General features: G+C 42.2%; 2 protein-coding genes across 3 annotated transcripts; one reads left to right on the plus strand and one right to left on the minus strand.

The window, feature by feature from the left end:
- Positions 1–9,849: 9,849 nt before the first annotated feature.
- Positions 9,850–27,140, plus strand: podxl (podocalyxin-like). Its single transcript, XM_031758425.2, has 8 exons — positions 9,850–10,310; positions 21,401–22,018; positions 22,708–22,931; positions 23,042–23,065; positions 23,773–23,914; positions 24,004–24,047; positions 24,129–24,257; positions 25,542–27,140. The coding sequence occupies exons 1-8, from the start codon at positions 10,268–10,270 to the stop codon at positions 25,734–25,736; spliced, it is 1,419 nt and encodes a 472-aa protein (XP_031614285.1). The 5' UTR covers positions 9,850–10,267; the 3' UTR covers positions 25,737–27,140.
- Positions 27,141–31,630: 4,490 nt separating this feature from the next.
- mkln1 (muskelin 1, intracellular mediator containing kelch motifs) lies at positions 31,631–60,702 on the minus strand. Of its 2 annotated transcripts, none has more exons than XM_031758434.2 (18): positions 60,558–60,702; positions 59,457–59,526; positions 54,571–54,713; positions 53,921–54,009; positions 53,726–53,835; positions 47,545–47,737; positions 47,346–47,423; positions 47,009–47,074; positions 44,162–44,274; positions 43,824–44,036; positions 41,033–41,254; positions 40,817–40,946; positions 38,043–38,190; positions 37,231–37,345; positions 36,362–36,501; positions 35,628–35,730; positions 33,867–33,921; positions 31,631–32,342 (listed from the first exon to the last, which is right to left on the minus strand). In XM_031758434.2, the coding sequence occupies exons 1-18, from the start codon at positions 60,635–60,637 to the stop codon at positions 32,221–32,223; spliced, it is 2,190 nt and encodes a 729-aa protein (XP_031614294.1). In that variant the 5' UTR covers positions 60,638–60,702; the 3' UTR covers positions 31,631–32,220. The 2 variants fall into 2 exon arrangements, with proteins under 2 accessions (XP_031614294.1, XP_031614293.1); XM_031758433.2 differs by having other exon boundaries at positions 47,307–47,423.
- Between the last annotated feature and the right edge of the window lie 11,387 nt (positions 60,703–72,089).

Consider the following 72,089-nt stretch of genomic DNA (forward strand, 5'->3'; position numbering starts at 1 on the left):
TTTGGACTGTGGCTTGAAGCACTCACTTATAAAGTCCAAAGATGTCTTCTACATCATCCCAGCTGGATCTCATTATGACATACAGTATGGCCTCTTTATAATATCAACTACAACATTATAAACTTATCATAAAAATGAACAGCTGTTTACTTTGAATCCTGCTCTATTCATGTAAGAGGCCCTGCAGTCCAAGGACACACAGGTACAGACAGTGTTGGTCAAGTTACTTGAAAAAAGTAATTATGGTAAATGGACTGGTTCTTATACAGCGCTTTCCTACTCTGTCTGAGCACTCAAAGCGCTTTATACAACTAATTCATTCACCCAATCACACAAGCACTTTTTCTAAGCTCTTAAGTGCTCTAACTAACATTCATACACATTCACACTCCAATGGATGCATTGGAGAGCAACATGGGGTTAGTGTCCTGCGCTCCATGTTATCCATTATTGATCTGCACACATCTGTTGCTGCCACGGGCGCTGCAGGCTTGTGTCATGAACAATGTTCCCTCTAATTTTTTACATGTCTGAGCGAACACACAAACTCCCCGAGCGTCCCTTGGACCACTGTGAGCGACATCAGACGTGTGCACTGTGGTCACGCCAGCATCTAATCCATCCAAGTTACATGGTTTATTAAAATAATCAAATTACAGCATTTACATTTATGTTAGACTACTTTTAATTAACTGCTTTAGCCCACTTACAATGAAAATGTAAAAAAAATCTAGTCATTGACCTGTGTAGTATGTTAACACTATTGGAAGTAAAAATAACTTGAAGTCCAATTTTGAAAACAGAACTTTTTTTTCATAAAGCTCTGACTTGTATTATGAGTCTGTGGTCTGGGAGAGAGTCTGTAACTCTGTCTGCAAAATACAGCATATAATGACCAATGTTGGCCAATTAATTATATAGTTACTACTTCAAAAAAGTAACTCAGTTTGGCAAACAACAAAGTTTTTTGCAGCTATTTTTTTTTTAATGCAGCCAAGGCGTTTTTAAATAAACATTTCAAACTATTTACAGAACAATCAGCTGTTCTGCATCAAATCTGATGCCACACAAATTATTTGTGCCACTCCAAAAAATCATTTCTGTCCACTATGAGATAAAGGAGAACAACAGCCTGATACCTGCAGGCCTGACAACAGGAGATGTATCACTGCTGTAACACCTGTAACATTCAGCAGCCGCCTCATTGTTCTGACACACCAACAAAACTACTGACTACACTACACACTAACTACACACTAACTACACACTAACTACACAAGATTTGCGCTAAACGTCTCAAATCTCTCACATCTCAGAACACCGCCGTCACTCCTAAAACTTCCCCCCGTTTCTTAACAACTAGATGCCACGTTGCCATATCATTTTTTGATTAGTCGACATGGTACTTTTGTCGACCAATAGGAAAGGGTTGGGGGTGGGGTTTGTTTTGTTTTTGCTCACAGGCTTTCGAGCGTTTTCCTTATAAAACGCCGTTTTTACCGTTTCTTCCCGCAGTAAATATAAACAACGATAGTATTCAGGAAGAAAACCAAACATTGCAGATATTTTTATCATAACTCTGGTTTTACGTGGCCGATCAACACAATTTAAAAACTGGTATAAAGTCCACACTTTTCCAGTCAATTGTTCCGTCTGTCCTGCTCACATCTCCAATGGTTGGACACGTTGTCATTAATGTGGCTTCATTGCACATCAGCCACGCCGCTTTGCTAAAACACCGGTGTCAGCACATAAGGACGCTGTCATAGCCTGTCAGCGACGTTGATTGGCTGCGTATATACAAATGTGAATCGCATTATTGGCTGGACTATAGGATAAGGTGGCATCGTTCTAATCCCATACAGGAGCAGCCAGTCACTTACTGACTAACACTGCAAAACAGAATTGTTAAAGTTTTAATTTTAATTTCAATTCAGGTTAGATTTTTTTGTGCGCAACGCAGATTTTCTGTGCGCAGAGACCGTGCCAGCAGTGCGCAATTGCGCACGTGCGCAGCTTAGAGGGAACATTGGTCATGAGACACTCTCCTGCTTACGGGAAAGCAGCAGTAATCTAATGACTTTTTTGCAATAGTAATCCCTTACATTACTCGTTAATTGAAAAAAGTAATCAGATTACAGTAATGTGTTACTTGTAACGTGTTACTGCCCATCTCTGGGTACAGACATATTGTTTAAAAAAAGTTTTTTATTTCACTCCAAATTATTAAATAAACATTTCAAAAGTAAAAGAGAAATGTGACCTAAACAGAATGTGAAACAAAACAAGAACAAGTCAGCAGCATGTGTTAGAGGAGCCAGTCACTGGGACCATAACCAAACCTGCTCTGGCCCATTTACCCTCTCTATTTCAGCCAGCCTCAACCCCAGTGTCCACTCTTACTGACACAGGAAGGAAACCGTGGACTAAATGTGTCCTCCATGACTTGATGATCATTGCCAAATCTCACTGGCATGGCTGTGAATATGACAATCCACCAAAGTGAAGGGGGCAGGGTGATTTGTTATCCTCTGTGGTTTGGAAAGAAACGTTTCATCATCACCAGAGCATCTGGATCGTTTCACTCTAGGAGTCCAGGAGTGGTTTTTGCTTTGATTTTGTCACTGACTTGATTTATTTTAGGTGAAACTATGGATGGAAAATGTTACATAAAACAATTATCAGGAAAAATAAACTGGCTGTGAGGGGGTCACCGCAGTTTTCCAAGCCTGTGAAAGTGTTTCGTGTTGCCTACTTGCGTAATCGGATGCTTGTGTGATTAATTTCCTTTTCCTTATATTTTTTACTGATTCAAATTTAGCTCGCACACCTTATCTGCTCAAGAAAAAGCAATGAGAAACATGTCCAGGAGCATTGGTAAATGCCACAACTAGAAACACTCAATCTGCTCAAAGGTGATGCAAAGAATGCATTAAATTACAGGGAGGATTAGCATCTTATCTCCCTGTGAATGGTACCGTGTCTCAAGAGAATGTCAGAAAGCTACATGCTAGCCCTGGAGAGAAGCAGGGAGCAGCACCAAAGTGGGAGGTTTGAGCCTGGTGAGAAGGGGGACCACAGGGGGGCAAGAGGAGATGTGTGAGAGGGATGCTATGCAAGATGCAGGGGAGTGTGTATGTGTGCGAGGGGAGTGGGGGGGGCATGAATCAGACTGTGAGTGTTTAAAGGAGACCCAGAAGGTGCTGAGGTTACTGGTGGGGAGTTGTGGGGAGGACAGCAGGGGGAGTGCAAGGAAAAATGTACTCTCACATTCCTGGAATGGCCACCTCATTGTAGCAGGCTAATGAGGCGAGGGAGGGAGCGAATGGTGCTGCACCAAGCCGGGAGACAGGACAAAACGTGGAGAGTGGCGGACGGCACAGGGCGTCTGAGCTCATGGCGAAGGAATTCCAAACACCGGACATGAGAGCGCGGGCTCAATGCCAGCATCTCTCACCCTGGGAGCAAAGCTGGGCTGCTCTGCAAAATCACACATCATCACAAGCAAACAAACACATTTGATTCACAAGTGTTTCTTTTTTCTCTTAACAGAGCTGTAGAACATCCAGAGGCTGTCTGCACACTGAAGGAGGCAGGGATGGTGAAGACAGAGGGCTTTCACTGACTCACACAAATGCACCTGAGTGGAAATGCCACTGGAGAAAGTTAACACAGTGCACCAAAATGGGAATAACAACCGAGGAAAGTCTCATGTTTAATGAATAGTATAGTATAGTAATAGGTAGCTCCTGTTCAACTCATACTGGGAGAGTTGATGCATCTTTGCGGGTGTTTCATCTTTTTAACCACATTTTTACAGCAGCAGCAGCAAAGAGCTGACTCTGAATGAGACTCCACCGTGGACAGGACACCCCTCCATCACAACCCTCCAAGACCAAGAACAGCTGAAACAGAATAACTGAGCTGTGGCATATCAGTCACAAACAAGTCAGGAACACATCAGCAACAGTGTGGGCCCCTCACATTTTAAATGGGTTATGATCAGCAGTCTGCAGGGAACTAAAGTTAACATCAAAGTGGATAAAGAACATCCTTTCAACTTTTAGATCACAGCAGGGAGAGTAGTGACAGGACAAAATAACTTCATCACAGTCAGGAAGCTGTGTGACACATCCTTCCCTTTCCCCCAACCACAATCAATCATTTGATGTGAACTCAGTTCACTGAAGCATGAATGAGTGAATCACTGAGGCCACACAGAGGTAATGCACAGTGATGTGGACCTATGTGGAAATCCAGATGCTGTGCAGAGGCTAAAGCTAACATCAAATTCCTCTGACCAGCTGTATGCTGGCAGTCATGCCTGGCAGTGCTCATCTGATGGCAGACAGTGGAAATACAACTGTTTTCTATTCTATTCTATTTAAGTCCGACTGCAGCATGAAGGGACGCAGGGAAGTGAGGGAAAGTGTAAGTTTTACTCTGGCTAAATTAAACGGACACATATGAACTAACCTCTTTAATCTGTTTGTTTTCAGTGTAACAACAGTTATTTTTGTTCCAGTTCTTGGAAAAATTCAACGATTTTCCTTCAGGTTGATGATTTACACTGAATATTTTCAAATCATAGTCATCATGGGAGAGAGGCTGCTGTGCTTCATTCTTTGGTTCACTGCTGATGTGGTATCAACAGGTTGTCCACCAGGACATTATGGAGTCACATTCAGTTCCTCCAGTCTGAGTCTGTGGTGCTCCATGAGCTGCATGAGTCAGTGAACGAGTTACTGTAAAATTACAGTGGACATCTTCTTTTTTTATTAAATTCTACTTGCACAATGCAGCCCATTCTCCATAAGGTTCTCTATACAGGAAAAGCCTCCAGTTAATCCAAAATGCTGCAGCAAGAGTCCTGACAGGGACTAGAAAGAGAGAGCAGATTTCTCCTGTTTTGGCTTCCCTTCATTGGCTTCCTGTTAAATCCAGAATTCAAAATCCTGCTCCTCACATACAAGGTCTTAAATAATCAGGCCCCATCTTATCTTAATGACCTTGTAGTACCATATCACCCTATTAGAGCACTTCGCTCTCACACTGCAGGCCTACTTGTTGTTCCTAGAGTATTTAAAAGTAGAATGGGAGGCAGAGCCTTCAGTTTTCAGGCCCCTCTTCTGTGGAACCAGCTTCCAGTTTGGATTCAGGAGACAGACACTATCTCTACTTTCAAGATTAGGCTTAAAACTTTCCTTTTTGCTAAAGCATATAGTTAGGGCTGGACCAGGTGACCCTGAATCCTCCCTTAGTTATGCTGCAATAGACGTAGGCTGCCGGGGATTCCCATGATGCATTGAGTTTTTCCTTTCCAGTCACCTTTCTCACTCACTATGTGTTAATAGACCTCTCTGCATCGAATCATATCTGTTATTAATCTCTGTCTCTCTTCCACTGCATGTCTTTATCCTGTCTTCCTTCTCTCACCCCAACCAATCACAGCAGATGGCCCCGCCCCTCCCTGAGCCTGGTTCTGCCGGAGGTTTCTTCCTGTTAAAAGGGAGTTTTTCCTTCCCACTGTCGCCAACGTGCTTGCTCATAGGGGGTCATATGATTGTTGTGTAGGCAACAGCGTGAGCAGATGCTATGGACTGGCAATCCGTGAAAGCATCGTCCTGCTGCCAGATTAACCATAACTGTAGTTCCCTCATCTTTCTCTTTCTCAGTGCCTCTCCACTTCCCTTCCATGGTAGAGCAATGATAGACTGACAGATGAGACTAATGTACTTTGAATATGAAATGGTGGAAAAAGGTTCTCCTCTCATTCTGCATGGAAGTGGTAAGTTTTCCTTTCGACTTGCTTGATTTCCTGTCGTTAGTAGATATAAACTGTATGTGTTTGATGACCCTTGTGCCATAGAAGAGGGTGGGGAGTTCATTTTCTAAACCACTTTGTCCTCATTAGGGAGCACAGATGATAGACTCTAATCTAAAAAGAGAAAAATTTCATATGATCTACTCACACTAACTTTGAGATCTACTGGTTGATCACAGTCGACAAGGAACCTCTGCTGAAGTAATTCAGTGCCCCATCATACTGTGTGGATGTGAACACCAAGGAAGAAATGACTCTACCAGCATGGAAACATTTCATTGTAGGTGATCAGTCAGAGCAGCTTTGTATCAACTAACAGGGACGTTTCACTCTGAGGGCACAGCTCAGCCCAGAGTGTAACACCAGCATCACACTGTCTTGTGTCATTGTAGCGTCTTCACCTAACATTATAAGGCGACTGCTGTTGTGATTTGGTGCTATATACATAAAACTGAACTGAATCTTCTACAGGGGTCGGGGGGGTCAGGGGTTGAGATTTCCCTCATTGGCAGCTCTCTGTATCTTTAGGTAAATATTCATGAAGACACAGCAGGATAGACCACAGCTCACAGGAGTGATAGCAACGCACACGTACTCACACAGTTACAGTCCTGACATCATTTAGTGTAATTTTCACTGTCTTGGAGTGCGAGCGTGAGTCCTGATTGGTGACTATGTCTTTGATGCTCAGGATTTTCTTTAATGACTTGTAAATGTTCCATGGTAGGAAACACCCTTGAGAACCTCCACACCCCTGATCTTATCTCTCCTGTCTATTTTTCCTTTTTACAGACGCTTCCCATCAACAGGCGTCAGATCTTTGTGCTTTGTGGCCCCAGAAGCTTTACTTTGACTTCATTTTTATGTGTAAAGCACTTTTCAGTTACAAAATGTTGAACAATAATAAATGCAACAAATATGAGAAGTTACAAATAAATACAAAGTTCAATTCAATTCAATTCAATTTTATTTATAAAGCGTCAAATCACAACAAAAGTCGCCTCAAGGCGCTTCATAGGTAAGGAGACGAAGGACACGAAGAACTATTTAAAATGTGAAGGAGTAAGAAAAGAGAAGAAAAACAGCACGTATATACATTCTTGAGTGATAAAGTTTTCTCTGTATTTATTATTGTGCGATCTACTGTACAATATAAAGCGCCTTGAGGCGACTTTTGTTGTGATTTGACGCTATATAAATAAAATTGAATTGAATTGAATTGAATTGAATTGAATAAAGGCACTAGCAAATATTAAAATGATGGTTAGGAACAGATTTTTAAAAACGGTTACAAAATTTGCATCTGAGATCGTCAGCCAGGCTGAGCTCAGACTAAAAAAGGCAACAAGAACATGCCAATATCCCAGAAGATCTTAGGCAGCATGTCACAGATAGAGGCGGGGCCAGACAGGTGTAATGTGATTACTAGGTAACATTATTATAACTAATGCCTGAGTAAGGTGTAATAGTAACCAGATGAATAATGGGGTGGCTGCTGCTTAGGAGGTAGAGAGGAGGTCTTCTAACAATCAGACAGTTGATAGTTTGATTCTTGGCTAGCCCAGGCTGGGAGCCCCAAATTACTCTCTGTTCATTTCGGTGTTAGATAGAAAGATGAGTGAATGTGCTCCCTGTGTACTATACCGCACTCAAAGAGAGTCAAAAAAGTGCTACATAAGAACCAGAGTCTTTGCCACGAGTGGCCAAAGGTTTGTCTAAAATGTTGGATAAAAATCAGTTTGGAGATGAGCCTAAAATAACTTAAACCTGAGCTGGACTATTGCATGTTTAAAACAGGAGGGAAAAACCAGGTGACAGGGAGTCATTTATGATATTTAGTCAATCAGAACCAACAAACTGAAAGAGAGCTTCAAAAACTTGGTGGAGAAACAGTCGGATGGGCAGATGAAAGTATAAACGCATGCCACAGTGAGCAGTGGAGCTGTGCAAATATCCAAATGTCAGTAATTTGATTATCTTCAGGCTTGTCCACTCAAGATTCAACAGGATGCAGTTGTGGGGTACCAATCACACTTTGTTCAAATTAAAAGTATTTTGAAATTGTGACAAGTTGTGAAAGAAAAGTGTTTCTTTCATCCTCGAGTTTCGGCTCATCAGCAAACATCACAATCTTAAGAGCAGACAGGAAGCACTGACTTTGTTCTTTTTCCGTTTTCTCTCAGTTTGTAAAGGTCTTAATTCCTCATTCAACCAAAGGAGCATTGGACTGTAATATTCTAGAGCTGACTGGGGCTGTAGAGCACAGAATACACCGACATCATGTTCACTGCTCAAACACATCGTGGGAAATCAAAGTGTTCCCTTTAACACGCCGAGGTGCTTCACATGTGGAACCAGAGTGAAGGACTCGATCTGCGATCAGAAAATTCTGACATAAATGAAAGTCATCTTTTGGAAATTGTGGATTAAAGAACATAAAAGTGACAATTTCCAACTGACACATTCAAAATGGAATAAGTCATCATTAACACCCGAGTGCACTGTCACAGCAGTTCTATAATCATTATTAGAGTCTCACTTAAAGAAGTGAAATGTGTTTATACTGCAGCAGTTTCATTTTGCATTCATAGAAGGTTCTGGATAAGGTCCAGTGCCATTCAAGGCAGATTTGGACTCTTATGAATGGAGGCATAGTAAAAGTTTACTCCAAGCAATTCCTGTAACGTTTGTAAGTATCCGACATCGTGGCTACTTGGGACCGAGTTGACTCCGTGGTTCCAGTAGGGCAAGAATCCAACAAGCTGCCTGAGTTTAATCCAAACGTCAAACACAGCACCAGCAGGACCAGTGTGACCCTTTCTACAGTCAATGCTATTAGAGGATAACACCAAGGGACCAAACAAATATTCTTTTTAAACTTCTGCTTCAACAAAAACAACTATAACGTGTTTAAAGATCCACAGTGGGAGAGAATGGTGGTGATAATGAGCGTCTGGTCTCAGTGACAGATGGCTGCTTTTCTGTCTTATTCAGCATTTGATTGAACGCTGAATAAGAATAAAGGCAAGCAGTTGGCTGACCAGTGTTTTTAAAGTCTGTATTAGTATCCAATTTAATATCACAGTTAACTATACATACATACATGGGGGATTCCCATGATGCACTGGGTGTTTCTTCTTCAGTCACATCTTTAGACACACCACTCTCCCTTTAATCATTAGTTACTATTAATCTCTCTTCCAAAATTTGTCTTTGTCCTGTCTTCCTCCCCTCACCTCCAACCGGTCGCAGCAGATGGCCCCGCCCCTCCCTGAGCCTGCTTCTGCCGGAGGTTTCTTCCTGTTAAAAGGGAGTTTTTCCTTCCCACTGTCGCCAAAGTGCTTGCTCATAAGGTTTTGTTTGATTGTTGGGGTTTACTGTTACTGTTATTGTCTTGGAGAATCAGTATCCATCCATCCATGATTTTCTTAGGGATTATTAAAGTATTCTTATTCTGATATTTCTGTATTAGAATCTTTACTTTGTCTCAACTCAACTGTTGTTGTTATTTGGTGTTCAAAACAACCTCCCGTAAAGCAAGTTTATATAAACCTTTAATAAACCAACAAACAGAGTATTTTATACATCAATAGACTTTAAGCAGATAAGATGCTCTTTTTTCTTTTATTAAAGCCAGCCTCAGTAGACACTCCAGGAACTGCAGTTTGTGCCACTTACACAGGTTTCATTTTTCAGTCCCAGAGGTGGTCAAATCTTTTCTGCTGGGCAACACACACACACACACACACACACACACACACACACACACACACACACACACTGTCATGAATCAGGGTACCCTCAGTGAATATAAGCAGGCATTTCCTTTGATCCGGCTGCATGTGTGACTTCACCCCGCGTCCTCCAGTCAATTTTAATCATTTTAAGTGATGAATCAAAGCCAGTGGAACACATTGGCTCACTGCTTCCTGTGTTATCCAAAGTGTCAGGAGAAGCAGTGAGTTGTGGGACTGGACCGGTTGGGATCTGCCCCTGTTTTCTCATGATAAGGGAGGCAGGGCAGTGCTTCTGGTCTGCAAACAGCTGAACACTTTGAGAGTGAGAAGAGTGAGAACTGACTATACAGCAGTCTGAGAGAGAGAGGGAGGGAGAGAGAGCCTGAGGAACAACGGTGCAGCCAAGGAGACCACAGAAACACTCTTCCCCCAAATCCCGACTCTGTGGAGTGAGAGGGGAGAAAGACGTGGCGCACACAGACAAAGGCATTCTTGGCTTTCAGTTTAAAAGAAGAAGAAGAAAATTACAATACGCGGGGCACGATCATTTGTTCTGAGATACAAATTCAAGAAGAAAGGCGTGACAGCTGGCTGCAGGACTCAGTTTTACCATTAGCGCAACATCTCCTGACACGAAGTGAGGGATTGTAGCGCAGCGCTGCATGAAGGATAAATCCATCCGGGAGAAGAGACCATCAGAGACAGGATGAGAGCGACTCTGCAGATCAAGTGGCTGATAGTTTTACTCGGTGAGTAGCCCACACTTTCATATCAGACAGCTAGACTGGTTTGTTTGTTCAGCCTTTCTGTCAGAATTCGGGCTTTTCGATCCTTTATGTGCCGCAGCAACAGGTGCTCACGCAGAGCCCGGTGGTCTGTGTGACACGTTTTTTCAAAGTTTTGCTGCCTTTTTGTTTAAGAGCAGTGATGGACCAGTGAGCTTTTAGAGCGTTTAAAACCCTGCTCCTTTTACTTCTAACAGTCTGGTAAATTTAATACGGCCATGCTTGAGTTATAGGAAACATAAATCGTAGATGATAATCAATAACCAGACACAGAAGTCAAATGTAAAGTCGTCTGCATGTGTCTAACGTGCTGGACATCTATGAGATTAAGATGTGAAATCAGTGGAATAAACTTAACTTAAATTAGCATCAAAGCAGAAACACTAAAAACTAAAGTAACACTGGCTGTTTCATCAGCTTTCCATTCTGTTAGTTAAACCTCACAGTTTCTCATTTTCTGGGGATTTGAGGTCAGATCATGATTACCGACTGCTCGTCTGTAGGTGGAAGTGTGCAGCATCTCCTTACAAAATAGAAAACAACGTTGGCAATCTGACATTTTATTTACTCATGTTGGCACTGCAGAGCTGTTTCTTTCCCCTCGTCGTGTAAATTCCTAAAAAAAACATGTTCATCTTACTTTTTTGTCATAAAACAGAACAACAGCCCAGCCCATGTATATATGCATATATATATGTGTGTGTGTGTGTGTGTGTGTGTGTGTGTGTGTGTGTGTGTGTGTGTGTGTGTGTACTACAGCTACATACAAGCCAGTTCATTTCTAATCTTTCTCCTTGTCCCCTCTGATATATTATTTGGGCATCCAGATCTATATCATATGTAAAACAACAAACTGTAGCTCATCTGTAACATGCAGGTTATGGTTAGGCAATAATACTGTATTACACAAACACTGCAACACTAATGTAGAAACCAGGAAAGTGTAAACTGCACATAAGCTCAGGATCAATGAACTGAAAAGTCCGTGAACAGTGACAGATGATGAAGTGCAGTAAGTTTGGACTCACGAACACTTTAAGCCTGTTTTAAATACTGTTTTCTTTTCACTCTGAAATGGATCGTCTCTCTCTTATTAATAATAAGAGCGCTTTTCTTTTTTTTTGCTCCATTTTTTACACCATTTTTGTCTGAAACTTGCAGTAAAACAGTCACAAACACAGACCAAGTGGGGCACTCGGGCTCAGATCTGCCCTCCACCCCCCACAGTCGAGGACTCACCACTGCTTCACCCTCCCTCCAAAAACACACAAAGTCCACTCAGAGCTTTGCAGAAAGACAGAAGGAGCCTGAATAATGAAGTGCAACCCCTGACCCCCCTGCAGGGCTGAAAGACGACAAAAGTGTTTTTCTTTAATTATGCACCTGCTGCTTTCTCACCACTGCAGCAGGTCATTTCAGACGGGAGGCTTTTATTTATTTATTTATTGTAAGCGTGTGAAAAAGAGTAAGCGACACAGCCCCAAAATTCCACCCCAAGGCTGTCAGCACCTTTTTTTTCTAAAGATAAATGCTGGCATGTTTTTGTGCTTGTGAACAACCACCTGTGTCTATTTGTTTAACACTATGTGCATGTAAGTAAACGTCCCACACATGTGCAAGATCTATTGCTTTTGTTTCTACTCTGTGAGATCACTCAGTGCTTCTGATGCCTTATTGTTTTTATACATATATGAGATTTCAGTGGTGCAACGGTTTACACAAAATCCCTTTGTGTTGGAGCTGTGTCACGAAGGACATCCGCTGCATGCAGTGCTGCTGTGGCCACACGTTGCAGCACGGGAGCATCTACATGGATATGAATCAGACTGTACAGACTGTATTACAGCACACAAACCTTTGCCACTGACAAACACCAAGCATATTATATTTAAAAAGACCAGAATTAACAATGAAATGAATGAAAACTAAACAAACTCACTGAACACTAAGTGAAACTAAACTCCAGAATATGAACCACAGTGAAAACTCTGTCCGGCCCAGTGATGTGAAAAAGAAACCTTTTCTCAGGAGTCTCTAAGTGGAATCTAAAAACTGGGAAAACCCTGAGATTCAGCAGCTTGTAGCACAAACTCTAGCAGTGATAACTTGAAGTAATCGGGTTTTTTATACAATATTGCTTCATTTGATGGAGGTTTGTGGGTAGTGATTAGTGCACAGCTCTCTTGGGGTCCCGCTGCAGCATTTCAATCAGGTGGAGGTCTGGACTTTGACTGGGGCACTGCACCACCTTGATTCTTTTCCTTGTCAGTTGCAGATTTGAATTTATTGCTGGTGACTCATTGTCCTGTTTGTGCCGAGTGTTAGCTGTTGGACAGATGACGCTGTCCTACGGGACTCATAATAGACATAGTGGAGTGTGCAGGGTGCCTGTGGCTGCAAAACAAACATCACAAATCATCACCTCTCCACCACCGAGCTTCACAGCTAGTGTGAGGGGTTTTGTTCAAATGCAGCTTTGCCTGCAAAGTAATGCTGCCATGTTCTTTGTCCCTTTAACACCAACTGTATCATATTTGATGCGTGAGGAGATTTTGAAACCGTTACATCATCGCTGTGATTTCTCCACTGAAAAATAATACATGTTATTACTTGAAGATATCACTGCTTACTCAATAAATAAGATGGAATTTAAGAAGAAGGTATCATTTCATATCAGTTTGCTCCAGGACTTCTTAACTTCTTCTCAGAACATCTGCTTTTCCTTTATAACTTCCTACAACATAACAGACAGTCAGGGTTCCAGGTTCAGTCAAACACCAGCGATGAAGCTGCCTGCATGGCACACTCGTCTGATGTCTGCAGCAGCCAGTCGATGGGAGAAAACCGAGTAACAATAGAAGGGGGAAAAATACTTTATCAACATCCCAGTTCCCAAGGAGGGTGTGGTGACAGGAAATGACCTTGAGCACCCTGTTGCAATCAGGCCTTTTTCTACAGAGCTGTTTTTAAGTCGCTGTGGTTTCAGTTCAAATGAATGTTAACATAAAGATGAAGTGAAAGGTTCTGGGTTTGAATCTGGCCTTTCTGTGGGAAGCATGTTCTCCCTGTATCTGTATCGTGGGTTCGCTCAAGTACTCGGGCTTCCTCCCACAGTCCAAAGACATGCGCTCAGTGGGGTGCTGTCGATGTGGATGGTTACCTGTCTGTCTGTGTTAGCCCGGCGACCTGTCCTGAGTGCACCTCGCCTCCTGCCCTAAGGCTGCTGCCATAGCGTCCGGCCCCTCCACACCCCTCTGTTGGTTTATGGAGGGAAATAGATGGGTGGGGCTCCACACTGTTGTGCACCCAGTTATAGGGATGATAGGGATGATTTGTTTGATTTAAACCGACTAGTTAAGTTATGGTTTCTCGTGTTGCTGCATTCAAACACAATAATAACTCTGGTGCAGAGAATTCCATGCACTAAATGCGCTTTCCCAACATCGTTTCATACACTCTGTGTTGTTATAGACATGTGAGCTCAAAGGTCACTTTTGAGCTCACTCACTGAATTTGTTCATTAGTGATAGACATATTTTATCTTTCATGATTAATATTATTATTTGGTTTTAAATGAATATATATTGTATGTGCCTGTGTTTGTTGTAAATGGTCCCTGCTCACAACCAATGAATGAGACGTCACCCCAGTGTCATCCTGTGTGCTCGGCCCTGTGGTGTAAAAACCACCAAGCCTGAAGGTAAAAGGCTGCTGGTGATAAAATATGTAAAGACAGAAAAAAATGAGGTTTTTTGCAGATATAAATTTGTATCACCATCAACGTAAACTCTCAGTCATAACATTTACACCTCACAAATGAAATAGCTGAGAAACAACTAACCAGCGTCTGAAAGCCCGTCGAATCTCCAGCTGATCCTGTGCTGCTTTTAAAGGCCAGACATTTCTGGCAGCCACACGCAGGTTTCATCAGGGAGGAACTTTTACTCTTTCATCACTGTCCATCGCTGCAGATAGTGGCCTTCAGCTTCACCTCCAGTGTAACCACACACTCCCTCCCTCCATGCTACGCTGGCACCCAGGTGTCCATTAATCATCCCTGTGGCTGGTACCATCAAGGACGTGAGCTTACCTCCTCCTCGTTCTTCGTCTTTCACTCCTTACTGTCTCAGCACTCGTCTCGTCTGCCTCATCAGTTTGCGAGCACTCCCCTCACGTCTCAGCTTTCAGAGAAAACACAAAATTGCTGTTGCTCCATTAGCTGGGACCAAACTGTTTGTGATCTACTGCGATCTAATAAAATATCTGTTCATCCAATAAGAAAACGCTCTCACTTTGGTCAACAAGATCAAACTTTTGGTTTTAGCCTGATTCACTTGCCTGGGTTTCAGTCATTAACAGAAAATGAAAAAGTGACATAATACATCTGATACGCATTATTTCCCAAAGCTACGTTTATTTGATTATGGAAATATTTTTTCAAAATTAGTCCTAAAACAAAAAACAGATATTTAATTTTGGATCAGGTCAGTGTCATTAATGACATTATAACTGTCAGACCTGGACTAAACCTTTGGTTCCAAACTGGTCTGAGGATAAATAAACATGTATGCATCCTTTAACTAGTCTTCAATCATGTATATTCTGACCCCGGAGGAGGTTCGGCTTCAGACACAGTTACAGTGTAGCAGTCGTGTTCCAGCGTTGCTGCAGTGCAGGATAGAATACACTGAGCTGTGTGTACTCACATGTGACAGGAGGAGCGAGCTGACGCATGTCTAACACTCAACTTTTGCAATGAGAGCAGCAACTTGTATAAACACACATACCAGTCTGTTTCCAAGGACAGGGAGTGTGCTGTTTGTGGATAATGTGTTAGTGTGTGTGGTCAGTCACTACCATGTGGCTGTTGGATTTACCGCTCTTCATCTTACTCCTCTTTCTCACCGTTTCCCTCCCTCCTCCCTTTTACTCGTCTCTGTCTTTTATTCTCACCGAGGGCTTTTAGATTCACAGCTTCTCGCCTCCTTTCAGTCACGTAAAGCAAAGGGACTCCCTTTGCTTCCTTACCCACGCACCACCAGCAGCCCACCCCGGTCCCACAGAGAGCTGAAATACCTCTCTCAGCAGGACACAGATGGGGGGCCCTAGCTGCAGCGGTGTGCAGCGAGGGGGTGGCTCATCCGTGCACGACCGAACGAGAGGCCTTTGTGTGGACTGTCAACAAGCTAATGGGGTAGCACTGCCTTACCAGCATTTTGGAGTGACAGCTACATTCATTTATTCACTTGGCTCAGTTTGGCGTGTTCACGCTCAGATGCACATCAGGCTGAGTTTACAGTCAGAGTGCTTGGCATGATGGAGCGATAGCTGGCTTAACTGACGCTCACACAAAGGCCAGCCTGCTGGTTCCTCTACACCCACAGATAAGAGTGTACGTATGAAGTTCTGGCTCTGCCGTCCTCCCCTCACAGCTGGTTGCCCTCCCTGAGCCTGCGTCTGCCAGAGGTTTCTACTTGTTAGGAGACAGTTTTTCCTTCCCACTGTCGCCGAGTGCTGCCTTGAGTGTTTGTCTGTATTATTGTCGAGTCTGTGCCTTACAAGTAAAGCGCCCTGAAGCGACTGTTGTTTTAATCTGGTGCTTTATAAATCAAATACAAATTGAATTGAAATCAGTGTTTTCTGAGGAGAAATGTTTTCAGGAGTACAAACTTGAACAGCTGCTCACAGACATGTTTTTATAGATTATGGGAGCTGTGCCAAAGACTAAAGCACATTGAATGAAAGTGAACACCTGATACAGTCCATAATAACTTGAAAGAAAGCTTTTGGTTACTTTAAGAACAGATCAAATTAATTATCATTAGTACAGTAATAAACACACATTCTGGACTGTCCATCCATTTTCTTCAGCTTATCGAATTCAGGATGACAGGGGAGGGCTGGAGCCAGTCCCAGCTGCCGTAGGGTGAGAGGCGGGGAACGCCCTGGCCACGGTGCCAGGCTAACACAGGCACAGACAACCATTCGCACCCACAGACGATTTTAAACCGCCAGTTTCATCTCCAACAGCTTCTGTCATAAAACTTCTTTTTGCATCATCCTTTATATCACTGCTGCCCCGAGGCTGAGTTTGTCGAGGCCAGAGGCCGGCAGCTTTCTTCTGATTGTTTGCACACGGTGGACAAACATCAGCTCTTTAACAGGAGAATGATGGGAGCCCAGCATGGTGGACGAGCCAGTGGTGGCTCTGCTGTCACTGCTCTGCTCAGCTACCATGTGTGCATCTGTGGAAACATCGAGGAAACTCTGAGATTTATGTTCGTAACCTCGGTTTTCTCTCATTGACCATCGGGACAAGTTAGAGTGCAGAAGTTTTTATTAACTCCTTCCTGTCTTGATGACATCAGCGCTTTGAATGTTTGGGTCAGTAAAACAAGCTAATTGATTGAACTGATTTCTCTGATAAATCACATGGTTGAATAAAGGTACAAAGTTTGATGTCCTGTTTTGTTACGCCACCTCAGTATTTCTCTGTATTTGTAATCCTCTGAATCCACCTTTTAGAAACAACGTGTAGACTGTTTGTCTGAGCTCATTAAGACATGTGGTCCTCACAGGACAGCCAGCAAACATGATCATACACAATATTATACACTACTGGAGATTAAAGAGAATATAAAGCATTTCAAATCAGTTCACGTTTAAAAGTCTACAGCAGTAATACTGATCCATGTAAGACCGCTTTTACCGTTGATAGTTTATCTACAATTTGCCAATACAGCCATTTTCTGTGTGGTGAGATGCTTTCATACTGTTTTATTGCTCCGTTTGCTAAAAGAATGGTTCTACAAACACCCCCCACCACCCTTTAATGTCAGCTAATACTACTTATTTAATAAATGTTTTACAATTCTTCAGCCAGGAATGAGAGCAGAGAGATGAAGCACAGGCTGTGTTTATATCCAAGCTCATGGTTAGTCATGTGCTCGGTTAATTTTCTCAGATTAAAACATCATAACTACCAAACGCTGCAGCGAATGACTGCTGCTGTAACCGGTTAGCCAAGTGATGTCCTTTCCTCACTTTAATGACGTTACATGTTTGAATGACTATGATGACGACTGAGATACACGTGTTTCTCTGCAGCTGTCAATCATGATGTTACACCCAAATTTCAGAGTCACATTAATTAGTAAATAAAATATTATTATGGTAAAAATGACCCTTTGAGCCCAAAGCAGCACAGACGACCTGCTGAAGATAGTAATGATGAGAACGTGGAGGGGACGGAGGTTTATTGGTTTAACCCAGCAAGGTGTTCAGTTCTTTAGTAACAGCCCAAACTATTGTGAGCTGGTTCTCAGGCAACACCTCAGGAAGTAATGAGCTTCAGACTTCAGATTTCCTGGAACAGACAGAGGAAGGAGCTTTTTACCCCACTGCATGAGACCGTTACATGTTTGTGTCCGAGTACAAATGTTCTGGTGTTTCCTAAACTGATGCTAAATTAATATTGGCTTAAAAAAACCAACATACGTCAGCAGACAGAAATGACTTTTTTACAAAACACATTTGCAGCCGCACTGATCGATCGCGCTCTTCCTTTGCAGTAGCACTGGTACTTTGTGTGGCTTCAGGTACCATGGTTTCCTGCCAACCCAAATGTGTTTATATACTGATGATCAAATTCACAAAGTCCCAAATCACTGAGCTGTTTTGCCTCACTGAAGTGAGCCAGAAAAAAGAGCCAGGGAAAGGACAGCAGGTCATTTCCCACACAGACTGCTGTCTGACGCCCAGTGATGTCTGACAGTGTGAGATCACTGAAACATGGAGTCTGCTGGCTGATGGAAGTCATGAGAAAACTAGGATCAGAAAGGTCAGACAGCTTTAGACAATGGAAGATGTTCAGAGGAAGCACCAACAGATAGAGGCGATATTTTAAAATTCAGAGCTCAACAAGTGTCCAAGTATAGAAAAGGCCTTCTGTTACTGAGAGCTGTGCTCAGTTCAAATGAAAGATTGGGACAGTTTGGCAACATTTAATTTATACAAACACACACAAAACAGTGTATTTATAGCTTCACTGTATGTGCTGTGAAGTCCACAGTCCTGAGGATGGACCGTCTATGTTCTCTCAAAAAGAAACGCTGCATTTGAGCGGGGCGAGCGACAGAGCAGTTTCCAGTCCATTTTAAATCACCTTTGTTCCAGAAAAGACGGTTGCATGTCTTATTAATATTCACAAATGGCTTCTTTTGTCAAACTGTGCAACGATTTCCACGACAGTCGTGTTTTTATGTGACCTGAATCCTGGAGATCACTGGTGTCCCACAATCAATTGTGGCCTCATCTCATCAATCTTTAGATGACATTATGTACTGTAGATGATGAGATATTCAAAGCCTTCACAGTTTTACATAGTTCCACAATTTGTAGATGCAGTTTAGTTAAGCTTCAGTGAGCATCTTCACATCTCCCTCTCTACGATGCCAGGAAACCCAATCAGGTCATCCTGCTTCTTTTTTAAGCATCACACACTTTCTCTCATCTTGACGCTGTCTCAACTTTTTGGAGACGTGTTGCTGCCGTAAAAATTCAAACTGAGTTAGTATTTGTCATGAAATTGCAGAAAATGTCTCACTTTAAATATGTGTCTATGTACTACATTTAATAAAATATGGCTGAATAAAACGAGCACATCACTGCGACCTGACATTCACATGGTGAGCTAGCTCTTTGGATTCATGGTTTCAGCTCTTTTTCTGGATGTTTCTGAATAATTTGATTTCTTTTTAAAAAGTTCTGCCTCATGTTGCAAAAACAAAAGAGTTACTGTGAGGGAATAAAAATAGTAAAACAAAGTGCAACACGAGGCTAAAACAGACTGTGTGGCTTTGAAGAGCTCACAGCTGAGTCGCTGTTAGAGTGAAAATCCAGACTCTGTAGAAAGAAATGGAGTAGAGAGGCCGGGTAGAGTTTAAATGTGATTAACAGGTAGTGTGTGTGGTGAGGAATGTGTGGGTAAGGTAAATAGAGGCTTGGTGCTGATAACAGCAGGATTAGCTGGTGCCGTCACATGTTAAGAAGCAGATACATCAGTGACAGGTGGGGTCACCGGGGTCAAGACCAACAAGACAGCACATCTGGGGAGGGGGAGGGTGTGGGGCAGAGATGTGAAGAGAAAAATACACAGATCATGAAGACGCCAACAGTGCAGACAGGCCTCACCTCTGACTGCACTCATGTTACAGTGTTTCAGCTCGCTGGTAGGATAAGAGGAATTTCCATCTCACGACTGACATTTTTTGTATTTGTGGATCAGTTTCTGTCACACAAAGTAAGAAAAACACACGAGCAACTATTAGGAGAGTCTCTAAACTCCAGTGAAGAAAAAGCAGGTTATCTGCTGTCAGGAGACTTAGCTCCAGATAACGCTGACACTCTTAGTCTCTTAGTAACAGTGTTACTGATAGGAGACGTGCCTGTGGTGAACAGAGACAGGACAGGCTCGGCAAGTCTTACCTGTTAATGCTGCATTCACTGACAGTAGGATGCAGCAGACTCGTGGGGTAAACTGACCTCTCACAGGCTGAACACTGCAAAGCTCACATCTGCTTGATATTATAATACAAAATTATATGTTTAGCAATATTTCAGAATGTATCAAATCAAACTGATCATTAACGTGACGATGCGTTGTAGTTTGTCTGGGAAATGGGCCGTGCACTGTATGTAAAAGGCAGTTTACTGGTTTGTCACCGTTTATACACCAGTTTGGATTTAATCATTAGGTATTATTCATCTCTGGCTCTTTTCCAGAGTCTGTCCTTTGTCCTGTCTCCCTCCTCTAACCCACAAGTTGAGCCTGGTTCTGGTTTCTTCCTGTTGAAAGGGAGTTTATCGTTCCCACTGTCGCCAAGTGCCGGCTCACTGGAGTCATCTGATCGATGAGGTCGTTAGGATTGTACTGTCTTCATCTTACAATATAAAGCACCTGGTTGTTGTTACTAAACTGAAATTAAATTGTGGGCCATAAGAAGCTTGAAACACAGATGCAGTTTTGCAATATGAAAGAAATATATCGCCTCCTCTCGGTTTCTATACAGTGACTATGCTAAAGAGCAGTAAACTGAATGAAATGAAAGGTGGATGTGAGAACACAGATGCCACAAACTGTCTGATCAAACATGAAATAATAAACACAAAGTGCAAACTAAACTACAAGTTAGCCCCTCGTTTCATGTCTTATCTACTTAGGACAGTTTGGTCATTATCTGTCATTTAGCATGTCTGTGTGTTTGCACATATCAGCAGAGATCTATGGTGAAAATCCAGCCACTGAGCATGGTTTGAAGGTGCGATGAGGTCATACGAGGGTGTATAAGGCCATTGTTTTGTTGGTGCTGAGGACTGTTCACAGAGGGCACTCCAAACAGGCTGTGGTCAAGGGTGTGGTGCCTCCAAGTTTATTGTGTACAGCATCCTGTCCTTGTCACTATAAATAGACCAAGAGAAAAAGATATCTTACAGTTGTCAGCACAGCAGGAAATCCAGGAGTAGCTGCTTCGAGCTCTGCAGAGCGGCTCTGAAATTAAAGCTGATTTGTACAGTAAGATAGATCCAATCACTGTGAACAACAACAGCAAAGAGAAATAAATGTTTAATTTTAGCCTTTTTATGATGCATACTTTCAGTTTGCTTGTTGCCAGCAGCACCAGAGAACGTTCATTAAATTAAAACTAGACCACGTGGTCAGTAGCAAAGAGCAGGCAGACAACGAGCTCTGAATGTTTAGCAGGAAGTGGTCCAAACATTTATCTTCAGAGAGGCGGAGACTAAAATAGACATACAGGTAAACATTACCTGAGTGAGTGCTTATTTGCTCTGCATTTTCTGGATGCTCCAATATATTAGGTTACAGTTCTCTACTATATGCACTAATATGACTGTACTGCCCCCAAGTGACTACTACAAATACAGTCTTAGTGAGTCAGGTCTATAAGATGCTGTCTTTGCCCTTGATGGGTTGTTACAGTGCTGCTCATGTAGCTGTGCTGTGAAGGTAACAGCTTGTGTCTTTTCCTCCTCAGGCTGTCTGTGTCACAGCGTCTACGTAAATACTGCTGCAGAGCCAAGCCCTCTAACACCTGCTATTGACACAAATACTGGTGGCACAGATGAGGATAAAACTACAACAACAGCAGTCACAATTGTGTCAGCAACAACAGCAGTCACAACTGTGTCAGCAACAACAGCAGGAGAAAGTGTGACCGTCACTACCAGTCAGAATAACATCGACAAACAGAGCACAGCAGTGCAACCAACACAGACTACCCCAGTACCTACTCAGAACACATCAACTGTCAATGCAGTTGCAACAGGAAAAGGAGCAAGCCCCACAGCAAGTCTGACTTCTCGCACCAATACTACTATAGAGACTACGACTGTGATCATCAGTTCAGCTTTGGCTGCTACACCCACTTCAGCCCCAGCAAACACAGTCGCTACCCCCAGCACCAGACCACTGCTGAACACTCAGCCTTCCACAGTAACGCCATCGCCATATTCTCTGTCCAATAAAACACCTGCACCATATAATGTGTCATCACAAAACGAGGAGCAACACAAGAGCACAAACAGCCCAACAGTAGCAGCATCCAAGGCTCCAGCGTTGACCACTGTAACTGCGGGACAGCCGCTTTCCAGAGGTAAGGACTTTGGTCCCCTGGTTGAAAATAACACATTTAAAATGAGAAGACACCACAACAAATACCTAAACCTGACCAAACTGGTATAAATAAGACTGTGATGGCCTCTAGAGTGTGCACTGCACTCCAATGAAATGAATACTTGGATGTGAACAACTTGGGAAAAGGGTTAAAGCCAGATCTCGTTTCCACGTGGAAGCACTGCCTACGTAGTTTTAGGTACTGTGTAAATGATTTTAGGGAGTGCATAACGTCGTGTATTTCACAGGAAAGAAGACACAATTTGCACTGTATGTACTTTTAAGTACTTCATAATTTCTTGGTAATTTGGGGGAAAACAGTATTTCTTTCTTTGATGGGATGCATTTTTTATTATTATTCGAGTGTTCCTACCTTTAAGTATTTGTTACCAAATGTGACAGAGACCACACACAGTCCTGGATCCTGTTAAACTTGGTACTGTATAAGCATTGGCCTATGAGACACTGAATCCGTCTGCTCGGTTCTTCGAGGAGCTGGGAAATAAATGAAAAAGGTAGTTTGACTGTGGTGTATTTTGTTCTGTTAATGCTTTCTCCAAACTTTAAAATGTGACGTAGCTGTCACTGATTGGCTGGCTCAGAGGGATCTGCATCACTACGACGACGCCTCCTTATTCTTGTTGTTCTTGTTGTTATTTCTGCTGCAAGGTGGCATCAAAATCCCTGAATCTACAACAGTACCTGGAAAGGTCGGAGCGACCACTCAGCTTGCAAACCCAGGGGTCTCCAGCACCTCCTCCAGCACCTCCTCCAGCACCTCCTCCAGCACCTCCTCCAGTGTGAAAAAAGGAGTTGATACAGCAACTACAGATTCAGCCATGGAAGCCACCACGGCCACTATCAAGACTCCAACATCCACCCAGAAGTTTGTTGTAAGCACTGAAGTGGCGCACATATATCTTATATGTTGTTATCATTATTACTTCCATCTAATAGAAATGTCAGTGCCTTTGAATGAGATGCTTATTGTTTTTCTCTGCAGTATTCCCACAAAGGCAAAGTGGAGGTAAGATTTTGTTTTGCTGTAAATATCCATTTAAACCCTGCAGACTGAATGGCTTTATCTGTATCTATGCAGTGCAGAGTTGATTAAAGTGTGAGTGAGTGAAACATAATGAATCACTGAGGGATCTGTCAACAGTATGATGTCACATGCAGTGTGCGTGCTGCTTTTCCTTTGCTTACACTCGTACTGGTCTAGGTGTGGGGCTCTGTTGAAGGCATTACTGAAACTTTTAACTTTGAGCCTTGAAACTTTACAAGATTTAACAGCTGACGACCATTTGTGTTCATATTCAAAATGGCAGACAGGCGCTGGCTGGATCCGTTAAGCGTGCGAGCTTTGTCTCAGTGAAGCAGTGAAGCCTGCTATTAAAACAAAACAACCATTTCAGCCACTGGGTGGAAAAAGTGTCTTAGTGGGAACCCTTCCTGCCTTTCTCTAGTTTCCTTTGTTCCCACACCTCTTTCTGAAGCAGCTTTGACCCTCTGAGTCCCTCTGCACAAGCACAGTTGTGCCCTTTAATAGTACACCAGAAATAAGCAACACATCACAACACAGGAAAATATGACCTTGGCTGTGGCCCCTGACCTTCCTGTCCTCCCACTGGCAGCTCAGCACTGTCTCGTTCATGAAACAAAAAAGGACGTTGTGCTGCATGCATCAATACATTTTTGTTTAACAGCATTTACAGACGTGTCATTTTTACGCAGACCAAGGAAAAAGATGGCGAGAAAAATCTGAGGAAAGTGTGCAAGAGGCTGATGGAAAGCATGGAAAATGGAACCTGCACTCTGAACTGGCTCATCCAAAACGGATCAGTGAAAATCGAATCTGTGGAGATAAATGGCAAAGGTAAAAAATATGCTAGTCCATTCAAAAAGTGACATTCACTGCATATTATTTTTCTCTGGAAATCAATCAATGTGATCCTGATCTTTCAGTGAACGAAAGCCTTGCGCAGCAGTATTATGACGAGCTCACTCAGGTGAGTTCAGCTCTTTAGATCAGCCTCAGGACCCTCGGCCTCTACAGCAACTAGTTACTCCTCTGTTTGTTCCTCTCCTAGAAAGAACAGATAAAGACAGATAACAAAACCCTGATCGCTATCCTGGCCTCCTGTGGAGCCCTTCTCATCATGATCGTCATCCTTGGTGTCTGCGCCTCCCACCACCGCAAGCCTTACAATGAGAACCAGGTAAGAAGAAACATCAAATCCCACTATTCCCAGTATGCTTCCATTATAGCCTGAGTTTCAAGAACTAGTGAATGTATTCAAACAGCATGCAGCACTTAGCTGCTCGCATTGTTTCTTCATTTATAATCTGACCTATTTCAAAGTTTCTAAGCTGTCCACATATTTTGGAATAGAAATGATGAAACATAGAAAAGCAAGATATCTTAGACGCTTCATATTTCAAAGCTACATCAGCACATATGTGCTTATTAACTACTATAAAATCTTTGATAAGTGCTGGCCTGGGTTGTTCCAGACATGTGGTCAATTTTTCCCTAAACCTGGCAGGAAAGTAGTGCAGCCTCCACAGACACAGCGAACTGTCTTCTAGACCATGAAGCTAACCTTTGATAGAAAAATGATGATACATCGATTCATGTTTAACTTCTGCAGTGTTGAATCTGTGTGTTCTGTGACCCTCAGACTGCTGGTTTGGTTTATGGTGTAATACCACTAATGGGGATTTGATTCCCATCACGATCATTTGGCTGAGCTTGATCTGATATATCAGTCGTGCAGTCCTCCGTCTCTGTGCGTGCAGGATCTACTCAGCACAGCTGTTCAGTTCCAAAGAGACAAAGAGCGGTATGAGTACAAAGTCAGGCTCCTCCTCAGCAACGCTTCTTACTACAGCTGCAGCACGAGCTCCAGCAGCGGTGACCTACGGGGGGGCCTGACATTTTCAGAACTGTATCAGGATCAAAACAATCACTCAGTGTTTAATTGGTCTTCTGAATATTCTGTGGAGAAAACTTTCAGCAAACTTTCCAGGACATATGACCGCGTGGGGACGACGACTGGGCAGGAACAAAGGTCTCCTTTTTGTCTATGTTTTGATTCTGGCCTCTTCTTCTAGCCAAAATTCCTTCAGTGCCAAAATACTTTTCCAAAAGGAAAGTGTCGTATCATGCATTGCATTTATAGACAAAGCCGTGGTATAAAAAATAACATTTAATAGATTTCTTCACAGAATGGCCGTGTAGACGGCACGAATGCCTCCACATTTATTTCCTTACTTAAAGCTGTCAGAGCCTGAATCCCTGATTCATCCACGGATAGTTGTTGGATTTGTGGACTTTGGAGTATGTTTAGAAGTTAAACAACAGAAGAGTGAGAGCAGTTAGATTCCACTCAGATTAATCATGCTGGCAGTTTATGAATTTTAAGACTGGGTCTGTGTAACAGGAAGTAACAGTGATGATTACAAGTGGGCATGTTTTTAGTTTGTCCTCTCAATCTCCACAGCAACACCTAACAGAAGAGCTGCACACTGTGGAAAACGGTTACCATGACAACCCCACGCTGGAAGTGATGGAAGTGCAGCCCGAGATGCTGGAGAAGAAGATGGTGCTGAACGGGGAGTTCAATGACAGCTGGATGGTACCTTTGGACCACCTGTCGAAAGAGGACCACCCCGAAGAGGAGGACACCCACCTGTAAGGACAGGTGGGAGGGGGGCGCAACGCCACAATAAATCGAACTATACCCACGCATCTTAAACTCTTGTCTCTCGTGCCCTTGTAGCCAGGCAACACTTCCTCCAGAGCGGGTAACAGCGTGGCGTGTAGAAGCTGCTCGATGCAGCAACAACTGTAAACTTCATGAAACATGTTTGAAAAATGCACCAAATCAATCACTGTTGTGTTTATACTGCACTTTTCTATACGTGTGAACTTTTTCATATACGTTTTTACACATATTTCTGTGCCTGTTCCTTATCGTACTAACAAAGAGGTTGCACACTGGCACCTGTGAAGTGTTTTTGAGTGTTTTCTTGCATCTGACGAAGGAGCGGGCAATATTACAAACCAATCACTTTGCATTCGCTCCTGAGGAACAGAGGTCATCTGCGCTGACCATTCTAGAGTTACTAATGTAGAAATGTGATCAGGGGACACTTTAAAGCCCCCGGTGATTTAAAGATAGAGGCTGTGCACTAACCTTACAGAAGAAAGGACATGGCCACAGAGATGCTGCTTATACTGGGCGGACAAAGGACCGGTTTGAACCCAAAGTGCCTCATACTGACTCTGTTGTGTATGGAAAGCCAGAGGAGACCAATTCTTGTCCTTTAAAGTCATTCGGATGCAAACAGGCATCATTTCTGTTCATCTGAAATCCTGTAATTGGGTTTGCTTAGGAGAGCCAACAAGACAAACCCCACGTCTTTTTATGTTAGCGTGTTTTAAGTTGTTACCCTGAAATGTAATTTCATTCTTCATGGTGACCTGCTCACGCTGTTCCCCTGTTGGACTGTACCATGTCATTATTGCTGATTGTGGTTGTTGTACAATAAACATAAGCTATAATCATGCCAAACTACTTTTTAACGACACGTAAAGAACATTTTACATGCTGTTAGTTGCAGTATTAGTTAGCAGATGTGCACCCATTCTCAGTCAGCTGAGCCATGCTGTAAATAGCTGCATGCTCTTTGTTTGTGAGGCTGCAGGGAGTCGGGCTAAACCCTCACAGCAGAACCGCATTTTAACACTTTCATTTTGAAATTCTCATCGATTCTCACCGATAACTTCAGTTAATATATATTTGCTTTCACTTCAACCTATATTATGTACAAGTGACTCAATCACACTGGGCTCTGCAGTCCAGCCTGTATGTTTGTTTGACTGCTGTGATTGTTTGCGTCTGCCACTCTTATCATAGTTGTGTATAGTTTTTCACCAAAGTACTTTACTGCACCAGGATTTTATGTATTTATGGTTTGTTTGCTGCAGAAGGCAAACAGCAGGGGTCTGACACACTGGAAGCTGTAAATCGTGGATGGTCTTGACTGTTATTCTGTTGTACCTGTTCAGGTTTGAAAATAAAGAGTTTTTCCCACTTTGGAGACTTTCCTTTGAAATGAACCACACAAAGACGGCAGTTAGGAAAACTTGAACAAAATACAATCTTTATTCATTATATACAGTACATACAATGCAATACTACAAGGCTTTCTACACATTCACTGTAATCCAGAGTAGTGCTCACTGATCGTAGAGTACCAGCTTTAAAACTCCTGAGTCCCACCCAAAGAAAGACACAAAGAAAAGTCGTATTTGGCATTGTGTGTTCTTACAAAGGTGCTTTGAATTAGTCTCGAACACAAAGCTAATGCTACAGCCAGTGTGGTGAGCCCTACGTGTTATCAAAATGTCATCATTTTTTTAAATTCTTCTCATTTCTCCTCCTCCGAAACACATTAGCACACAAAAAGAACATTTAATAGTGTAGACTGTTACACTTCCTCAGTATGTGAATTTAGGCCACTTCTGCTGATCCCTGCTACCTGTCTGAAAGATTAGTAATACATGAATATATGGAGAAACAGAGCATCTCCATCCTGGGAAAGGTTTTATAGAAGGAATAAAAGAGTGAACAGTGAGGTGTCTTGGCTGAAATAACTGGATACAAATTCCACACATGTGAGATTTGTAGGTGGTGTGTTGATGTCAGAAGCTCAAAGGATCACACCTCTGTTTGTTCATTAACGTGACCACATACACAGTAGGCCATTTGTTACAAACCATACATAGTTAAAGAACAGCTGACACAAAGTGTGGAGGGAAGCAGCAGCTCGGCTGGTCTGTCCAAACACTCAAAGACGAAATGATGAAAACTTTGTCTTGTTTGTTTAATCTGTAAAGCCAAACATCAACTTTCAGGCCTGAAGCATCAATTCAATGAAGAACTGCCAATAAAATGTAGTTGTTTGGAGGCTGCCTCCACACACCCGCCATTGTTCATCTCTACAGCACTGAAAAGCTCTGGCCTCTACACTTTCCTCCATGACAACATAGCTCATCCCAGGGGTCTACTGGTGAGGCTGAGTTAGGGGCTTAGCTGCCTAACAGGTGCCCTGACACCACTTTTGCATTTTATGCTTTAAAAAAAAAAAAAAAAAAAAAAAAATGCGGCACTAATGCTCCAAATAAATTTCCAAACTCCATCTCTGTGTGGTGGCTCAGTGGCTACGTTCTTATGGGCAAACACTTATTACGGTTGTACAGGAGCTATGTGCGCACATTAATATTATCCATTTACTGCACCTTGTTGAAGTTTCCTACCATTATGGTTGCCAGGCAACCAGAAAACTATGCTGACTATGTTAACAGTTACACAAAGCTTGTAAGTGTTGCTGCTAAGTGAAGCTAGCTTCCTGTTAGCAGCGCATCACTATCAATAACTGTCAAGTGTAGTGCACAGTGTAGGGTGGTGTCAATGCTCTGAGCCAATCAAAGATACACTGCTGAAAATATCACTGCTGTGACTGACAGTAACATCGTCATAGCAGCAGGAATTCAATAGAAGCAGTTAGTTGCATCTCGTGTTATCATCACACTGTTTGAAGGTCGGGAACTTTATGGGGCAAAAACACAGGTGGTGGTCGAGTGTGCTAGAATTTTACTCTCTACTCTCATTTTAAGAACCTGATCATGGAATGAATTTGATTTCTTCATATTTTAAATACACATTTTGGAGCTACAAAAGAAAATCGAGCAGTTGATGGACTGAAGACAAAATCCAGGTCTTTGTAAGTTTGAAGCACAAACAGGAAGCAGCAACACGGCCGCGGATTTTTGATGCATCAGCTGACTAACAGGTCTCCAACACTAGGCCCCATAGCTTAGAAAAATTCAATTATGGAAGTTTATTAAAAAAAATAAAAAACAAACAAAAAAACTTCTTAAGGTTCTTTAATTTCAAAATAGGAGCATTATCTATAATTCATGTGTCCGATGAATGAAATGTGATTCAGTTGGCATCTTTGATTCAAACTATGAGGAAAAGAGTGTGAAACATAAATTTGGGCTGCGTTACACGGCTGTAAGAGAATCCACTCTTTTGTTGAACTGTGCTGAATGTTCTTTGAATCTCCCAGGAAGAAGTCTGTTCAAGTATAGCACACACTCGACGAACGGGGTGCGAGAGTCCCAGCAGCTGCGTCGGGGTGACTGCGTCTTAGTGTTCTAATGCATCAGTTATCAGAAACAAGGCATTGGAAGAAATATTTGTTGCTTTCAGTGATCAATGAATGCCAGCAGGACTGAAGTGAACACGTTTCCTGTGAAATACAATCAGTGAGAGTCTGACTCAGTCAGGGAAGACGGCAAACAGCAAAGCTAGTGGGGAGTAAGCACCTGCATGAAACACGGATCCCTCAGAGTAAGATGGTGACAGAGAAACTGCAGCTACCGCAGCCAAACTACTGCTACACATATGCAGCTAACCTGACCTTTGACATCCTCCAAAAGCATTTTATCCAAACTTCCCAGCTCAATGTTTTCCTTCCTTCTGTGAGCTTACAATCAGGTCTGTGTTACACATGGTTGATAGGAAAGTCTCAGGTGTGTAATAAAAATAAGCTGAAGATCAACTTTTACAAACTGGAAATGTCTCCATGATCTGATGATGCGCCTGTTTGTTAGCAGTGTGATCAGGAGGTACAGCAGCACCTAAAACCACAGCAGCCTCTGATCAGGAAGATTGTGTGTGTTCATGACAACAAAGGAAGTTAAAAGGTGGGAAAGTTGACCCCAGCAGGTAAACATTATTTTGCCATCGGACCAATCAGCATGCATTTATGTCACAGACTGTGCTGGAACCTGAAAGAGAAGTTGTAAAGGCCCTAAAGAACAGGGTGCCCAATGGGATCGTTTCCAGCTGTCGTGTGCCCGGTGAGTTTAACCTCAAAGAGTTAATAACTGCAGCACATCCAGGTCAATCACAGGAGTTCAATCAACAGAAGATTAATTAGCGATACCAGTTTGTGCTTCTTTTTTTTTTTAAGTTGCTCTCCAATTTCTTGGGCGGAGCCAGCAGCTCATTGGTTACACGATGAGATTAGTCATGAAAATCACAACTGTAGCCCAGCTGAGTTATTATTAGCGCTGTCAGCGTTAATCTCGTTAAAACAACGTTAACGCCATAACTGCATTAACGTGGCAAATCTTTAGCGTGGAGTTGGGGCTGGACGGCACTAACCCGTTGACGCCGTGCAGCCCCACGCACGGGGCGATCCACGCTAACGGAGATTTGCCGCGTTAACGTAATTTTAACGAGATTAACGCTGACAGCACTAATAATTATCAGCACAGAAAAGTCGATAACCCAGAGTTTTATATTCAACACAATGTTGGTCCTGTTATAACGGTCACAGATTACAAGCTGGATGTTCCATGACTGTATATGATGAAGTGGGGCTGACTGATAATAAGACCAGAGTTTCATCCACTACATCATCCCACTGAAGGACCATGCTGCCAAACTGAAAACACCTTTAGCTGCTCTGCAAAGATCAAACTGGATAACTGGCACCAGCACCTCGCTCACACGTCTCGTTTAAACTCTTTAATAAGTAAGTGCTAAATGTAGAGCCACAAAGTTACTGGACCCGATGGTTTTTTTGTTTTTGACGTTTTTTGATAAGGAGGGGGGAGAAAGAGCATGACCTGACACAAGTCCAGGACACTTGGAGCAAATTCCTATATGTATATTTACATATTCTGTACATCCACTCAGAATTAAATGACAGTCCAATAATTTAACTGTTATCAGCCAGTTTTACAGGGATAGCAACCAAAAAATATATATATATATATATATATATATATATATATATATATATATATATATATATATATATATATATATATATATATATATATATATATATATATATATATATATATATATATATATATATATATATATATATATATATATATATATATATATATATATATATATATATATATATATATATATATACATATATATATATATATATATATATATATATATATATATATATATATATATATATATATATATATATATATATATATATATATATATATATATATATATATATATATATATATATATATATATATATATATATATATATATATATATATATATATATATATATATATATATATATATATATATATATATATATATATATATATATATATATATATATATATATATATATATATATATATATATATATATATATATATATATATATATATATATATATATATATATATATATATATATATATATATATATATATATATATATATATATATATATATATATATATATATATATATATATATATATATATATATATATATATATATATATATATATATATATATATATATATATATATATATATATACATATATTAAACTTTATCTTATATAATCATTCCTCTATTGCGCCTACGATGCTTAAAACTGCTGACTTTTTTCAGCCTGTGCGGCCGTCACGGTCATAAATAGGGGCAGGTGCTGCAGGAAAGCCAGCTTACCAAATCATTAAAATGACAGTTGACAAGTAGTTTTATAGGAGAAACAACAAAAAAAACAACACAATCTTAACTTTTTAACAACTGGCCTCAGATGTCATCTCCTCAGCTGTTTGATGTAAACATGTGAATGGACATGTGTGGCTGATTCTGAACGCACAGATCGAGGAAGAGGCAGCAAAAAGAGACTGCAAACAAATGTGCAAATTTTTTTGTTTAGCGTCAACAAAAAAGCAAAAACAAAAACCCCCCAAAACAAGTGATGCACTGGGCTTGGCATGCTCCTGCAATCTTCATCAGCAAGACAACGAAAGGAAAAAAAGCACACATGTGTGTACACACACACACACACACCCCTCAGGCTGTTGTAGAAATTTCACGCATTCAACAAGGACAGCAGTGTGTGTGTGTTTGCTGCCCTCATCGTCATGGTAATGCAGCCTGTGATAGCAGCAGATCAGTGGGGTGGAGGTGGATGAAGTGTAATCCCACCAGCAGGGGGCGCTCCAGAATAGAAAAATAACTGGTCTCTGTCTCCACACGGTGTGTGCGGGTGGGCGTTCAGTCAGTGCAGTGTGGTGAGCGGCAGGCTGGGAGGGGCTAGAGCGTGATAAGGTCTACCAAGTTGCCCTTAGGTGGAGTCATGCTGTCTGGGAAGAAGTTGACGAGCGTATCGAAGAGCTGCGTCCGCTGAGCGTACGTCTGGTCTATGTCTGAGAAACCTGAGGGGGGAGAAAGAAAACGGAGGTGAGGAGAGAGGAAATGGAAAAGGTGTACTCACCTGATCCACCTGCATGTACGGAGCAGAGCGTGGATGCTTTCTGCTCCTCACACCGAGTCTACAAAAGTCTCAAAATGCTGACTGTAAACCATCTGTGAAGTTACACAACCACAACATTTAGACTCAGTGCACAGAATCGGGCTTCAGCACACAACCTCTCAAAGTAATCATTTAGACACAGATATGGGTTTGCGTTATCAGCTCTCTTTTCGTTATGTGATTTATTTTGCTAAACACAGGCAGGGAGCAATAAAATATCATTTCAGCACCTTATTGATGACTTTTGTCACAAGCTGGTTTTAGTCAGTGTACAGTAAAGGCAGACTGTACAGACATCTAGTGATACGGGCGATCGTGGCTGGGTGTTCGTCTTGTAATCGGAAGGTTGCTGGTTCGAGCCCCGGCTCGGACAGTCTCGGTCGTTGTGTCCTTGGGCAAGACACTTCACCCGTTGCCTACTGGTGGTGGTCAGAGGGCCCGGTGGTGCCAGTGTCCGGCAGCCTCGCCTCTGTCAGTGCGCCCCAGGGCGGCTGTGGCTACAGTGTAGCTGCCATCACCAGTGTGTGAATGGGTGGATGACTGAATGTAGTGCAAAGCGCTGTGGGGTCCTTAGGGACTAAGTAAGGCACTATACAAATACAGGCCATTTACCATCCTGCACGTTCATCAACCTGAACAAAAGTGCTGCCTAAAGTGAAATACTGAGGTTTTGCAGACACATGACTAGTGACCATGTGACATTAACTTGTCCAGCATTTGGGACATGTGACAACCATGTAGGATAATGAATAATTCTCCAGACACACGGGAATAACGAGCACCAATGAGGGGAAAAGAAAGATTATCATCCAACAGACTGTGAGTGGCTGCTGGAGGTTGATGGCAGTCGCTGGTGAAGTTAAGCTTCAGTCTCACTGGCCTGTAAACCAGTCAGTGATCCCATGGTAACCACCCGCCTCTAGGGAAAAATGCCTACCCCCAACTGGTTGGCAAATCCTCCTCGTCAAAGTCTTTTCTACAAACACTGGCAGTCTCTGTGCAGCAGTGGAACTGTGAAACCGAGACCATTTGCCTTCAAAGTAAAAGTTGTGCCTCAGCGCTGCAACCAACATGTTTCATTAAGTGCAACTTTTCTCTGAAAATCCTCCCCACTTGCAGTTTCTGTCACACTTTTTTCTTTAGGCAGAACTACTGATCAGCTCGTAGTTGGTGAGTGTTTGCAGATGACCATGAACAACCACCGCAGCTGTGGCAGCCTGCCAACAACCAAGTCAGTCACTGGGAGTTTTAGGTGCAGCACCTTCTTTGCAGCCAGTTTCACCCAACAACCCGTATGAACCGACACCAGCCTGACGGGGAAACCACATTGGTCCCTAGTTTCCTACTCAAAGCATGACACCGGAGACTATAAACCTGATGTTTCCCATGTGTGCAGAGCGTTCATGAACACTGAACAGGTTCTTACCAAGAGGGATGAAGTCAGAGCTGGACTTGAAGAGCGCGGAGGGCAGCAGCTGGAACTGAAGCACACGGCACAAACGTCTGAGTCACTTTAATGTTCAACAGCAACGAACAAACAAACGGACTGATCAGAGCGAGCTCCTGCTGCAGTAGGTGCTGCGCCAGTCTGAATACAGATGAGGGCAGGATACACCTCAGCTCACGTCTGTCTACACAGACTGAACCTACAATTTACAGCAGAGGCTTGACGTCTGCATTACTCACAAATCAGCATGTGTTTAAAGTAGTGCTGTCAATAGATTTAAAAAAATTAACTAATTAATTTTACTATTTTCTGTAATTAATCGCGGTAATCGTGATTACTTGATCAATAGCTTGGTTGCAAATACATTTGTTTAAGCTTGTAACTGACATTTATGCAATATAATGAAGTAAATGCAGAATAAACACAAAGAATGTTAAATGCTTGAATTCAAAGTGTGTCTTTGAACACAGGTTCTCTCCTGTGAAATACAACTTTCTAAAAAACCTATATACTAATAGGGAAGTATACACTAATACAGTGGTTCCCCGTCAAAAACCTGTCCACAGTGTCCAAGCATCCCCCCCCCCCTTTCATCCCGCGCCCCCTATGGGCCCCACACTTTGGGAAGTATACACTAATATATAATATAAATTAGTGCTGTCAAAGAATTAAAATGTTTAATCAGATTCATCACAGGGTTACTGTGGATTCATTTTGATTAATAACAATTAAACACCATTCATTTTTATTCTATATTAATGGCATGGTAACTATTGTCCTTCATGTAAATATGTTTAAAAAAAAAAAAAGTGTATGTTTCTGTTCTATGTCCTGTTTGTTTGTGTATGTGTTTTTCTTGCTGCTGTTACAACCAAATTTCCTCTTGTGGGACAATTAAAGGATTATTCTATTCCATTTCATTTTGCATGAGCAAACAGAAAAAAGGGGAAATATACGCACTTAACATGTTTATTGAACATCTTGAACATTCATGTTAACAAAAACTCTGTAAACATGTATCCTCTCTGTCTCTGTCACTCTTGGGGAGGCTTCAAGTCCTTGAAACGAGGAACCAAAGCTGTGTACAGCGCCTGTTCTCAACAATATTAACAGGTCTGCAGTTTGATGCAGTCCACTTGGCGTCAGTCAATATGTCTGAGGTCGACTTACCGATGCTCCGTGAGTGGTTTGTCCAAGCTGGGTGACGCGTTAGCCAAAGTGCTAGCAGCATCCCCGGCTAACGTTTGCTTGGCGTCAGTGTGATATTTTAAGCTGGAAGTGCTTCAGTGAAAAGAAAACTCCTTCTTGCACAATGTGCATAATACTTTCTGTCGGTCGACTGTTCCAGCTTGTTATTTTTTTTAAATACTCAAATTTCCCATCGAGAGGGCCAATGTGCGTTTATCATCTTCATATTGAGTTGATTGGTTCAGCTGCCCGTCACCAGATCTACTGCCCATTCGCGCATGTGCAAAGGTAACTCTACTTGGACAAACTGCCCAAAATGCATTGATAGAAACATTTCAGGGATTTTGAGTCATTCTGCACTCTAGATGCATTAATAGCGTTAAAGATTTTAATCGCGTTGACCGCGATGGCGGATGAATTTGCGTTAACGCGTTAATTTTGACAGCACTACTTTTAACATTTTCTTCAACCAGTTTTGTTATAAACACATATATGAATGCATTAAAAGACTGGAATGTATACAAACGTAGACGTTTAAGGCACATCCTGTACCTCTTTGGTCTCATCCGGGTCTGTGTGGTCTACAGTGAGGGACAGGTCATTCTGGAGATACTTCAGTGCACTCAGTGGCTCTGACTGCGCTTTTTCTTCAAACCTGTGAAACCAACACACAGTGATGGCATGAATACCAACAGAGGAGGCTGCAGTTACAGCTACTGGCAACTTGATGGCAACTGAAGCAAAGCAACTAACTGCATGCTAGATTCCCAAAGACGAGTCAAGTCAAAGGTCCTAGACAGGATGTACTCACCCCTTCTCACACAGATCAGCACCTCTGCATTGACCATGCTACTAAAAACATTTACACTTACACTTTTTAACTTTACGTATACAAATCATGGCACCACAGTCATGAATGAAGCAATTAAAGGAAAAAAAACATATTTTTTTCTTCCCACTGTCACCAAGAGGGGTTCTTCCTGTTAAAACTCAGTTTTAACAGGAAGAACCCCCCCAGGAGTGCTAGGCTCATGAAAGAGGCAGCTATCTGCTGCAACCGGCTGGGAGTGAGAAACAGTTTATATGTGAAGTAAGAAATAATACAAAGCTTTTTTTATTAAACACCAGATTCTTAGATCATGAGTGAAATCCAGAAGATTCCACGTTAAACCTGATAAACTGTTCACTTTAGAGATGGAATACTTACTGAGCATTATTGCTCTAAGGTAAAGGGTTTAATGTATAGACTACACTGATGCCGGCTAGTAGGTTTTAAAGGCGCAGACCTGTATTTTCTGATGAGGTATCTGCAGTGGCGGAGCAGGTATTCCTTGGAGGGCCGACACAGTTTGAGGGACCAAAAGTCATCCAGGCGCATCTTAGGAGAACAAGACTTCCCGGGGTTTCCCCCAAACAAGTAATGCACCTGCAAACACACAAACAAGTGTAAAATACAGTTATTATTCACTCTTTAGTATGTTTTAGATATGTGCATAGGATAAATCTGCCTGTTGGTGTCTGCAGTATGAATAAAACATAGCGCTCTCATCTATTGCTGATTGTTGAATTTAGCTTCTAAAATACATTTTGAACTTCTGATCAAGCTGTAGGCTCGATGCAAAAGAACCAGGCTGCAACTGGGACAGCCCTGTACTAGGCTTCATCCCACTCCCCTGTTCCACTGTTAATCCGCACTTCCTTTACATTTACCTGCTGTCTGTTTACACAGGAAGTCTCACTTTTACAATAAAGTTTGAAGCATTTAAAATAAAAAGAAAGGTCAGAGTTCAGATTTGACATTTTGACCGCTGCTAAACACTAACAAAGGGAAAAATACTGGACTTCAGTCAAGCTGCGTAAATCTAAATTTTGTTAGGACAAAAATATCATTATTATTCTGCAAGTGACATAGTTGCTGATTTGTTCATAGTGATTCTCCTTTTTTATTAAGGACAAAGGGGAATGACCTACAAACAGTTTAAAGCATCATTAATTAAATTTTTGTTTTTTTACTGTAAACATTTCAAGTTAAGAATATTCGTCATCATCACTTTGCAAGCACTGAAATTCTACGCGAGTGCTTCGTGTTGCCAGACATGTGAATGGACAGTGGGAGCTGGGCTGTGTGTTTGTGTAATACACGAGTGTACATTACTTTGTGCATCTCATCGTAGACCAGCTGGTGAGCAAAGCGTGGACACGGCTCCTCCTCCTGCAGAGCCTTGCTTGGGTTTTCTTTCACTGCCTGATCATTCTTATACACGCAAGACCTGAGCAGGAGCACACACACAATTTACATTAGTGGTAAGGATGCACAACACTTCCTGAAGCCCTCAGGAACAACTGTTTGTTACAGCACAAACACACATTTGTGAGAACCATTACTGACATATTGCATTTCCAAGTCCTTCCAGTCACATTAACCCATAACTCCAATCAAAACCAAGTGCAAAACCTCAAACAACCATTTGATCGAGTTAAGAAATTAAGAAATAATGTTTACGCCCCAACGTTTAAAAGTTGGTTGTCTGAAAGAACTGGGAGTCCCTCACATGATGTTGCAAGTGTCTCACTGACTGATTACAGTGGACACAGAGTACAAGAACATTTACTGAAATCAATGTTCTGGAACACAGAGCCCTGCAGCCTGTTCTCGCTTGCACGCACGCAAACACACACACACACGCTCGCACACACGCACACACCCCTCTCCCAGGGATTACCAGCGCTGTGTGTGGAGAGGTCGTGAAATGCTTTGACGCTCTGCAGTGCTGACATTTGTATAGAAATGTTGAGTGTGAAGCGCATGCGAGTAGTGTTTGCATGCATGCTCTGCTGTGTGTTGTGGTGAACATCTTGGCTACAAAGAGCTGGTGTGTGAAAGTACTTCCTGTGAGTGTTGTTGTGGTTATGATCAGAGGAAGCTTTTAGTAGGACGAAGCGAGTGTTTATCTCTGCGTCTCCTACCAGTTGTTACGGGCGATGTCGTAGATCCAGAAGGAGTTGCGCACATTTTCCTCGCGTTTGTCCTTGTCTTTGCTCAGGCCGGACAGGACATGGATCTCGTTGAGTTCAGGGTCGATGGTGGCTCTCTGGGTGAAGCCCGTCATCGGCACTGCATGCACAAGAGGAGCAAACAGATGAATTGGGAGGCCAGGTCAAAGATAAACACATTTACTTCTCCTGCAGGTCTGGTTTAGCTAAATCAGGTCAGGATTTCACGCTGATAATAGCAAAACTTCTGTCTCCACAAAATGAAAGAAAGTGGCAGCGTTAGGGGCTATCAAAGAAAACTACTCGATAACATAGCAACGAGCACCATGGCAACAAGGACTGACACAGAAAGAAAGAATGAACAGCATGCAAATGCAGCTCGGTGTGATCAGACATGCCAACACTCACTCTTGTTCTTCTATGATTACAGCAGGCTAAAGGATAGAGCCGGGGGGGCGGAGTATCTGCAGATCAATGATTAGAGTGAAGCATGCACAGGAGGAACTGTGCAGGAACACTGTTCATGATAGTAGGAAGTCCTAAAAGAGGAGCTCAAGTCTGCCTGCAGGCCTGAAGCACACATTGTTTACATCTTCATTCTGCGGCATTTAATAAAATCAGGAACTCAATTAAAACCACATATGTGGAGTTCTGGGTTAGCTATAACAAAAAGTTCACACGTTATGACGTGTGAAGCATTAAACCTAATCTAATGCAGCGCATGCTAAATGTCCAATATAAACAGTACCTACAGCTCAGCTCACAACAGCCACATCTAATCGTGACTCCACTGTCAGCACGGCTGGTTTTCCCTCCCTGAATTGTTCACACGATGGACAGAGTATGAAATTCATAATAAGCTGCTGACAGCTCAGCACTCAGCTGACTCGGGATGAGATGCTGTGGTGATGTGCTGATTTCATTTCTGGAAAATTAGCAGTGCATTTAAATGTGTGAAATTCAAATCCAAATGTTGGATCGACTCAACAAATGTGTGTTTAATGAAATATTAATGATACTTCCGACAGAGCAACAGACTGTAAAGCTTTGTGAGAGGATCCAATACTGGGTCAATGAGTACTAATAATATAAGTTATTTATACTTTTATTCCCTACATTTTTAAACAAATATCTGTACTTTGTACTCCTAAAACAGGCTCATATACTTTGGCCTTATAACATTTGACTGGACTTCTTTCAGGTCACTGGGCCTTATGAAAGGCAGGTGTGTTCAGGTATGAATCACCAGGGGATGTCACATAAACACAGATGAAGAGTCATAGTCAGGGGTCGGCCGGTTTGGTGTTTGGCGTGCATGAAGGGAGCGACGTTTTTTGTTTGTCAGGTCATTTCAAATGCAACGTTTCTATCAGCTCAACAAACATCAGCAAACACACAGACCAACAGGACTTGCCTGGAACGCCCTCAAACAAAAAAAAAATTAAAACCCAACAACTTCATGAACTGAATGCATTAGCTTCACCTTGCAGACTACATCTTTTATATAGTCTGCAGTTACAAGTCAGCACAACAGGACAAGCTGGTGTTTCAGTGCTGAGCTCACATCAACATGAGAAGTGCTTGGCTTCATAATCAAATCCACTCGGTTCTTTCCTGCTCACATTTTTCTTTCCCGTGCATCATCAAATCATACAGATTCGTTCTGTGCCCCTGGCTCCGGCAGGGTAAGACAGAGGTAAGTGGTGGGTAGACAAAGGTCTATTTATACTGGGTTTGAGGTGAAGCTGAGACTGTGGCAGACATTTTAGTCAATCTGGCAGGAAGTGTCTGATGAGTGGTGGAGCTCCGTAACCAGACAATCGTCATCTCTGTTCTGATAGCAGTGCAGGAGCTCACAGAATCTATTCGCCTCTATCATATTATTAATGTAGTTGAGTCAAACAGAGCCCACAAGACAATGAGGCAGCTACCACAAAACAAACAAACAGAAAACATTCAGACGATGCTAAGTGCAAATGAATATCTACCACGAGAGGAGTGGTCTCACACAAAGCTTCTCTGGGCAAACTTAGCTCAATTTAATAAAAGGGTGATATTTGTTTTCAGGGATATGTTCAGTAGCACCTCGTTTTCGAGGTTGGGACAAACCCTTAATATACATCTAAAGTAGAGCACTGCCCTGAACACAGGAGCAAAAGAAAACTGCTTTTTCAGTGCTACCTACTGGGCGTAACACAACTTGGTTTTTAGGGTTTCTCATTAGGTGATAATTCCTGGTAGCAGGTACGTTGTTCAAGTGGACCAAGTCGAGCCGAAAATGTGACATCCACAGACACTCAGTGACTTATGAGGGACACCACTAAAATCTAAATCACCACTTTTGAAACCCGGCAGTGTAAAGAAGTGATGAGGTCTGAAAACACGCTACAAAAAAAAAAAAGAAAAGAAAAAAGACTATGATTACAGGCCACCCATATTTGTTGTTACTGATAGCTTAATCTACAAACACAAGGGCTGAGTGGTTAGTGATTGCTGCTATAGAGGCCTGGTTGATGAATTATTTAAGCAGGGAAAAGAAGAAATGGCAGAAAGTTATATTTTATCTATCCGTCATCTTTCAAAAGGCTCGTGTTTTTTGTAAATCCACTGTCAGAAACGCACACACAGAAGCCAAGTACGTTAGGTACTTCCACCACTCATTACCATCACTGTGCCGTCTCTCCCTGTGTGCAGCTTTATAAACCAGTGCACCTCATCATCCAGTATTCAATATGAGATGTTCTTACCCATCCCAGAGTCTTTCTTGGTGCCATCAGATATGATTTCTACATGATCTCCATCCACATCGTAACTGAAGAAATCATTGAGGTACGTCTTTGACCTCTGACCACCAAACACGTAGAGGCAGCGGTTCCTCTGGCGAAGAAACAGAAATAATGGTCGACATTAAAGTCAGCCGCTGCCGGGATTATCCTCAGAAATAGATCCAATGACGCACTCACAGTGTGGAAGAGCATGCAGTGCCCGATACGGGACTGAACATCCTCTGGGCCAGCGTTGCACGAGTCCTCCCGCAGGAGGCTCCACGTCCCCAGTTGGCAGTGGTATGCATACAGGCCGCTGAACTGCGGCTCGGACGTCCGGCTGTCATCCACGCTTCCATTACACGTCAGGATCCGACCCCCAAACGTGTAGATCATGTGCTTCTCAGAGTCCATGCACATCTGCAGGAAGAAAAGAAAAGCAGCACCAGTTTGTCACTGTTAATAAAAACAAAGAAAAATGCATCACTGAGTATTTCCATCATCTTTAAAGCTTAAACAAATTTACTTTGATTTAAATGCTTGAGATTAAATCAAAGCTTCCTTCATTACATTTTCTCCATTTGCATTTTTTGAGTTGTCGAATAGTTTGAAGAAGCTTTAACTGCCTTGTGTTTTCTTGGACACGACTCAGCTTTAAAATCATTCTGCCTAACAAATGTGCAAAGTGGGGATGTGCGCGACTACAAGACTAGTCGATCAGTCACTGTTCTTAAGAGTCGTTTAATCTAATTGTTAAAATTTGCTGGTAAATTATTGTCCTAAATGTTATACAGGTATCTGCCACCAGATGGCGCATTGTTGTTTAAAAAAAACTAATCTGTTAATAGGCCTGATATTTTTGTTAACACTATCAGAATGAGATGGCAGATACCAGCGACGCTGGGCGGGCTCTCTATAAGTGATGGAGCGAGGAGTTCAGTCATTCAGGAGGAGCTCACAGTACAGTCGCTACTGCTCCACATCAGGAGGACACAGCTAAGGCTGTCAACTCCTGGGTGTTCAGACCCAGCACGTCCTACTGGGAGGAGACCCAGGAGACGCTGGAGAGATTACACCTATCAGCTGGCCTAGGAACGGCTCGATGTTTCCCTGGAGGAGGAGGGCCCAGAGGGAAGTCTGAGCTTCTGGCTGCACCCAAGATCCAGCTTCAAATAAGCGGGAGCAAATGGATGGATGATTTATCATTTTGATATTTTTGATTTTTCTGATCTATATTTGGTATGTTTTAATAATAGGTTAAGCTCTTTTGTAGTAACACACTTTCATATCATATTTTAGTTTAACATGTGATGTTGATAATGCAGGATGCGAGGAGCCGCGCAGTGAAGCACCAAGAATGTAGAAAACGGTTTAAAATGGCTTTGATATTAGTTTTTGACATTTTCCATTAAAACGGGTTTCAAGTTTAACTTGATGCCTGAATGTTTCTTGGTTTCTTGGTGACCAGCAACATCCCTGGTCCAAAGTGAAAAACATCTGTCATAGTTTCACCCTAACCCTAAGGTGACATCTTAGAACGGCTTTTGGACGATGTTAAAAATAGTTAAACATCTCAAAGAGTGAGGAAAACGCTCCGTCGGCAGTCACAGCACAGACACAAGTCTCCATTGTTGCTGTGAGGTCACGTGTACGTCACAGCGTTGTCGATCAAACAAACATGAATGCCAGCAGTAGCTACAGACCGCACATATATGACCACAAAGAGATGTTCGTGTTTTTCAGGTTTGGCTCTGCCAGGTCTGAAGTTGACTTCTGCTGGAACTAAAAGTGGCAGCAAGACTAAGCCCTTTCAAACCAACGCAGCAGTGAAATGAAACCGATGTGTATTTAACATTCGCTGTGCCACTTTCCTTTCATCTGACACACACAAGGAAACTACACAAGGTGCACCTAACCCTTTTTTCCCGGTGGTCTTTAACCTACTGCTACTTATTTATATACAGGTTTGATGAAAACATTTCTGAATCCTTTTGTCTCGTATGCAAGGAAACAATGCACCGAATACAAGATTCTTATTTATTTAAACGTCACAAGGTAAACACCTAGTGCAAACCTACTTTTACTCAACTTACATGAAGGTTGGAAACTTGTAAAAATTTCTAAACAAAAATGAAAGACATTTTGTAAGTATTGCACAAGATTTAGAGCTAAAAGAAAGGATTTGCAATTACTAATCAGCTAAGGTAAGGCTTCTCCTTGAGCTGGGAAACTTAAGCCTACACATAGTCCCTCCATCACACCTCCTGTTGGTTCAGGAGTGGATGCGCCTGTTGTGTCCAACAGGTGTTCCTTTGTTGTCGCACAGTGCGACAAACTCACTAACACCAATCACACAGTGTCATCTTTGTGAAAATCACCAGCTGCCAAACAATGACTGGAAACATGTAGTCTACACTGAGAGTACAAAGTGGAAGAGAACTGGAGAAAATCAGCAGAAGCAAGACAGAACACATGGGTCTGAATGAATGGCAGGCACTGAAGATGCCGTGAGTACACATACTGAAGGTGGACAAGTTTAAAGAACTGGAGTCAACAATCCTAAGCACTACGTTCCTCACCTCTGACAGGTCTAAGACGTGAGGAAGAGCGTGCAGGTGGGGGGGGGGTGGAGCTGAGTGTCAGGTCTGATGTGTGACAGAAGGTTAGCAGCAAGAGTCAAAGGGAAGGCGCCCAAGATGATAGTGAGACCTGTTATGATGTTTGCTTTGGAGGTAGTGGCACTAACAAAAAGAAGCTGGAGGTGACAGAGTTGAAGGTTTTTGTTTTTGGAAGCGACAGGAAGGAACAAGATTGATAATGATTAAATCAGAGGGACAGCTCAGGTCGAGTTATCTGCAGACAGAGATAGAGGAGGACGGCCTAAAGGTCTTGGACATCTACAGAGGAAGAACGGTGAATGGACGGGACAAAGAATGTTGAATATGGAGGAAAAGTGGAGTGTAAAAGATCGGTTTGCCTTTGCAGCTACCTGGTGGTCAAACACCAACTTTGGCCCTCCGTCAGCTGACGTATCCTCGCTGAGTAGCGTCCAGGTGTTGGCGTCTATGTCATAGCGATAAAAATCGCTCTTCAGTGACTTGCTGTTCCTGACACTGGAGTCCAGGTATCGGCCCAGCGTGTAGATCTGTCGCCGCTGTGAGTCGATGCACATCTTGTGGCATGAGCGAGCACTCGGACCACTCTGTTATACAGGAGACATGCTTACACGCGTGTCTAACATGCACAGCATCATAGTGTCAGAACCAGACTGTGATTTTTGTTTTCTAGTCAAACCAATCAGAAAACACTGGTGAGTGTTTTGATCACCTCTTTCTCTGTGTCCCTGGAGATGCAGGCCCACTGGTTCTCCTGCACACTGTAAGCCCAGAAGTCTGCCAAATCCTGTGTCCCATCCCAGCCTCCAAACAGGTACACCGTCTCTGTGGGTTAGAAATGATCAGCAAAGAGGCAACACTCAGCCTTTTGTAACATTTAAACTCAAACCAAACTGTCACATCCAAGCGGTTACTGGGAATAATCAATGAAGCATTGAAAGCATTACAAAATTCAGCAGCCTCCAATAACCAGGATGCAACTGCAAAGGTTGTTGTTTTTTCCCTTAAATAAGCATCTGTTTTTTTACATAAAATAACAAAAAAAACACAGCACCCATCAGCAAGGTTCAACCACAAGTCTCTGTTCAGAACTACGTTTTATCAATAACACATGGGTGGTGGGGGTTCAAACGGTGGCCTACTCTGTACAGCAGACTCTTCGGTCAGACAAGGTCAGCATGCAAACATGCAAAACTCTCAAACCTGGGGATGATTTATGCTTTCACTTACAGGTTAAAGCTAAAGCTACATTTTCCGTGATTTGACAAGCAACCAAGAAATGGTTCATTGCAATATAGCATGGCTCTTTAAAACGCTGCTCTCTCTGTTGTGAAACTTTGTTTGGGTCAAATTCAGGCCAGTGTAGCTCAGGCAGATGGGAGATGTAGGAAGCTGCGATCTGTCAGACTTGTGGAGGAGGAAATTAGTTGTGCCATTACTGCCACAACTCCAAAACACAGCACAGGCCCGAGAACGAGTTGTAAAGACACAAAGTATTATGAGTCACTGGAAACGACCAACAATCGGTTCATTTGTGCAAAGGATTAGCAGGAATTTGGGATTTAAAGTGCTTTCAGATCACATTCTCCCTTTGAAGTGACACACTGTGTGGAGGTAAACATGGGGCTCATGAGGCAACAACTTTGTTAAATAGCCTGTTTTGTGCCAGAAGGGCGATTAAACTGTCAAAAACATAACAAAGGTGACGGGAGAGAAAAGGAATATATGAGCACAGTGTTTATAAAACACTGGTTTCACCATGAGATCATGATGTATTTGCTTCATATAAAGTGGAAATCCCCTAATCAAGTTCTTTTTAAGCTGAACTCATATCAGCATCTCTGGCAGAGGGCCGACGTATATGAACGAGTTTACATAAGCCTGGAAATGGCTAGAAATGAGTACTTGGAATGAGGCAAATATATATAATTATATCCAATAATTAATAATTATGACTGTCTACAGTCTACACAAGTCCTTTCTTAACATGCCACGAAGCAACATTTGAAAGTACATAACAAAAATGTTATTTTGTATCATCATCTAGAGGCTGAGCTTAAACTACAGAGCAAATCTGTCTCAGCACTTCTGCAAAAACAGCCTCCATGCCTTCCTGTCAGTCCATCTTTTTGCTGACTGCAGGTATTGTCAGATGAAGGCAGCTAGCATGACATGAGTATGATTGGTTTCCTCTTTAGTTTGGTTGGCACCATGTTTGCAATGCAAACTTCGACCAGCTGGCGTGGGAGCTGAGAGCTGCTGACATCCTCAGCTCAACATAAGACAAATTGGTTCCCGCTGACATCTTCTCTCTGTTTGAGGTGGTTAGTTTGTATTTTGTTGATCACATTACTATTAACTGCAGCTTTCCACGTGTCACGCTATAATAACTCCCACCATGTGGCAACTGTGTGAAAGGACTTGAGGTTCATGTGATAGAAATATAATTTTATATGGTATAAATTTATTGTTAAATTACTGACAGAGTAAAATAAAATATATTCATTAACTTTGTAACTGTATTGTTAAAAAAATCTTGACCAACCACTGCATTCTTTCTGTTTTGCTTCCAAGCAGCCAGACTGTCATTTTTTAAAGTGTTGTCTTGTGCAAGCTTTCTAAAAGGTCTTTCAGAGTTTTTCTTTGTGTTTGTTTTGTTTCATGTAATTTGTTGTAATGACAGTGACAATGGTCAAAATGTCCAAACCAACAGGCTCTACTGAAATACAATCAGTGCAGCCTCCCACACAACCACAGCAAATGCTGCATATCATCCACAAACCTCGGGAAAACCCTGGAAAACTAAGTGTTCTGTCCCTTTGTCCCTTTCATGCCCTAAACATTTACCAGATACGCCTTGTGTTAAAATAGAGAGCAGTTCATCATAACTAGAATGTACAGTAAAAATCCCAACAGCCAGTAAAGGCAATCAGATCAGGGAGCAGTGACAACATAGCTTAACTGTTTTCAAAACGTGGTCCTTTCCTTGTGCTTAAATAAATAAAACACAAACTCTTTGACAAGTAATTCTAAATAAATGAAAATAAAATAATACTAGAATCTAAACGATATCAGGGCCTGCACAGAGAAATCACTGGGCTGTCCTGCACCAACTCCTGCTACCGACTCCTGTGGTGGGACACAGAGGTCAGTGTGTGCTGCCTGATGCAGAGCAGAGAGATGCTGCCTTCTCCCAGCTCATACACAAGCTGCAGACACTGCATCACTCAGTCTCACATACACACACTTACAATGCAGGCTTTTGTTTTTCCTGACAGCCAGCGGGGAAGTACATTACCAACAATGTTGTCAGGTCTGAGGGCTAAAATAAATAAATTAATTAAAAAGTAGCGGTGTGTTTGTCTGTCGAAACAAAAGTCGTGATTAATGTGTTTTTGCAAATACAACGGTTCCTTTGGAAGGAGAACGTTCGAGGTGGAGGGACGAGGAACTGGGGAGGGTTAATTTGATTAAACGGTAACAGAGCTTTGCGATCTCAGTGTGCGTAGGAGGCCGTGAGTCATAGCCAAGTCATAACAGTGCGCTGTGTGGGTCTCACCAGTTTGGACGTCAATGACCATTTGATGTCCTCCCCTCATCCCCGGCCTGTTGTCGTCACCATCACCTGCAAAGAAAAAAAAGAGGATGGAAAAGACCAAGATGGAGTGTGAGCGTGGGGGGGACGACGAAGCAGAGAAGTGAGGCGTGGATTATGCAAAATGGGGTGGAGCGAAGGGATGGGCGGGGCAGCAAACAGACAAGACAGACAGCGCTGCTTTAGACAGGTGGCAAAGTTGTCAGCATGTATTGAAATGTGTGATAAACGGGAACATTTCCCACTAGAAAGATGGGCTCACTGTTCATGTCGTCTCGGTTGATTTCTTGGGCGCTTGTACCTTTGTTGCATTTGGGGATGATCTGACTCCACCTGGGCTTGTACTCCTGCTGGCTGATATACTGGTTAAACAAGCCATCTAGCAAGAGGACACATGAATCAAATATGACAAAAATCATTATTAGAAAGACAGAAAACAAGCGTAACCCCATGAGCATTTCTCAAACTCTTCAGTCAGAACAAACACTATGGCTGCATACCTCTCACAGCTTTATCTATCAGCTCCTCACAGGCATCAAAGTCTCCTTGCAGCACCAGTCGGTCGTGCAGGTGGGTTAGCATGGGGTGCTCCAGAGCTATTCGAGTCTTCTTCTGCAGCGACTCGAAGGCCTCTGTGTAGTTATGCTGTCGGAAGTGCTTGAGGCAAAGGCGGATGGCTTCCTGTTCTCGGTACTATAAGGACATGATGGAGAGCAAACTGATAAGTTCAAATCACCGCACAAATGCTTGGACCACACCTGACTCACAGCATCAGAAAGTCTATCAAACACGTGTGAAACCAAATGACACTGAAAGTTGAGTATTACGCCTCAAAGCTTCTTTTTTTTTAAAAAACAAAAAAACAAAAGTGCAGCATACGATGCCACCAGTCAAGTATTTTACATTATACTGCCTTCACACATATATGAACTCAAGGGACATTCAATTCTTAATCCATATGGTGGTTATGAGAATTTTGGACAAATGTTCCAGAAGCGCTTTTGTGAAGTCAGACACTGTGATGTTGGACGAGCCCTGGCTCCCAGTCTCCACCCCAATTCATTCCAAGGGTGCTTTTTTGGGTTGAGGTCAGGATCTGTGTAGGCCAGTCAGGTTCTTCCACACCAAACTCCCTTATCCATGTTTTTATGGACCTTGCTTTGTGCACTGGTGTGCAGTCATGTTGGAACAGGACGGCGACATCCCCAAACTGTTCCCACAAAGTTGAGAGCATGAAATTGTCTAAAGTGTCTTGATTTGCTGAAGAGTTAAGAGTTCCTTTCACTAAGGGGCTAAGCCAACAGTCCCACCCCACAATCCCCGTCCACCAAGCTTCATACTTGGCAAAATGCAGTCAGACAAGTACCATTCTCCTGGCAATCACCAACCCAGACTCATCCATCAGATTGCCAGATGGAGAAACCTGAATCATCACTCCAGAGAACACGTGTCTGCTGGTCTATAGCGTCTAGGGGTGGGTGCTCTGCACCACCGCACTGGATGCAGGGTTCGTACGCCTTTTTCAGGGTCAAATTCAAGCACTTTTTAAGCACTTTCAAGGTCCCTTTTCAAGCTTTTCCAGCACCCCCCCCCCACCCGCCAAAAAAAAAAAAGAAAGAAAGAAAAGAATGCATGTTTCAATTCGCATCACCTCAGTAAGACCATGTGAAAAGACACCTTTGCTCCCCTTTTGTTAAGACATAGAAAAATACCCCACATAAAAATACTGCAAAAGGAAACGGCCGCCTTATATACATAGTGTATAAACTCAAAATGCACATTTCACTTAAAAATTAAGATGTGAAAATGTGAACAAATCAACTTGTTAGATATTCTTCTCCTGTTGAAAAAACAACAACAAAAAACAAAACAGAAATAAGTCTTCTCATCAGATATTGATGCTTCTTTCCTGTGTGACAAAAAATAGATGTTTGTTTGTTTGTTTGTTTTTAAGTTAATTCCCAATAAAACTGTTTTATTGCTAACTACATTGCTGTCTGTATTATTGCTGAAGTCCTAAATGATCAGCTTTAAAGTGTTTGTGCTAATAACATCATGTCAGACAGGCATGGAGAACAGCACTGACTGAGAGGCTTTGAACAGATCACATAGTTCAATTCAACATATAAGACTTTAAGAATGCACAAGCATCTACTTAAAATCTAATTTATCACCCGTGATATTATTATGTACAATTCCAAAATATTTTGTTCATCTCCTTAAATAAACAGGCAGCCTTAAAATATGAAATATTCATATACAAATACACATAAATGTGTGTACTGTCTGAGTGGCCTCAGTGTGAGCTTGAAGACATTTATAATGTTTAAGGAGTTTAATGTGTCGGTGCTGACGATAAACACATTTTGAATGAAAGCCGGGAACTTTGGTAGCACAGAAACAAGTGGCTATTCTTTGTGACCATATGGATCAGTCCCTCATATTACCATTGTTTCACCCAAAGGTACCAAGTTAATACTTAAAAAGCTGCAGCAATACACACAAATATAAACAGTACTTTTGACTACTTTTGATTTGGCCTCTATATTTCACCTTTACCTTTACCTTTCACCTTTATTTCATCACAATTTATCTAAATTCAGGCATAATTTAAAAATACGAGTAAAAAGTGATATTTTTAACTGTAAAACCACAAGCATGTTTAAGGAATCATTTTCATAACTTGAAATGCAAATTGTACATTTTTTTAAAAATATGCACAAGTTTTGCAAACAACAAAGTTATATGGTACTATTTACCTAAAAAAAAAATGCAGCCAAGGCTCAGACGTTTTTTATATAACCATTTAAAACTATTTACAGAACAATCAGGTGCTCTGCGTCAAATAAGAAGGCACACAAATTATTTATGCAACTCCAAAAATAGTTTGTGTCCACTATAACACAGATGAGAACAGCACAGGGATAAACCTGCAGGTTTGACGGCAGGTGTGTCACTCAGCGTTTACACTGCAATCTGCCTTTGGTGGCTTTTTGCAGCAACTGTGACGTTCACTAGTAGAACTGACACACAAAACAAAAACTACACACTAACTACACAAGACAACACACTAACTTGAGACTCCAAACACGGCAAACGTCACAAATCTCTCACGTATCAAAACTCTGTCTTTCGCTCACTCGCCTCTCTCTCTTTCACGGTCACTCCTAAAACTTCTCTCTCTTCCCAAACAACCAAATTGCACATGTTGCCATATCATTTTTGATTGGTCGACATGGTACATTTTTCCACCAATAGGAAGGAGTGTTTTTTTTTTTCTTTTTTCACTCACAAGCAAAGCGTCTTTGCTAGCGCTCTCCATAGAAAACGCCGTTTTTTACCGTTTCTTCCCGGAGTAAACGCCACTGTTTTATTAAAAACAAAAAACACCGGTTTTACGTGGCTTATCAACACAGTTTAAACACTGGTATATAGCTTGAAGTCTGCACGTTCGACCCAAGTTGAAATGGAGACTCTGGGTCGACCCCAGAGGGTTAATCAGAAAGCCTTAAGTTAGCTAGTTATGTATCGGGCTAATGTTTAAAGCTTTCACTTGAGTAAATTAACTCATATCACTGCTAAGTAATGTTAGCTAAGTTCACAGCATATTCCATAATAGCGCTGCCATACTGCATCACACTCAGTGCATTTCAATCATTTCTCCAGCGAGTTTGATAGCTAGCAAAATAATAATCATAATTTTAAAAATTGCATGCGTAACGCATTACCGCACTGGAAAATTATTTACTAGCACTCACCTATCATGCGACTGGAGAGCGCAAACTCCGCCACTGTCGTTTTCCATCATACACTCATTTAAACAGCAACCTACAGGTATGTTAGCGCACTCATCCCCGACTGGCCGAGGGAGGGCGGGTCTATATTGAAACAGACGCAAGGCAGCCCAGGCGGGAAATTTTGCTTTTACATTTTGCGACTCATTTTTATTTCTCTATCTGATAAGAAAACTATTTAATCAGATAGTTATTTGTGGTGAATGAAATACAGTTACATTTTCAAGCACTTTCAAGCACCACATGTGAAATTCAAGCACTTTCCCAACCTTGAAAAGACAACATTAAAATTCAAGCATTTTCAAGGATTTCAAGCACCCGTACGAACCCTGTGGATGTTTTACAGTTGGAGGACTAGATGCAGCCGCTCTGCCAGGGAAACGCCTGACAGGTGTAGCCTGCCAAAACCTGCAGGATACTGTTGTTCAGAGCAGCAGCTACTGTCTTCCTTAAGAATGTGCAGGACTGGTTCATATAGATAATTAAACGTTAAGGGACTGGTGTAGCTGTGCGTTGGTCCTACACAAAGCGCATGCACTGCTTTGTTGACTGAAATCTCCATGTTGTGGCTGTGTACTGTCACGAGGAGGCAGCATCAAAAATATATGGAACATCTAGTCTCTGGGAAATTCTTTTTGTGTGTGATGTTGTTAGTCCTTCAGCCAACTCTGAACAAGACAAAACTAAGTTATGAAACTGAACGTTAAAAACAATCAAAACTAACCATTGGAGCTATTTTTTGTGCTTTTGCTTCCTTTCCTGAGCCAGTCAGCTCCTGACCTACATGTCACGTCATCACTGTCAGGCTATGTGCTGTTGGTTTACCGGAGGACCGCACAAAAACTATTCAAGTTGCATAAGAAGAATCACTCACTCTGTGGAGTGAGTTTTAACACGCTCAACCAATCTGGAGTGCAGAGTGAACAAACTGCCCGAAATGTGTTGACAGAGACATTTCAGGAATTTTGACTCAGTCTGCGCTTCAGATGGGTTAATTGTTAATCAGGTTAGTCGTGATGACGGTGCGTTAATGCTGACAGCACTAAAAGAAAAAAAAAAAAAAGGCACCAATTTGGGATGAAAGAGGGAAACCTAAGGATGTAACCAAAGCAGTGTGTCACTCGTGCAGTCGTATAGTGCGAGCAAAGTACTCAAACACAACTAACTTGCATGAGCATGCACGTGTCCACCATCCGGCTGAGTATGCGGCTATCACCAGCTTCTGCTGCTCCATCATTTGGGCGCACTCTGAGGAGGGTGCGTTTGCTCGCAGATGAAAGAGGGTGCTGTTAAAACAGCACTATTATTTTTTTTTCTGTTGACTGCTTCTATTAGCTCCATCATTATTAGCAAACTTACTCAGGGGCAAATATATAAATAAATCGCCCTTGTAAAAACAATCGCCGATGGGCTCAGCCTATCGGCCATAAACTCGTCCAGGTTAAGACAAAGAAAAAAGAAAAAGCTGTCCCTCAGGTGGGTGGAGGTGGTCTTCATGCATCTATACGGTTTCCTAGACGCCAGCAGTTTGAACAGTGGTTAGGTTTACAAAAATTACATCTGAACAAACTACAAGACTTCTGTAATAGTGTCCTTTGGACACACCAAAGTACAGATGTTCAAATAAACAGCTGTATATTGGCTATAAATTGTAAACCAAAGTAAAGTGGAAACTGCTGAACTTCAGCGAAGCAGCAACAAACCACATGCACAGATATGTTGATGGTCAGGGAAGGAATGGCTTGTGTTAGCACTGCTAATGTTATCACTAATCTGACATCGCCCCACAGAGCACCACACATTTCAGCAGTTTATAAACATTTGATTTGTGAAGAACATGAATAACTGCTCTTGTACACATGTGTAATATTTACACTAATAATCTGTAATCTCATGGTTTTCTGGATTAGACAGACTTTATTCTCTCCTGTTTGAATCAATCTGCAGAAAGCTGCCAGTTAGTTCTTTGTGTCCAGGAACATCCCAGATCAGAACACGGCTGCTGCTGGTTAACTTGAACAGTAGCAGCAACAGTTTTATTTATATTCTTCATGTTGTAGTAAAATATACAAGAAATGACAAAAGATGGGGTTGTGAGAAGCACAGTGATAATGTCCCGGCTCCATCATATGCAAGTTAATCATTAAGCTAGCAACACATGTACAACAGAGACCACACGATACCACTTTACAGCAACATTAACTTATGTGAGCAGGTAGGCGGACGATGAGAAATGTCAGCAGTCTGGAGATATTTTAAGACAACAAAAGTAAAGGAGCCTGCCAGCTCAGCTCTGCTAAATCGTCAAAGAGGAGGAGGACTGAGAAATAGTTCGTTTGTCTCATGTAAAATATCTAAAGTCCCAACAAAACACAAACTGCAATGAGTCTGCTAATGTGAGTGGAGGCAAATGGCGACAACCAACACGGGAAATGTCCAGAGACAGACAGCCAGCAGGAAAAACCAAAAGTAACAGCAGCTCTTTCCCTTTACAGGATTTTGTACGATTATAGCATAAATTTAAGCCTAAACTCGAATCACAACAGGTAGAAAAAGCAGGTTTTTTCTTAGTTTACATTTGCAAGGCTTGGCATAAAATCCACAGGGGCCAAAGTGTCATTTGTAATTAAGTAGTAAACTGTGATATTCATAAATTACATGGACTCCAACACATGAATTTAGACAGAAGTGAAACTAGAAAAATGGGAATGCAATTAAAGAAACTGTCCCAGAGACAAACTGAGTTTGTGGTTTTCAAATGTACTTCATCTTTTAATCGGCACCTCTGAGGTCCCAGAGGTTTTCATTCAAAGCTGATATTACGCAGGAAGGCAAATCCACTCTCCCACTTCTGCCCCACCCCTCTAAAGTCCAGACTGAGGCCTACCTTGCTATACCAGTTAAGGCAGGGCTGCACCACATCAGGGTCTTCAATTCCATGAAGCTCAATGTACCAGATGCTGAAGTTGAAACTCGGACCCCAAGACATCAGAGGCACTGAAGTTAAACAAACAAACAAGTGGTAAGAAGTTTTAACAGCAACAAACACGTGACAACACAAAGTGTGCCAAACTGCTCTCACCTATTTTAACAAATCTGCAGGGGAACATCTGCTCGTCTATCTTGTGCTTTAAGGTGAACGTTTCCTTGTTGTAGTCATTCTTAAGGCCACTGGCAGATGGAGAAAGACAATCAAGATGACACAGCTGTTTCACACATCGTATTAGTGAGTTGAGATACCAACTGAATCCATTTGCTGGTAACGTCTGGACAGCCCTCCACCTCTGGCAGCTAACTAGACTTCATGTGTGGCCTTGCAGCTGCAGTTCAGGCTGTTAACAAACAGGCTGCCTGCTAATGCAGCTCATCAGCTAGATGGACTTGTTTGCCGGTTGCAGGTTCTCCAGAAACAATTTGCAACAACTGAAGTTCCACTTTACAAGTATAGCACTACTCAGTTCTTTGATTTGTATTTGTTGAAGTTCAAATTCAACATAACACCTGAGGCAATTTATTACTTAAGCCAATGAGAGAGAGAAAAAAAAAAAAAAAGAAAAAAAAAATCTGTTCAACCACTGAATTTCTGTCTACTTGAAGTCGTCTCTACAGCCACAATTCTGAGCGCTTCTGATGGCACTGTCATTCTCCTGGTATTGTGTCTACCAATGAAGACACTACAGGAACCAGACAAACACAGAAACATGTTTCCCTGAAGCTACAGGGGCATCTCACCTGGACAAAAGCTCGGTCATGTTTTCTTCACTCATCCCACCAAACACTTTGAACTTCTTCAAGTTGCACACATGAGTCTTCTCATATTTCCCAAAGGTGATGCTCTGAACAATTGCTGGCCTTTCCAATTTTAAGATTAAAAACTGTGGAAAGAGATTGAGACAGGTGAAACAGACTGAAAGCACAGAACAGAGTTATGATGTATTGTAGAGGGCTCCAGGAAATTGCCTGCAATTATGCCTGCCCAGTCGCGAAGTCGTGAAGGGATTCACTCATTATCTAAACGACTACAGCATCAGGTAAGCGGCAGTACAACACACTATGAACTGCATCCACATGCCACTGGTGATCTAACAAGCCAAGACATCAAATGACAATCCACCTATGGCCACAGGCCAGAGCACTGATTAAACAGGAAATGTGAAAGCAGCCATTTAAATCCACAGAGACCAACATGTTCACATCTGCTGTAAAAGCATCAATATCAATCTGAAATGAAGCACTGATGAATCACACAAACTTCCAACCTTTACGGTAAATAAAAAAGTAGCAATACTGAGTTGACTTTCCATTTTGTGTTTGTAATGACACAACATGTAACAAAACAATGGGCTCCTCCCATCACCCTCCCGTGATGACTCACATTCAAGGTTATAATTTACTCACCACTAATTTGGCACACTGTTTTTTTTAATTAGTTAATGGAGGTGGTGGTACTCTACTGATTTGAACGTCATGTTTTGGACAATGACACCAGTTTGAATTTAAAAACGTATCCCAACGCTGAAGGTTTCCCTATGAGCTACACCACCTGCTGCTGTCAGTTTGGATTCTATTTATTTCGTGTGAAAATACTTCCACTCTGGGATTCGATCATATGGTTTTTAGAAGCAGTACAAATGAACAATGTTAGTATAGTTTTCTTTATGAACAGATCCCATCAGCAAGGATGCAACAATAATAATAATACTACTAATGATAATAATGATGATGATGATAATAATGGATTGCATTTATATAGCGCTTTTCGAGACCCTCAAAGCGCTTTACAATTCCACTATTCCTTCACTCTCACATTCACACACTGGTGGAGGCAAGCTACAGTTGTAGCCATATCGCACCATCGGCCCCTCTGGCCATCACCAGTAGGCGGCAGGGGAAGTGTCTTGCCCAAGGACACAACGACCAAGACAGACAGAGCTGGGGATCGAACCGGCAACCTTCTGGTTACAAGGTGAGCTTCCCAACCCCCTGAACCACAATCTCCCAGGGGGAGGACAGAATGCCCCCCAAGCCCCAAAGCTATTTAGTTTATGCTCCATTTCTTATATTAAAAAAAAAAAAAAAAAAAAAAAAAAAAAAAAATGGAAAGAAATGTTCTGCATCATTTGTCATGGGGAATTGTTACTTCAGATTGACAAATCAATCGTTTAACCAGCAGTTTTCTACCATCCAAACAGTGCCTACTCTTACTCTAAATTACAGGCAGATTCCTGCAGTTTTCCTTCATTTAAAGCATGAAGGATATACCTGAGCTGCAGAATTCTTAGAATTTGTGAAGCCTGCGTAACACCCAGCTGCTGTACTAGAAACACAGAGTATTTTGAGTCTGGGGTGCTCAGTCCTCCAAGTGAGTGGTTAACCATTGTTTTGCAATGTTTCACTTCCTCTTGTCAGTCAATGCAAACTTTCAGATTTAACCTCAAAGTCATGCAACACTATCTATGACAGTGTTGTCAAAGTCGGTCAATGAGTTCAAGAGAGAGGAAGGCAAACTTTTTTTTTTTCCAGAAGTGTGAACGTAAACAGTTGCTGTTGCTGCTTACTGCTAGGTGGAACCTCATCAGCTGCAAGATAAAGTCAGTGAACTCTTTGGAATTACTAGAATTTCTACAAAATGTAAGCCTTAAAAACAAAGCCTCCTGGAGTCGTGCTAGTGCGGTCATTTTTCAAAATAAACTGAAACGATGACAAACAGACAGACCAGTCAAAGCACATCGAGGACCTTACTCCTAAACGAGGGGCTACCTCTGTAGCACGGACATGGTTTGGTTTTGAAAAGTCTGACACGGACCAGAAAACTTTACTATGCAAATTATGCAGGAAACCGACGCCACCTCAGACTCAAACACGACAAACCTTTCTACCACCTACGCAAGAATCACGTGACAGAGTGTGGAGAGAGTTTACGGATGGGAAGCAACAGGTGCTCCAAATAAACCTTAGACTCAAACGTTAGAACAGGCTTTTCCCCACAGGACGCTGTGTAATAAATACAAAGAAAATGGCGGCTGTTACAATTTCATGCATCAGTCAAAACACTCGACTCCAGGTACACGACACCCAGCAGAAAACACTTTACGCAAGTCGAGTTGCCCGGCATCCACAGAATTTACAGAAAATGTGAAGTTTTTGTGATTTATATTGTTGTTGGGACGATAAACGTCTTATATCGGGATATGAGATTTTGGTCATAGCCCACAGCCCTAGTTAAAATAGACCCAAACTATGATGCTTCACATGTGAAATTTAGATACTGCCATTCTTTCTGCCCAAACATAGAATTGTTTTTGCCAAAAATGTCATATTTGTCTCATCTGGTATTGAAATATTACTGTTTGGGGTTTATTTTTGTTTTTTCTTATATCAACACAATTCCTATTCACTTTTTTATTATCATCTTATTTGTAATCGACAAAATAAACGTCCTTTTTGATAAAATTTTTACATTTGTTTGACCTGATGACAGAGCTGCATCTCATCTCCTTATTATGAATTCAAAACATTCACTTAATTTTTCTTACCCAGATCTTTGTCCAACCTTTTCAATTATTATTAAGTTAGTTTGTATATAACTGAATTTTTTTTTAATATCACATTTAGGCAAATTCACACTTGTTGAGAAGCTTTTAATCCACTCATTACTCTTACATCAACTTGAGTTACTGAGGCCTGACTTAAAACCATGTTACATTCAGGCAGATCAAGGTCAGCCTTGAGATATTCCATGTACGGAGCACTCAAATATAAACAAGCCCAGGAAGATACTGTAAGCGAGGCTAAACCCCCCACTCCCCAAAACAACTGAAAGCATATCTATGCTTTTCACATTACTTTACCATTTAGTTAGAAAACAAGTCTGTGTAAATAAACAATAATAGTTTACTGAACAACACTGGATTCATTTTTATTAAACTGTAAACAGAAAAGGCATAAACAGTTGAGAATTCACATCTGCAAGAAAAATAAGTCTAACAGCCTATAAGGAGGAAAAGCACCAGACATATAAATGATGGTCTACCAGCAACAGCATGCCTCAAGAAACCCCATAAAATTAAGTACTCTATCTATATTATATGGACTCATTCCATTTCAGCTGAGTATACAACTCTGCTTTGCTTTCATTTCTCCACTCTAGGCACATCCTCAAGGAGCAAAGCCAAGAATGTAAGGCTACGTTCACACTGCAGGCGAAAGCGCATCAAATCCGATTTTTTTGACCCTATGCGACCCATATCCGATCATGGTATGACAGTGTGAACGGCACCAATCCGATATTTTCAAATCCGATCTGGGTCACTTTCGTATGTGGTCCTGAATCCGATACATATCCGATGTTTTAGAAAGCGACTGCTGTTTGAACGGTCAGGTCGCATTAAATCCGTCTTTTACGTCACTGACAGACGCCAATTATCAGCGCCGGAGAAGACATCGCGAAGGCTTCCTGGCCATCCTGTGTAGATGTCAGTGAAACTGTTGGAAAGACAACGTGAACATTTTATTTGTACTGTATAATCTGCAGATTCTGACAGAAATCTGCAACTATCCTTTGAAGCACCGCTCCTCTAAAACAGCAATAAGCATCATTATTAGGTTATTTACATTATTATGTAAATAACAAAATAACTTAAAGCAAAAATTGGGAAACGTAAAGTCCGAAGTCTCTATATTAAGGGCCATCAGTCAAACAATACTGTTTGCTCTGGGTCTAAACAGAGCGCGTTGTGTGTGACATCTTCTTTTGCGCATGCGGGCCGCTTTGAGCGTTCACACTAGAGCGCGTTTGCTGTCACATTTTATTTATAGTGTGAACAAGCAGACAAAAAAAATCGGATTTGATCAAAAAATCGGAATTGAGCATTAAGACCTGCAGTGTGAATGTAGCCTTAGTGTTCAAGTGGAGTTACAGAAGATGACCAAAACCCATCAAGCTAAATGCAAAGAAAGAATTCCCACAACTGTTACCTGTTTAAAAAAAAAAAAAAAAAAAAAACACAGGAAGAGAAGGCAAAGGTGAGGCAGCAGGCACAGCACCCACACCTTCCACTTTCTTTTTCAGGTAGATTTTCCCTTACAAACTTCCCAACACAGCTAAGCTTTATAATGTTCACTACATTACACTGTTATTAATAATCATTTTTGGAATGTTTTACTTACTTTTACTTGACAAGTTCAAGTACCTGGCACACTGTTAAAGTTGTTGTGGTACGGTGACCTGACATGTAGTTACTTTTTTTGGGAGAAGGTTACAGAAAGTGGGGTAGCAGTTATGGTGTGAGTAATAACACAGACGTGACACAGACGTGTAATTGACGCGTTTCCAGATGCCCCGTCTTAAAATGTCAAAATTTCCCAAAGAATTAAGAGCATCCCAGTAAAGCAAAAGGTTTCTCAACCCCATTGGCCTCTCTGTGCAGACCGCACAATTTCCTGTTTACACACCTTCACAAGATGTTCCCCTCTCTAAAATATTAATGTTAATTAATTAGCCAAGCCACTTACCCATGAACTGTGGCCCTATGAACCTACACAAATCACGACGTTCATGGACAACTGCTGTTCCAGGTCACCAAAATTAAAACTCATCTTACCAGAAATGAACCTACCTGTGGAGGATAGTTGCTCTCAGAAGACCACCTGGAGGACTGATCGTTAGGTTTATCCACCAAGATATTCCTAAACAAAAAGAAAGGGACAAGTATTTAGCCACTGTGGAATATTATCCCACCAAGTCAGCAGAAAACGCGCAAAGACAGCAGTGAAAAGTAGGGCCGAATACAGGTCTGTGTGTGTTCCGGAAGCTTATGACAGTAGATTTATCACATAACAAAACTACTTTTTGGAGTCACGCTACATTCTGTTAGAAGGCTCATTTAGGTAACTGTTGTTGTTAGCCAACTAGCATTAAGTCAGCTACTGCTGAACTGTTTACTGAGTGCTGAACCAGCAACAGGCGAAAGACGCGAAGCTATGGGGAACTTCGTTTATATTAGATTATAACATGGGTGTTGGCGTGAGCGATAAGTAAGTTTTCCTTTCGTTGCGACAGTTTCAGATAGCCTATAACCAAGCTCATTAGCATAGCTGCTAAAGCAAAGCTCTATGGTTAGATAACAGCAGCTAGTTGCCTACTTCAGCTCTGGAGTCCAGTTAGCTAACGTGGACGTTCGTTTTTCACGTATTAAGATACCGAATTGTACACTATGTAATCAAAGCGTAAAATATTATACAGCTGTGACAACGGAAGTTACAAAGAATAACCTAGGCGTGTTCCAATGCCAAGCTTTTGGGGTTGTCACTCTGGAATAATATAACTATAAGAGAAGAATACACCATTCAGTTGCTTTGTTTACGTTTTGAGGTAACGCTCCAATTGATATCCTACACTGAAGTGGGAAACTGTCCCTTAGTTACCCCACACATTTCACAGAAATCACTGAGCGTCATTTCATCACACATAAAGTACATCGTAAGCTACTGCCTCCAAGAAATGTTTAGCGGAAAGACAACATTATCATTATCGGGCGGCTAAATATCCGAAACCAAACGCCCCATACGGTAGCTAGCGCTAGCTTGCTTGGACCGCAGACAAGCTAGGCCAGTCGGGCAGGGTGGAAGAAACACAAGTGCGCCGAGGTGACAAAAGACCACCTTCCACCGCAAAACCTAATGTATACGCTGGGCCAGGGGATGGGAAAGATACTCACTCAGGTAAATATGTAGACGAGTAAGAGCTCCATTTAAAAACGCTGAAAGTGAGGACTCTGCTCTCGGGAGCGACAGCCATCTTGTTGCAGAAAATAACAGACAGCGGGAGGTTAGCAAGGAGCGAATATTGACAGCTCTTAAAGAGACAGTACACATATTTGTATTGTTTACGAAGCGTCCTCGGTAGCATGAACACACTGCACGATGCAGTTATCAAGTCAGCTTTTCATATTCATCGTAACAAAACTCGTATTTTTATAAATTATCTGGGGGCGTTCAAATATCATTTAAGCTGAAACATGTTAACTTAAATCGATAAAACATAAAAAGCGAATGATAATAAAATAATAACAATATTTTATTCCGGAAAAAATAAACATATACTGAGGACCTCCATGACATTAATGTGCTTTGAGGCCACAGGCCGATCTTCTCCGCCCCTCTCCAGCCCCATTCCTCCCAGTCTCTCGTCAGCGTGTTCCTAAATATGTACATCATCCCTAATTACTACAAAGCTACACAGCTTTGGAAGTAGAGTTAACCAAAACTCTTTAAACCTGATCCAGAAGTAGGGGTTTCAAAATAAATACATAAATATTAATAGAATAGAATAACGACCCCCACAGAAATAATAAGCTGATCATACAGTATCATACAGCTGACTGCAGTGTGTCCTCTCTGAAACAAAGACAGCAGTGTCCCTTTTCAAAAAGCACGTTTCAGGTTGAGCGTAGTGTTTTACTATATGTGAAGTCACTGAAGCTTAGAGAGTGGGTGAATCATCTGGTGACTAACGCGCTTTATTCCGGTTAGACACAGCAAACTCAGCCTCCTAATTTACAGCAAACACTTTGAAAGAAGATGACTCGACATTTTTCAGTATATAGTTGATTGTGTAGGGCAGCACGGTGGCACGGTGGTTAGCACTGTTGCCGCACAGCAAGAAGGTCCTGAGTTCAATTCCACCATCAGGCCGGGGTCTTTCTGTGTGGAGTTTGCATGTTCTCCCCGTGTTTGCGTGGGTTCTCTCCGGGTACTTCGGCTTCCTCCCACCGTCCAAAGACATGCAACTTGTGGGGATAGGTTAATTGGATAATGCAAATTGCCACTAGGTGTAAATGTGCGAGTGAATGTGAGTGTGAATGGTTGTCTGTCCCTGTATGTTAGCCCTGCGACAGACTGGCGACCTGTCCAGGGCGTACCCCGCCTCTCGCCCTATGACAGCTGGGATAGGCTCCAGCGCCCCCCGCGACCCTGAAAAGGATAAGCGGAAGCGAATGGATGGATAGTTGATTGTGTAGTGATTGTGATTTGAGCTAAACGCTATAAATTACCTCCACGGATTAACATACAAGTGGTCATAGCTACCATAACGTCAACCACTGGTTTTGTTGGATCACCACAAGCTGTGCTCTGCTGCAACTGGATATTTTACTGTCAGTTGACTAAAGACACATGGCAGCTAAGTTCTGTAACTGGATGCTTGTTCTTAACAGATATGCCGACCTGAAAGCAACACTTTGTAAAAATGTAGAAAATAGTCTCTGAGATCAAAGTGATACCATCACTCGCTTTGTACCAACTAACACTCCAGATCTTTGAATGATCGAATAGTTTGGGCTGGTTTGCTCTGCCCTATGCAAAGATTTTTTTAATGATGAAGGCCACACCTCGAAAAGCGCTGGTCACTTGATAAAGCTGTTCCCTGTCCCTATAAGTGTCCTGGAGTCTTCACATCCTCAGATCTTTGTCTTCTCCATGCACCTTGGAAGTAAGTGAAGTTGTGCCAGAATAATCTGTTGCTATCGAAGATTTTTTTTAAAGCAAAATCTCAGGCCTAACAGTGACTGGCAGGGGATAACACGGTACATGCGACTGTACATATAGAGCGCTTTTCTACTCTCGCTGAACATTGAACAGTGCTTTTCACTGTGAGCCACATTCATCCATGGACAGCAGCTTTTCTAACAATTACACACATACTGTAAGACTTCAGTGGATGCATTGGGGATAATGTCAGTATCTTGCCAAGGACACTTTCAAGACATGGGCTGGAGAAAGTCAGGGATTGAACCAGTGACTTTCAAACCAGTTGCTGACCTGTTCCAGCTCCTGCCTATTTAGAAGGAAAGCTGTAACATTCATATTTGCCTCGTCCCCATTTGAAGCACGTTTTTGTAGCAAACAGTTGGTGCAGTGAGCATATGTTCGTCATTGGTATCCTTTTCCCCATTTGTTCCCCATTCACTTCACATGTGTTGTTTTATTGTCCGTATTAGTTTGAGTTGATATTCAGTTGCCACAGCATGCACTTCCTATCATGCAATTCAAGTTTTTTCAGTCTATTGTCTTTCTTATAAAGAAATCGAAGTTCAATTCCAGAGCAACAGTTAAATGGTGACTAAAACAATCAATACAAATTGTTGTGATGATGTTATTGTCATGATACGGCTGTGTGGCAGGCAGGATGTGGGATCCAAATGCAAAACACTCAGAGGAATAAACGTAAAGAGGCTGCTTCGTCGCAGTAGCATCATTTTACAAAACCAAAACTAGAAACTAAGAACAATAACACCGGGAAACTTGGAAACTTGGGACGGCAATCTCAGAAAAGCAAGGAGAAACACACAGCACGGAGAGAGGACGACAGAACAGTGACAGAGAAACACAGGCCTAAAATACACTGAGGGATAACAAGGGAATGGGACACAGCTGGGAGTGCTCACACATAACAAGACAAGGGGAAAGCAAAACTATACACACTGACACAAGAGAGGACTGTCAAAGTAAAACAGGAAGAATAGCACAGAGACGCGGACTTGATCTGAACGAAGGGAACACGGAGAGACGGGAGACGCGAATGACCGGGGAGGAAGATCAATAATAATAATAATAATAATGATGATGATGATGATGATGAAAATCAAAAAACCAGGACACTGGACTGTGACGGTTATGATATTTATAAGATAAAACATTTGAAATAAGTTTATAAAAGTGAAAATTCAGAGTTTGAGAAAATGAAAAACTAATTTGAAAAGCTTTGCTTCAACAGCTGCTAACATGTGGCGGGCATCTTTCATGCTTGCTCTTTTCTAGATTGGTTACTTAAAATAAACGAACCAATGATTGTTATTTTCAGCCTGATAGTTTAAAGCCTGAGTGAGCAGTGTGCACACGGCGATGGACGTCATGCTTTAGACTCGCAGTGCACTGTGGCTTTGCTGCATAAAAGGAACCAAGTTTTGCCGGCTGTGTCACTCGTTCAGACGAGCACAGAGCTCAAGAAAAGTAAGCAAGGGGGAGCCGAGAGGTGTCTTTTGTTGCTGAGAGTTGTAATCCACTCTAATTCAAACCACAGGGGGTCTGTGAGCCTCAGAGACCCCTGGACTTCTGGTATTTTCACACGGTCCTGACTGCCACCAAGTCTCTCCATCTCACTGCCGTACATAGACTTCAAAAAAGAGCTTAAGAGCTGTATGTACTGTTCCTAATCTACTGTACTCACTAACCTTATGGCAACTGCGATACAAGGTCTGCACCTTTATCAACCTATGTTTCTAATTTAGTCCAATATTCAACAACACAGCCACGGAGCAACACATCTGACACACGGATGAAGTTCTAGACTCTCATTGTTGTCCTTAGTATTTACCCATCCAACAAAACACTGACAGAGTCCAACAGAAGGCAAAGACAACTAGGTCACGCGCACCAAAGATGAACAGCGAACATGAGATAATAGAGGTGACAGCAGTTTGTGTCTCGTTTCAGGCATTTTCCTGAAGTCAGTGTAAGGCAGTAAGCGCTACATTATTTGTTTCTATAGCAATTTAATTAAATCAAACTTTGAAAAATCATGCTTTAAAGACATAAAGATGTACTAAATGAGAAACGGCAGCCCACGGCTTCCCAACATCGCCCAGTCTTTCTTTGGAATGTTTTTGTCAAATCTCAGCAAAAGTGTTAGTTTTTGATGAATCATCCACAAGTGGACTCCATCCAGGCTTGATGATGGTGTGCACTGAATGATAACAGTGTTTCTTTTAAGCACACTTCCAGCACTTGGCAGACCCTTACTTCCACTTACTAGAAATGGAAGGGACACTTGTCAAGTTTCATGTGCATGGATGTAAACTGGGAACACAAGTGAGACGTGGTTTACCACTGTGGAACACAGGCGAGCGTGGATGTTTCATTTTTCTAAGTGTGGGTTAGATGTTGGGTCACGTAATCGTTGTCGAGCTGAAGCACGATGTTATCTGTTGTGTAATTGTTTGACAGGTACATTTTGTATTTGCAGTGATAATAAGTTGGGTGCTGTGCCTGTTAATGAGGGACTGGAAGAAGTTTGGTTTGTTACATTTTACAGGATGATACCTTAAAACTCGTCCATCTGAACTGAATATCTTTGCACTGGTAGAAATGCTGCGTTTGTTATAGACAGCACAAAAAGCTGTAAATAACAATATAAAGTGATGGCCCATAATGTGTTACAGACAACATTAAGCAGACGAAGAGAAACATTAGCACTGACTCGAGGTTTGTTTTGCATCCAGTATTCATTATCCTGCGGTTCCTCGGCCTCTGCTTTCCAACAACTCTTGAGTGAAATATAGAAATCCTTAAGGAAGTGTTAATGCCTCGCTGCGTTAAACCGCCAGTGAGTAAATGTGTGTTTGTTGTACACAGTGTTTGTTAGAGTGTTCCCTGCTGCCTTGTTGAGAAGCAACATAGACTGTATATAAAGGATGGCTGTAGCCACAGCGAAGTCATCCACCAGTTTATGGAATATTGGTTTCAAGCATTAGCGTTTAGAGCTAGCGCTGACTAGCTACCCAGGTTGATGAGATGCATCTGTTAATGTGAAATTAAAAGTTAATTTTGTTTTTAAATATAACTTTAATGAATAACTTCATTTTTTTAAGCTTTAATGCAGTTCCAACCATTCTGGGCACGGCTGCTGTTCAGTTGTAATTAACGAGGAAGCAAATTCGTTTTGAAGTCCAAAAAACGATTTTTTAGCCCCCAAAATTGTCTCTTGGTCCTTAGATTTGACTATGGCAGTTTGATCTGTGGTTAAACTAAAAGTATTTTTCAGATCAGCTCTAAAGTCTACGAGTTTTAAGTCTTCTGACTACAGTGCTGCTAGCCTCAGCTTCCAAAAACATCTTTGTTTATATTCACAACATTAGATTTTTCAGTCAGAGCCCAGTGTGTTAATGAGGGGTTTAAACCCCCGTATCCAGCCATGCTAACACATTCACAGAGGATATAAAAATAAACAAGAGGGAAGTCTAAATGTAAAGTCCGTGTAAATAGAGCAGGCATTCACACAAAGTGTCACTCAGAGCAGAACTGTCCTCTGTCCTAGACACAGAGCAGTTTTACATCCAGTTTCGGTAATCTGCCTCTGATATGAGATCAGGTGTTTTCCCCACAACGTTAGTCACCCTGTGATGATGTCATATAGGCCATGAGCTCATTGATGAAGAAAAAAAAACTAAAAAAGACCGTCAGCCTGTTCAGTAAGCAATAACAACCAGTAAAGGTTACCTTCATCATTATCAAAAACCTTCATCATCATCATCACATCTAATAAGGATTCTCTTTACTATCTGTCATGATAATTTTTTATTTATCATCATCATCATTATTATAACCAGAGAGGATCATCTTCACCATCATCATCATTCTCACATTCATCACCACCATCATGGTTATCTTCTCCAGTCCGACCACAAATTTAGTTATCTTCACTGTTGCCATCATCATGATGGCAGCGAAGGTTTTCTTTATCATCATCATCATCATCACAACTTTTACAGGTTCACTGTCGTAATCATCATCATCATAACCGCACATGGTTGTCTGACATTAGCAGCTGTCATCATCGTAACAATAAAACACCACACTCTGTTTTCACCATAGTCTTCATCATCAGCAACATGAACTTATCTTCATCATCATTACTATTACTAGAATGACCATCAGAGCGAGGGGGGAAATCTTCCTGATAAAAAACAGACGAAACCCCCCAAACTAGTTATTGACCAGCCCGAGCGGGTCTGCTTCCTGCTGCCTGCGTCTTATTTCTTATTTCTCCTGGACGCGCTCTCTGTCGTGAGCGCGCCATCACGTGGGAGGTCCCTTTAAGTTTCCATCGACTGAGGCCTGAGCGTGTCACATGGACATGATATAATGAAAAGGCAGGAACAGAGTGAGTGCGCTGGGCTCTTTGCTAAAGGAGAGGGGAGCAGAAATGTACGCAGTCATCTGCCGACAGTGTAGAGGGCCAGCGGGGCCGAGCCCAACCGAACGCTGCCGATCTCGACCGGGCTGGGCCGAGCCGGACAGACTGCGCCTCATCGGACGGGACCTCTGTGTTCGCCGTTGCACCTGCCAGCTGTGACACGCACTTTAAAAGAGGAGGAAAATGTCGCCCGTGCGTGCGCATATTTCGCACAGTCCCGGAGCAAAGGAGGAGCGCCCTTCGGTGTGAGTGAACTTATTTCTAATAGCTCGGCTGATGTGGGGATCGGCTCCGCGTTGCTGCCGCAGGTGCGTTTCGCGCTTGAGTTGTGCCTGGTAGCCAGCCTGCTGTATTCTAGTGAGGACCCGCATCTCTGGGCTTTTGGAAAAGTGCGTTTGTTGGAGAAAGCGCAATCACCCTGCAGGGGAGAGTCTTGATCACGGGCCATGTGCGTGTTTGCCAGTGTCCGCATTCCAGGTGGTGTTGCGCACATAGAAATTGAAGTTGAAGTAAACAAGTGGGGATAAGGGTTCGACTCCGGTGCTTTGAGAACGCGTTTTCACGTTGAGCATGTTGGACTGGAAACATCCCGCCCCTCTTTGACGAACCCGAAGCTCTGAGTCGAGGTGCCAAGAGCGAGTGAAGTTGTCGATGATGATTTTGTGCGGCTTTTACAGCAAGATGGATTATTTGTATGTTTCACAGTTTAATGAGGGCTCGCAGTGTTTGACAGTTCTCCAACTTAACAGAGAGATGTGCCCAAAAGGATGACATTCTGTAAACTCCGAGTGTTAAACGGCGCTGTGGCGGTTCTTTGGCTCCGGGGCTCATTTACGAGAGCGTCGCTTTAAAGCAGCGGTCCTATTTGTTTAATAGAGCCATCCAATTTCCCTGCGGGATGCCTGCGAGGTGCCGTCAGCGCTTCAATGTGTCAATACTGACTGGTGAGGAAAACAAGAAAACCACCTGCCTGCTGCTCTGGTTATTGCGCAAACACGCACACATTCCCTCTCTCTGTCTCTCAGACACACACACCATCCAGCGTTTTGCTGATTCATAACTGGGCAGTCACATCATTGTGTGTATGACACACACAGTTCAAAGAGCGTCCTATTTTGGCCGCCGTCTCACCCAGAAAGGGGAAGTACTTCAATATTTTAATGCGAGAGGCTCTTCCGGAGTTGCTCTCCAAGTGTTCCCAGAAGCAGCTGATACAAAAGGCTGTCCAGACCCAAATCCGATCAGCAGAACAGACAAGAAAACCCCTAAAGACGTATGTAGACTCTTTATAATATATAATCACGACTTAATTCCAGACTGTAGTGTCTAAAATAATCAGATTGTTCCATTTCTTACTCGTTTTGAATGATAATGATACAGAAGAAGTAGCAATTTATTAAAACTGTTTGTTACTGTAGCACTGAAGAAGAGCTGAAATATTTTTATTGGGAAATTAACAAATTAGTTGACTGACAGGAAACTAATAACTGATGACACCAGCAGTCTGTATTTTAAGTTGTGGACAGTTTGGCTGGAACAAAAAGTCAGGTTGGCGACACCGCCTGCATTTCCACTTGGTTTCTCTTTGTTTATATTAAAAAAGGATTAAACGACTTACAGATGGTATAATTCAAGAATGGAAAAAACAGAATGAATGCAAAACAGTTTTTAACATTTCAAAAACAGAATTACTTGATGTAATCATATGACCGCAGTAATTATTACAATATATACAACGACACAAATTGCTGCTATGCTTCAGTACAATCCAGAGGAGATAAGGAAAACTGTTTCTTTATGCTGTGACAGCGCTAGACTAATTATTTATTTCACTGAAAAAATAAATTCTCTTGCTTTGATTTTTTTTTAAGTCCAATAAGATAAACTTGGTTTTGCTTGAAGGAAGTGAAATAAAAGCAGTGTGCTGTGTTCTGTCCATCCATCGATCCGCCCCGTCGTCCTCCCTCTGCTGTTTTTGTGGCTTCGTAAGTCATTATTTGATTTCCGTCTTTGTTCCTGTCATAATTATCACGTCCGCTCGAGGACGGGTGCAGTGTGCTGTTACGATGCATTGCTAGAGGTCAGCGAACAATGAAATTCACTTGCAATGAGCCACTTTCACAAAGTAAAGTAATTCCCCGCTTATATCTATCATGAACGTATGTATCGCACAGTGTTGTACTGTGAAGCATGTGGCCTGAGCTGAGAATCCAGGGCAGACATTACATAACAGTAACACAGTGATTCTGTAGTGCACAGCGAACCAAGAACAAAGCTCTGACATCATGTTTTCTCTGTTCAAATTACATCAAGTGAACTAATAATTTGTTACCGCAGGTCCTGCTCCAGTACAAACTTACTGCATCAGCTGTGATTCATACGTCTGCCACTGCATCGTTTTTCCAAATTCAAATAAAACCAACCAAATTGTGCTTGTTTGACTCGAGGAATGATCAGTTTCCCGATAAATAACATCTGCACCCTGACAAGTATAAGCATTGTAAAACGTGACCTCTGCTGTCCTCCAGTAGTTGTATGGTAATGAAATTTGCAATAATCCCACAGCATTAACCATTAACCGCATTAATCCTGCTGTGTTTGGCCTTATTAGAACACGAGGACAAATCCATCATCCTTTTGAAGCAAACTTTCGCAGCTCTAAGCTGTTATTTCCGCCCTCGAGAGCTTTACTTGGCAAACTCGTATGCACAGAATTCCATCAGTGAGCTTGAACTCGGATTAGCCGCATGCTGGAAATGGCTGGAGTGTGTCAGAGGTGTTCAGCGGCGATAGCATGGCCTCCCTGTTACTGTGTGTTCCTGTTTATCTGTGACTGTTTTTGTGGGTGCATACACATGCTGACTGAAGACAGACTTTCCAATCTGCGTCACAGACTGTGCCTGACGTCTGTCAGATGTTTGTACTCGCCTTGTCTCAACAAATAGCTCTGTTTCATTTGAATGCGAACGAGCAGTGTGTTGTTTTCATCATTTCTTCTGCTACCTTGTGTAAATGGTCAGTGCGGAAGCCGATTTATTCAACCGCACCGTCCTTCTCTCTGAGTCTCTTTGCTGCCACACAGCAGTCTTTGCTACTTGGATCCCCAGCATCAGAGACTAACCTGAGAAATGAGCCTGTTACTTGTTTTTTCCCTTTGTTGTGATCTGAAGTAAATGGTGTGTGTTTTTTTTCTGTGAATAATGAGCCACAGTGTGAGAGCAGCTCACACAGCCAGCTGTGAAAGTTGTGTTTCCGCTGGCTTTATGTGGTCATAATTAGCAGCTCCCATGTGACTCAGTGATGTGTGCGTGTGTGTTTGAGCCTGTATGTAAGAGCACGCCTTTGAGCAGGGGCATGCTTGTGTTTACATGACAGCCGATCAGAAAGGGAAGTGACGCGGGCGGCAGCGGAGGGGTGAGAGCGGCAGACATTACGCTGCTGCAGAGGGGGAGAGAAAGGAGTGAGAGAACGGGGAGCAGGAAAACCACAGACAGATAAAAAGGTGAGACAGGAACAAAGAAGCTAACGAGCGATCGCTTTCATGGTTACTGCGTGATCGCTGGCCTGCCTCTGTGGCTGATCCGTCGTAAACAAATACAAACATGCAGTAAAAATGAGCCAGTGTCCATGTGGGCTGGGCGAGTGCGCATTTGATTATGAAATGTGTTTACCCTCAGCTCACTACAAAAGTAGTGGCACAGGCTTTTGTTTGTCCAGAGCTGTGCTCGTTCCAGCTCGGAGCCAACCTCCCTAGTTGCTGTTCAAAGTGACCTCATCATCTCGCTGGCCAGCCGCCCTCCCAGACTCGAGCTGACTGGAACTTACTTGTCGGTTAAATGACTTTCATAACAGCTTCGGTAATGGACACTCCTCAAATATTTCCTCAGCAAACGGAGGTCTTCCTAGGGGATGGGAAATGGACATGGGAAGATGGGTTCTCAGATGTATCTCAGGCCCAGTGAGCCAACACAATGAGAGACGTGGCAAAGGAATAAGTAAGCAAAATCAGGTTACTCTGCAAAGAGTTCAGGGTGTGCTGACCTTCCCTGACTGACAGCAGTATTATCGAATCTGTGTCCTTCTCTGGGTTCTTCATATCGTACTGTAAAACACTGATCGTGTTCCCAAGAGACTGCAGTATTCATTATAGTCAGACAAACATGAAGGTTGTGCTTTCACCAAATCTCCACCTGTGTGAGCGGCGTGACAGCAGAGGTAACTGGGTCATCACGATCAGCTGGGTTCTTCCTCTTTTCTTCCTCATTTAGTCTGCACAGCTGCGCCTGTAAATATATGTCTCTTATGTCAGATGCTGACATACATTTAATGGCAAATTAACAGCATTCACCCCACGAGGAGCACGAGTATGCTTATTAAGTGCTATTCTGTGATTTTATTTCAAGTAACACATTTTAGTCCAACACTGGCGATCGAAGAGAACAGGGTCTATCCTCTGTGGAGCATGAGTCTGTTTTATGAGGGACACTGTAGGTCAGCTGCTTTAATTATTAGTCCAAAGAGTTCATATCCAGTGTGGCTGAATGTGCTAAGCAGATGTTTGAGAAATACTTGATTTCCTATATTAACATTTTGTCCTGCTGTAAAGCTACAATTCCAAAACTGTGGAAATCTGAAGAAATCTCTGTGGATTAGGTCGGAAATCAGCATAGTTTAAACTGAGAACTGCAGATCGTTGCGCTACAATGCCACTGATCTCTAGGCTCCTTGGTACACACAGCAAAGAAGCTCTGAGAGGAAGTAGAAGAGAATCATTTGGTGAGTGAATGATTTTGTGCCATCCACAAGTGTAGGCTGTCCCAGCTTTTTACAGTTTTGGGTTGTACCATCAGAAATGTAAAGGCTTTATCCTTGAAGCTTGAAACTTCATGGTACTGCACTACAGCTGGAGCTGGACCCACGATGCTGCGCAGCGGCTACAGACTTGTTTAACCCCAGGTCGCTAGTCTGTCGCAGGACTAGCACAGAGAGACAATCATTCGCAGTCGCGTTCACACCTACGGCCAATTTACAATCGCTTCTTATTTCACTTATGACTGCTGTGGGATATGCATTGTGATTGAACTGGGAATGGAGGTGGTCTGGTCAGAGGTGAGTGGCGTATTGCATTGTTGAGCAGTCTGCAGGATGGAGGCTGAATTGGCAGCGAGAGTCTGGCCTGGCACCAAGCTGCTTGGCATACAGCTGGCCCGGGGAGGATGTGAAACGAAGCCTCAGCAGGGCTCGGGTAATGGAGGAGAAAACTGCCCACAGCTTTATT

The sequence above is a fragment of the Oreochromis aureus genome, linkage group 17, assembly GCF_013358895.1.
Source record: "Oreochromis aureus strain Israel breed Guangdong linkage group 17, ZZ_aureus, whole genome shotgun sequence".
In the NCBI taxonomy this organism is placed as follows: Eukaryota; Metazoa; Chordata; class Actinopteri; order Cichliformes; family Cichlidae; genus Oreochromis; species Oreochromis aureus.

Coding starts and splice junctions, on each gene's coding strand:
- podxl (XM_031758425.2), top strand. CDS start 10,268: ATGAGAGCGACTCTGCAGATCAAGTGGCTGATAGTTTTACTCG. Junction 23,066..23,772: donor CCCACAAAGGCAAAGTGGAG/GTAAGATTTTGT, acceptor ATTTTTACGCAG/ACCAAGGAAAAAGATGGCGA. Junction 23,915..24,003: donor TGTGGAGATAAATGGCAAAG/GTAAAAAATATG, acceptor CTGATCTTTCAG/TGAACGAAAGCCTTGCGCAG.
- mkln1 (XM_031758433.2), bottom strand. CDS start 60,637: ATGGCTGTCGCTCCCGAGAGCAGAGTCCTCACTTTCAGCGTTTTTAAA. Junction 47,424..47,544: donor GATAGATAAAGCTGTGAGAG/GTATGCAGCCAT, acceptor TCCTCTTGCTAG/ATGGCTTGTTTAACCAGTAT. Junction 37,346..38,042: donor GACATCGCCCGTAACAACTG/GTAGGAGACGCA, acceptor GCTCCTGCTCAG/GTCTTGCGTGTATAAGAATG.